This window comes from Mesoplodon densirostris, chromosome 16 (genome assembly GCF_025265405.1).
Source record: "Mesoplodon densirostris isolate mMesDen1 chromosome 16, mMesDen1 primary haplotype, whole genome shotgun sequence".
NCBI lineage: Eukaryota > Metazoa > Chordata > Mammalia > Artiodactyla > Ziphiidae > Mesoplodon > Mesoplodon densirostris.
In genome coordinates this window covers 28,460,873-28,529,462 of record NC_082676.1, presented here as the reverse complement: position 1 = coordinate 28,529,462, position 68,590 = coordinate 28,460,873, and the positions used below count along the sequence as shown (strand labels likewise).

General features: G+C 41.0%; 2 protein-coding genes and 1 pseudogene across 3 annotated transcripts; 1 reads left to right on the top strand and 2 right to left on the bottom strand.

Annotated features, from left to right (window-relative positions):
- Positions 1–9,307: 9,307 nt before the first annotated feature.
- Positions 9,308–37,624, bottom strand: RAD21L1 (RAD21 cohesin complex component like 1). Of its 2 annotated transcripts, none has more exons than XM_060078338.1 (13): positions 37,481–37,624; positions 36,145–36,274; positions 34,478–34,571; positions 32,697–32,803; positions 28,318–28,488; positions 27,277–27,372; positions 26,197–26,307; positions 24,429–24,655; positions 24,098–24,197; positions 22,499–22,623; positions 19,729–19,824; positions 17,095–17,172; positions 9,308–9,496 (listed from the first exon to the last, which is right to left on the bottom strand). In XM_060078338.1, exons 1-13 carry the CDS (start codon positions 37,622–37,624, stop codon positions 9,308–9,310), a joined length of 1,668 nt encoding a protein of 555 aa, XP_059934321.1. The 2 variants fall into 2 exon arrangements, with proteins under 2 accessions (XP_059934321.1, XP_059934322.1); XM_060078339.1 differs by having other exon boundaries at positions 19,729–19,821.
- Positions 10,515–11,611, top strand: LOC132476016 (small ribosomal subunit protein eS27-like; annotated as a pseudogene).
- A 21,455-nt stretch (positions 37,625–59,079) lies between the features above and the next one.
- On the bottom strand, positions 59,080–61,303 carry C16H20orf202 (chromosome 16 C20orf202 homolog). Its single transcript, XM_060079551.1, has 2 exons — positions 61,223–61,303; positions 59,080–59,313 (listed from the first exon to the last, which is right to left on the bottom strand). Exons 1-2 carry the CDS (start codon positions 61,286–61,288, stop codon positions 59,080–59,082), a joined length of 300 nt encoding a protein of 99 aa, XP_059935534.1. The 5' UTR covers positions 61,289–61,303.
- Between the last annotated feature and the right edge of the window lie 7,287 nt (positions 61,304–68,590).

Below are 68,590 nucleotides of genomic sequence, written 5' to 3'. Positions count from 1 at the left end.
CCCTGCGCCCTCCCAGATTTACCACACCCCTTTCCCTTCTTCCCCTATAAAATCTTGCCCAACCCTCGCCCGGGTGCAACTTCTCTGGCCCCTTTCTCTTGGACCAGTGAACCTCGCCCGGGAGCGCCCCCTAATAAAGCTCACTTGAAGCTTTCCTCTGTTTCACCATTCCGTTTGTTAAGATCCGACCTTACACTAATCAATTCAGAAAAAGCATTTAACAAGTTTCAACATACACTCATTAAAAAATATATAAAACCGGACTCCCTCTTGCAAGAGCACTGGAATCACAACTAACTGCTGAACAATCATTGACAGGAAGACACTGGAACTCACCAACAAAGATGCCCCATATCCAAAGACAAAGGTGGAGCCACAATGAGATGGTAGGAGGGGTGCAATCACAATAAAATCAATTCCCATAACTACTGGGTGGTTGACTCGCAAACTGGAGAACACATATACCACAGAAGTCCACCCACTGGAGTGAAGGTTCTGAGCCCCACATCAGGCTTCCCAACCTGGGGGTCCAGCAAAGGGAGGAGGAATTCCTAGAGGATCAGACTTTGAAGCCTAGCGGTATTTGCTTGCAGGACTTCGACAGGACTGGGGGAAACAGAGACTCCACTCTTGGAGGACACACACAAAGTAGTGTGCACATTGGGACCCAGGGGAAGGAGCAGTAACCCCATAGGAGGCCGAACCAAACCTACCTACTAGTGTTGGAGGGTCTCCTGCAGAGGCAGGGGGTGGCTGTGGCTCACCGTGGGGACAAGGAAACTGGCAGCAGAACTTCTGGGAAGTATTCCTTGGTGTGAGCCCTCCCAGAGTTCGCCATTAGCCCCAACAAAGAGCCCAGGTAGGCTTCAGTGTTGGGTCGCCTCAGGCCAAACAACCAACAGGGAGGGAACCCAGCCCCACCCACCAGCAGACAAGCGGATTAAAGTTTTACTGAGCACTGCCCAACAGGGCAACACCCAGCTCTACCCACAACCAGTCCATCCCATCAGAAAATCTGCACAAGCCTCTTAGATAGCCTCATCCACCAGAGGGCAGACAGTAGAAGCAAGAAGAACTATAATCTTGCAGCCTGTGGAACAAAAACCACATTCACAGAAAGATAGACAAGATGAAAAGGCAGAGGGTTATGTACCAGATGAAGGAACAAGATAAACCCCCACAAAAACAACTAAATGAAGTGGACATAGGCAGTCTTCCAGAAAAAGAATTCAGAATAATGATAGTGAAGATGATCCAGGACCTCGGAAAAAGAATGGAGGCAAACATCAAGAAGATGCAAGAAATGTTTAACAAAGACCTAGAAGAATAAAGAACAAACACATAGTAGAATTAAAGAACAAACAGACAGAGATGAACAATAGAATAACTGAAATGAAAAACAGACTAGAAGGAAGCAACAGCAGAATAACTGAGGCAGAAGAATGGATAAGTGACCTGGAAGACAGAATGGTGGAATTCACTGTCGTGGAACACAATAAAGAAAAAAGAATGAAAAGAAATGAAGACTGCCTTAGGGACCTCTGGGACAATGTTAAACGCAACAACATTCGCCTTATAGGGGTCCCAGAAGGAGAAGAGAGAGAGAAAGGACCTGAGAAAATATTTGAAGAGATTGTAGTTCAAAACTTCCCTAACATGGGAAAGGAAATAGCCACCCAAGTCCAGGAAGCTCAGAGAATCCCAGGCAGGATAAACCCAAGGGGAAACACACCAAGACATATAGTAATCAAATTAGCAAAAATTAAAGACAAAGAAAACTTACTGAAACCAGCAAGGGAAAAATGACAAATAACATACAAGAGAACTTGCATAAGGTTAACAGTTGATTTCTCAGCAGAAACTCTACAAGGCAGAAGGGATTGGCATGATAATATTTAAAGTGATGAAAGGGAAGAACCTACAACCAAAATTACTCTACCCAGCAAGGATCTCATTCAGATTCAACAGAGAAATCAAAAGCTTTACAGACAAGCAAAAGCTAAGATAATTCAGCACCACCAAACTAGCTCTACAAAAAATGCTAAAGGAACTTCACTAAGCGGGAAACACAAGAGAAGAAAAGGACCTACAAAAACAAACCCCTAACAATTAAGAAAATTGTAATAGGAACATACATATCGATAATTACCTTAAATGTGAATAGATTAAATGCTCCAAGCAAAAGACACAGGCTCCCTGAATGGATACAAAAACAAGAACCATATATATGCTGTCTACAAGAGACCCACTTCAGACCTACATACACAAACACACTGAAAGTGAGGAGATGGAAAAAAATATTCCATGCAAATGGAAATCAAAAGAAAGCTGGAGTAGCAATACTCATATCAGATAAAATAGACTTTAAAATAAAGAATGTTACAAGAGACAAGGAAGGACACTACATATTGATCAAGGGATCAATCCAAGAAGAAGATATAACAATTATAAATATATATGCACCCAACATAGGAGCACCTCAATACATAAGGCAACTGCTAACAGCTATAAAAGAGGAAATCAATGGTAACACAATAATAGTGGGGGACTTTAACACCTCACTTACATCAATGGACAGATCATCCAAACAGAAAATAAATAAGGAAACACAAGCTTTAAATGACACAATAGACCAGATAGATTTAATTGATATTTATAGGACATTCCATCCAAAACCAGCAGATTACACTTTCTTCTCAAGTGCACACGGAACATTCTCCAGGATAGATCACGTCGTAGGTCACAAATCAAGCCTCAGTAAATTTTAAAAAATTGAAATCATATCAAGCATCATTTCTGACCATAGGACTATGAGATTAGAAATCAATTACAGGGAAAAAAATGCAAAAACCGCACAAACACATGGAGGCTAAACACTACGTTACTAAATAACCAAGAGATCACTGAAAAAATCAAACAGGAAATAAAAAAATACCTACAGACAAATGACAACAAAAACACAATGATCCAAAACCTATGGGATGCAGTAAAAGCAGTTCTAAGAGGGAAGTTTATAGCAATACAAGCCTACCTGAAGAAACAAGAAACATCTCAAATAAACAATCTAACTTTACACCTAAAGGAACTAGAGAAAGAAGAACAAACAAAACCCAAAGTTAGTAGGAGGAAGAAATCATAAATATCAGAGCAGAAGTAAATGAAATAGAAACAAAGAAAACAGTAGCAAAGATCAATAAAACTAAAAGCTGGCTCTTTGAGAAGATAAACAAAATTGATCAAACATTAGCCAGACTCATCAAGACAAAGAGGGAGAGGACTCAAATCAATAAAATTAGAAATGAAAAGGGAGAAGTTACAACAGACACCACAGAAATACAAAACATCCTAAGAGACTACTACAAGAAACTCTATGCCAATAAAATGGACAACTTGAAAGAAATGGACAAGTTCTTAGAAAGGTATAACCTTCCAAGACGGAACCAGGAAGAAATAGAAAATGTGAACAGACCAACCAATCATAAGTAATGAAATTGAAACTGTGATTAAAAATCTTCCAACAAACAAAAGTCCAGCACCAAATGGCTTCACAGGTGAAATCTATCAAACATTTAGAGAAGGGCTAACACCCATCCTTCTCAAATTCTTCCAAAAACTTGCAGAGGAAGGAACACTCCCAAACTCGTTCTATGAGGCCACCATCACCTGATAGCAAAACCAGACAAAGATACTACAAAAAAACAAAATTACAGACCAATATTACTGATGAATATAGATGCAAAAATCCTTAACGAAATACTAGCACACAGAATCCAACAACACATTAAAAGGATCATACACCATGATCAAGTGGGATTTATCCCAAAGATGCAAGGATTCTTCAATATACGCAAATCAATCAATGTGATACACCATATTAACAAATAGAAGAATAAAAACCATATGATCATCTCAATAGATGCAGAAAAAGCTTTTGACAAAATTCAACACCAATTTATGATAAAAACTCTCCAGAAGGTGAGCATAGAGGGAACCTACCTCAACATAATAAAGGCCGTATATGACAAACCCACAGCAAACATCATTCTCAATGGTGAAAAACTGAAAGCATTTCCTCTAAGATCAGGAACAAGACAAGGATGTCCTCTCTCGCCACTATTATTCAACATAGTTTTGGAAGTCCTAGCCACAGCAATCAGAGAAGAAAAAGTAATAAAAGGAATACAAATTGGAAAAGAAGAAGTAAAACTGTCACTGTTTGAAGATGACATGACACTACATAATGAATCCTAAAAATGCCACCAGAAAACTACTAGAGGTAATGAATGAATTTGGTAAAGGTGTAGTATACATAATTAATACACAGAAATCTCTTGCATTCCTATACACTAATAATGAAAAATCTGAAAGAGAAATTAAGGAAACACTCCCATTTACCACTGCAACAAAAAGAATAAACTACCTAGGAATAAAATTACCTAAGGAAACAAAAGACCTGTATGCAGAAAACTATAAGACACTGATGAAAGAAATTAAAGATGATACCAATAGATGGAGAGATATACCATGTTCTTGGATTGGAAGAATCAATATTGTGAAAATGACTATAGTACCCAAAGCAATCTACAGATTCAATGCAATCCCTACCAAATTACCAATGGCATTTTTTTACTGAACTAGAACAAAAAATCTTAAAATTTGTATGGAGATACTAAAGACCCCAAGTAGCCAAAGCAGTCTTGAGAGAAAAAAATGGAGCTGGAGGAATCAGACTCCCTGACTTCAGACTATACTACAAAGCTACAGTAATCAAGACAATATGGTACTGGCACAAAAACAGAAATATAGATCAATGGAACAGGATAGAAAGCCCAGAGATAAACCCACGCACCTATGGTCAACTAATCTATGACAAAGGAAGCAAGGATATACAATGGAGAAAATACAGTCTCTTCAGTAAGTGCTGCTGGGAAAACTGGACAGCTAATTGTAAAAGAATGAAATTAGAACACTCCCTAACACCATACACAAATATAAACTTTAAATAGATTAAAGACCTAAATGTAAGACCAGACACTATAAAATTCTTAGAGGAAAACATAGGAAGAACACTCTTTGACATAAATCACAGCAAGATCTTTTTTGATCCACCTGCTAGAGTAATGGAAATAAAAAAAATAAACAAATGGGACCTAATGAAACTTAAAAGCTTTTTCAAAGCAAAGGAAACTACAAAGAAGATGAAAAGACAACCCTCAGAATGGGAGAAAATATTTGCAAACGAATCAATGGACAAAGGATTAATCTCCAAAATATGTAAACAGCTCATGCAGCTCAATATTAAAAAAAAAAACAGCCCAATCCAAAAATGGGCAGAAGACCTAAATGGACATTTCTCCAAAGAAGACATACAGATGGTCAAGAAGAATATGAAAAGCTGCTCAACATCACTAATTATTAGAGAACTGAAAATCAAAACTACAATGAGGTATCACCTCATACCAGTTAGAATGGGCATCATTAGAAAATCTACAAACAACAAATGCTGGAGAGGGTGTGGAGAAAAGGGAACCTTCATACACTGTTGGTGGGAATGTAAATTGATAGAGCCACTATGGAGAACAGTATGGAGGTTCCTTAAAAACCTAAAAATAGAATTACCATATGACCCAGAAATCCCAATACTGGGCATATATCCAGAGAAAACCATAATTCGAAAAGACACATGCATCCCAATGTTCATTGCAGCACTATTTACAAAACCAGGTCATGGAAGCAACCTAAATGCCCATCAACAGACGAATGTATAAAAAGATGTGATACATATATACAATGGAATATTACTCAGCCATAAAAATGAATGAAATTGGGTCATTTGTAGAGACGTGGATGGATCTAGAGACTGTCATACAGAGTGAAGTAAGGCAGAAAGAGAAAAACAAATATCATATATTAATGCATATATGTGGAACCTAGAAAACTGGTACAGATGAACCGGTTTGCAGGGCAGAAATAGAGACACAGATATAGAGAACAAATTTATGGACACCAAGGGGGGGAAAGTGGTGGGGCGGGGTGGTGGTGGTGGTGTGATGAATTGTGAGGTTGGGATTGACATATATACAGTAATATGTGTAAAATGGGTAAGTAATAAGAACTTGCTGTATAAAAAAGTAATAAAATTCTAAAATTAAAAAGAAAAAACTACAATGAGGTATCACCTCACACCAGTCAGAATGGCCACCATCAAAAAATCTACAAACAATAAATGCTGGAGAGGGTGTGGAGAAAAGGGAACCCTCTTGCACTCTTGCTGGGAATGAAAATTGATATGGCCACTGTGCAGAACAGTATGGAGGTTCCTTAAAAAACTAAAAATAGAACTACCATATGACCCAGCAATCCCACTACTGGGCATATACCCTGAGAAAACCATAATTCAAAAAGAGTCATGTACCACAATGTTCACTGCAGCTCTATTTACAATAGCCAAGACATGGAAGCAACCTAAGTGTCCATCAACAGATGAATGGATAAAGAAGATGTGGCACATATATACAATGGAATATTACTCAGCCATAAAAAGAAACGAAATTGAGTTGTTTGTAGTGAGGTGGATGGACCTAGAGTCTGTCATACAGAGTGAAGTAAGTCAGAAAGAGAAAAACAAATACCATATGCTAACACATATATATGGAATCTAAGGGGAAAAAATTGGTTATGAAGATCCTAGGGGCAGGACAGGAATAAAGATGCAGACATAGAGAATGGACTTTAGGACACAGAGAGGGGGAAGTGTAAGCTGGGACGAAGTGAGAGAGGGGCATGGACACATATGCACTACCAAATGTAAAATAGATAGCTAGTGGGAAGCAGCAGTATAGCACAGGGAAATCAGCTGGGTGCTTTGTGACCACCTAGAGGGGTGGGATAGGGAGGGTGGGAGGGAGACACAAGAGGGAGGGGATATGGTGATATATGTGTATGTATAGCTGATTCACTTTGTTATAAAGCAGAAACTAACACACCATTGTAAAGCAATTATATTCCAATAAAGATGGTAAAAAAATAAACCAACAAACCAACAAAAAAATCTACAAACAATAAATGCTGGAGAGGGTGTGAAGAAAAGGGAACCCTCATGCATTGTTGGTGGAAATGTAAATTGATAGAGCCACTATGGAGAACAGTATGGAGGTTCCTTAAAAAAGTAAAAATAGGGCTTCCCTGGTGGCGCAGTGGTTGACAGTCTGCCTGCTGATGCAGGGGACACAGGTTCGTGCCCCGGTCTGGGAGGATCCCACGTACCGTGGAGCGGATGGGCCCGTGAGCCATGGCCGCTGGGCCTGCGCATCCGGAGCCTGTGCTCTGCGGCAGAAGAGGCCACAGCAGTGAGAGGCCCGCGTACCAAAAAAAAAAAAAAAAAAAGTAAAAATAGAAATACCATATGACCTAGCAATCCCTCTACTGGGCATATACCCAGAGAAAACCATAATTCAAAGACACATGTGCCCCAATGTTCATTGCAGCACTATTTACAATAGGCAGGACATGGAAAACAACCTAAATGTCCATCAACAGAGGAATGGATAAAGAAGATGGAATATTACTCAGCCATAAAAAGGAACGAAATTGGGTCATTTGTAGAGACATGGATGGATCTAGAGACTGTCATACAGAGTGAAGTAAGTCAGAAAGAGAAAAACAAGTATCGTATATTAACACAAATACGTGGAATCTGAAAAAATTGGTATAGACGACCTTATTTACAAAGCAGAAATACAGACACAGATGTAGAGAACAAACGTATGGATACCAAGGGGGAAGGGGGGGTGGGATGAACTGGGAGATGGGGATTGACATATATACACTATTGATACTATGTATAAAATAGATGGCTAATGAGAACCTACTGTATAGCACAGAGAACTCTAGTCAGTGCTCTGTGGTGACCTAAATGAGAAGGAAATCCAAAAAAGAGGGGATATATGTATACGTATAGCTAATTCACTTTGCTGTACAGTAAAAACTAACACAGTATTGTAAAGCAATTATACTCCAATTATAAAAACAAAAACCATGCACTTATCATATGACCCAGGCCTAGATATTTACCTTAGAGAAGAAACTTATATTCACACAAAAACTATACACAGGTATATGTAGCATATTTATTTATAATTGTCAAAAGCTGGAAACTTTAATGTCCTTCAGGGGGTAAATGGATAAATAAACTGTGGTATATCCAGACAACAGAACACTACTCAGCAATACATAGGATTGAACCACTGATGCTTGCTACAATTTGTACTAAGCTCAAAGACACACCCAGTGAAAGAAGCCAGTCTCAAAAAGGTTACATACTATGTAATTCCATTTGTATGACATTCTTAAAAAGCTAAAACTATAGTCATGTAGAAGAGTACTTGCCAGGAGTTAGAATGGAGGAAGGGTGTGACTACTAAGGGATAGTACAACATAGTTTTTTTGTATTCTAGTTCTGGTGGTGGTTACAGGAATCTATACATGTAAAATTCATAGAACTGTGCACCAAAATTAAAAAGTCAATTTTTTCTGTGTGCTGATTAAAAATTTAAGGAAATTTTAAATGTAATTTTTAATTTAATTTTTAATGTCAAAAATGCTCAGTAAACACCACATAAAGAACATTTATTTTAGTGATCTTTACTTGAATTGTAGCTGCAGACAACATGCTGAATGAGTATCCATTAATTTTTTTAATGTTAAGAAGCAGTTTTACTGATACATAAATAATGGTCATAATAATCATTAAATAGTATATAAATAGGTTGAATGATACATTATTAGACTAAAGCCACTCAGATAATTAAAAACTAAGGTGAATTTTATAACTCTTCAATTAAGATATTAGATTAAAAGCCGGGGCACATCAAATCAAGAATGATATGCATTAGAATCAAATAAATTATTGTCTGTGGGGAAATAAGAAAGTGTTAATTATTAATTAATTCCATAAAATTTAAGTAAATAATCCAATTTTTAAAAAATCCTTGAATGTTTCTTGAAGGCATATAGTATTTTAAAAATGTATTCTAAATGCAACATTCAAGTCAGGGAAATGGTAAATGATATGCATTCAAGTCAGCTAAGTTAAAATATTACTTAGCTATAATTAAGTATTTCTGCAAGCATATAGGTTTCCAATTCTAGCTATGGTTATTCTGAGCTTACAAAGAGGAAATAGGAGATCGACCTATCTATGAAATGGGTCAGACCTTCAGCTGCTTCCAGACAGCTTTGGCATTAAACTGAACAATCTATAAAGAAATTCCAATGGTGACATAAGTCTGCATGTTCTGGATTTCCTTCACATTTTATGGAACATTGGTCCCACTGTAGCTATAATATCTGCATAGGGAGCACTCTGGCTCAGCTCAATAGCCCGCTGTTTTTTTAGGACAAGAAAACTATAAAATTTGGCTGCAGCTTGTTTTCGGTCATTATTTCTGCAGAGCTTCATCAGACTAAAGTACTGCATTCCCATCTTGTTGGATTCCTGGGGAAACAATTATAAAAGAAGAAAGGAAAGGGAAACAAGATGATTAGAAATAAAGCAGGCTGTGGATGCATAATGAACAACAAAATATTGATATTTTTGATAAGTGACTGTGAAATTCTTAAATGGAGAAATGCAAATGACTCATTAGGAAACATAAAAAACATCATAGGTCATTGAGCACAGCTTGGTTCATTGAGAAAATACATGCAAAAGAACTCTAAAGTGTTCACAAATTTCTAATGTGTTATACAAATGTTAGGTCTTTTAAAAAATTGATGTTAACATAAATGGCTCCTGGAGAAAGTGCAAATTAATTTAGACTTGCAGGCAGAAAAAAGTCCACAGGACCTTGGGAATCTTCAAAATCAATGAAAATTATCAGCCTATCAGGCTTGTTTTCTTTAAAGGTACTGCAGGATGGGGGTGACTAAACAACTCTAGTGGTAAATGTAATGGCAGGGGAATATGACTAAATACATCTTTCAGTTTCTTTGCACAGATTAAAAAGATGTTGGATTCACTCTAGGACACCTGTGAATCTACTAGAAAAAACTGAGGTACAATAACGTATTTAATTAGATTATGTACTTGGAATCAGATTTCTAGAACAGGAGTATTGTTTTTTAGTTAGAAATACTGTGGTGAATACTGGTCAGTATCCCTGTGAGTACTGTATTCATTTGATAGCTGTGAAGCATTTTTTTAAAAAATAACATATACAAGGGTTTTTTTGTCTTGTTTTGTTTTGTTTTTTTGCCAGTCCATAACATTTAACAAATTAATAAGTTAAATAATTTATCATACTTTATCTCAACCAAAGGAGCAGCCCAGTGTCAGCAACCTTTCAGAGATGGCATGCCAAGCCTTCATGTATCCCCCCCTCTTGAGGAGACAAAATGTGGACCGGGTGGCTTTTTCCCCAGGGAGAGAGCAGGGACAGCCTTCTCAATTCCAAGAATCCTTTTGAAAAACATCCTGAGAGGATTATTCTGTTTCCTCCAGAAACTCCTCTAAAATGAAGGTAAAGGAATAAAGGAAGGAGAGAAATACAAAGTGGAAGACTATCAGACTTAGAGAAAGCCGAACCCTACATGCCAGCAGAGAGGAAAGCCAGCAAAAAGCAAGCCAACTTGAGATGCAGAAATTTGACCCTGTTTGAGGAAAGTCTTTTAGGAACTTATTTGGAGAAAAAGGATTTTTGAGGAATGCACTAACCATTCTGCCTCTAGACTGAGTTTCTTGCTGGCTGTTCTAATCTATAGATCCCAGACTTGAACTGCAACATCCAATTGGATTTTCAGCCTCCAGCTAGCCCTGCTCACTTCTGACTGGCCAGACCCTACAATCTGAATTGGCTTCAGCCAATTCCTTAATCTATCTTGTTGCTACTGCTTCTCATGACTAATAGGGGTTTTGTACAATTCAGTGTTTTTTGTATACTGACCCAAAAAACTACTTAGCTTGTCTAAAGTCTGAAGTCAAGGGGAGATTCTGTCAGCAAGCAAGGACCTCTCAGTTCAGTCCTGAATGGGCTTTTCCTCTAACTGCAACCCAAAGCTTTACATCTGTCTTCCTGTCCCTATAGAGTTTACTTGTGCCACTAATTGTGTAAATGTATATAGACAGAATGTTACTACCCCCAGATTCTCTAATTATTTAATATATTCTACAATGTCTAATATATCACATCCTTAAGGCCATCCGTCCGTTTATCTTTACATTTCAAAAATCTGGACATAAGGCCAGCATGTACTTCTGCTCAGTATTTAATGGTGAAATTTAAGTACAATAAAACATGAAAACTGTAAAAAAAAAAAAAAAAAAAAAAGCATTTCCAGCAGTGACAGCCTCCCCATGAGTACGTGCCTCTTGCAAAGGATCTCCTTCATCCCTCTCCAAAAGAGAAGAGGAAACATGAGAAGAAGCACCTGGTCCAGAGCCCCAATTCCTACTCCATGGTTATGAAATACCCAGGATGCCATAAAATCACTACCATCTCTAACCATGCACAAACAGTAGTTTTGTGTGTTGGTTGCTGCTTGTTCTTGCCAGCCTACAGGAATAAGAGCAAGGCTTACAGAAGGATGCTCCTTCAGACAGAAGCAGCACTAAAAGCATCCTGAATCAAGATGAGAGGGATACCATCCCTATAAACACACTTGAATAAAACAAAAAACAAAACCCCAAAGTGAAGCAAAACCTAGGAAAAGCTCAGGAATTGTAGGTAGCAGTATGTCATAAGCTGGAAATGAGTGGTGAAGCTAAAAACATGAGAGTCCCTTAAAAGGCTACTTGGGAACAGTTAGATCCTCAGGTCTACTCCAGCACCTCACAGAACCTGAAGACCAGACCACTACTCCCATACCTAGCAGGAAGCAGGAAGTTGTCTTTCTGGAGATATCAACCAGTGAGGCTCTAGACTTGGAATAACAGGCACTGTGAATGGTGGAGGGGAAGTGTTACGGACTGGGGGAATAGGGGAAATTCTAATGTCTAAACAGTGAGACTGCAGCCTCTCCCTTACTCCCTTTGGTTCCTGAACCACGGTCATCATGCTATATCTCCTAGGCAGTAGATCTGAAGATTAAGCTGGGAAAGTGAACATTCCAAGGAAAAAAATCCTATAGATAATGACATGTGTGTGTGTGTGTATTGGGGGGGCACCACCCAATTATCTCACTATAAAGACCACAAGTCTACAAGCCCCATCCATGCTTATCTAACCTCCAATCAGCTTTTTGGTGTCTCACTCTTTAAAAAAAAAAAGAGATCTAACAGACATTTGGATAAAATTTCTAACATTCTAGAGCAGAAAAGAATGCATTCAAGAGAATCACTAAGGAAGCAGACAATACACAATACAGGCAACTGAAGAAAACTATAACCCCTGAAAATTAAGAGAAGATACTGCATCCACAAAAAATGATTAGGATGATATTGAGCGAAAGCATCAGTGGTTGTTTGGGGATGGGGGAGGGGGACAAGTGGGAGAGATGGGACAAGGGATTATCAAGAGACACAAGGAAACTTCTGGAGGCTGTAGATATGTTCACTGTCTTGATTTTGGTGATAGTTTCACAGCTATATACACACATCAAAATTTATCTAACTGTATATCTTAAATAGGTACAGTTTATAGTTGTGTTAATCATACCTCAATAAAGCTGTTAAAATAAATAAATAAAAACATTAGGATGCTATAAAATAAAAGAATAATTAATAACTAAGAAAAAAGTCTTGGAAAACAAACAAACAAAAAGCAATAAAGATGAAGTTGAAGAAATCTCTTAGAGAGCAGAAAAATAAAAAGGCAAAATTAACACAGGGGGTAAAAGATTTTTTAAAAAGTAAAGGTGCGGGCTTCCCTGGTGGCGCAGTGGTTGAGAGTCTGCCTGCCGATGCAGGGGACATGGGTTCGTGCCCCGGTCTGGGAAGATCCCACATGCCGCGGAACGGCTGGGCCCGTGAGCCATAGCCGCTGAGCCTGCACGTCCGGAGCCTGTGCTCCGCAACGGGAGAAGCCACAACAGTGAGAGGCCCGCATACCGCAGAAAAAAAAAACCCCAGAAGATCCAACATCTGACCCATAGGTAGTGCAGAAAAAGAGACTAGATTAACAAGGAGGAAATCCAAGAAATACAAAACAATTTCCAATGCAAGAACATGAACTCTCAGAATAAAGAATCTATTACATGTTTAGCACAATAAATGAAAAAGACCCATACCAGAGCACATCATCATGAAATTTCAGGCCACTGGGGATAAAGAAAAGATCTAAAAGCTTCCAGAGAGAAAATAAAGGTCACCTACAAAAGACCACCAACCAAGCAGCATCTGACTTTTCAACAACAACATAGATGCCTAGAAATGTTACAAAGCCTTCAAGATCTGAGAGGTATTATTTTCAAACTATATTCAGATACATCCAATAAAGTTAAAGGTAAAATAAAGACATTTTCAGACTTGTATGTAGGGTCTCTATCTCTTATGAACTCTTTTTTTAAAAATTAATTAATTAATTAATTAAATTTTTATTTATGGCTGTGTTGGGTCTTCATTGCTGCGCGTGGGCTTTCTCTAGTTGCGGTGAGCTGGGGCTACTCTTTGTTGTGGTGCGCGGGCTTCTCACTGTGGTGGCTTCTCTTGTTGCAGAGCACGGGCACTAGGCGCGCAGGCTTCAGTAGTTGTGGCACGCAGGCTTAGTAGTTGCGGCGCATGGACTTCCTTGCTCCATGGCATGTGGGATCTTCCTGGACCAGGGCTCGAACCTGTGTCCCCTGAATTGGCAGGCGGATTCTTAACCACTGTGCCACCAGGGAAGCCCTCTTTTTTAAAAAATTTAATTAAATTAATTTATTTTTTATACAGCAGGTTCTTGTTATCTATTTTATACATATTAGTGTACACATGTCAATCCCAATCTCCCAATTCATACCACCACCCGCCCCCCGCCCCCCCACCACTTTCCCCCCTTGGTGTCCATCTTTGTTCTCTACATCTGTGTCTCTATTTCTGCCCTGCAAACTGGTTCATCTGTACCAGTTTTCTAGGTTCCACATATATGTGTTAATATATGATATTTGTTTTTCTCTTTCTCACTTACTTCACTCTGTATGACAGTCTCTAGGTCCATCCACGTCTGTACAAATGACCAAATTTCGTTCCTTTTTATGGCTGAGTAATATTCCATGGTATATATGTACCACATCTTCTTTATCCATTAGTCTGTCAATGGGCATTTAGGTTGCTTCTATGACCTGGCTATTGTAAATAGTGCTGCAGTGAACATTGGGATGCATGTGTCTTTTCGAATTATGGTTTTCTCTGGATATATGCCCAGTATTGGGATTTCTGGGTCATATGGTAATTCTATTTTTAGTTTTTTAAGGAACCTCCATACTGTTCTCCATAGTGGCTGTATCAATTTACATTCCCACCCACAGTGCATGAGGGTTCCCTTTCCTCCACACCTTCTCCAGCATTTGTTGTTTGTAAATTTTCTGATGATGCCCATTCTAACCAGTGTGAGGTGATACCTCATTGTAGTTTTGATATGCATTTCTCTAATAATTAGTGATGTTGAGCAGCTTTTCATGTGTTTCTTGGCCATCTGTATGTCTTTGGAGAAATGTCTACTTAGGTCTTCTGCCTATTTTTGGATTGGTTTGTTTGTTTTTTTAATATTGAGCTGCAGGGGCTGTTTATATATCTTGGAAATTAATCCTTTGTCCATTGATTCATTTGCAAATATTTTCTCCCATTCGGAAGGTTGCCTTTTCGTCTTATTTATAGTTTCCTTTGCTGTGCAAAAGCTTTGAAGTTTCATTAGGTACCATTTGTTTATTTTTGTTTTTATTTCCATTACTCTAGGAGGTGGGTCAAAAAAGATCTTGCTGTGATTTATGTCAAAGAGTGTTCTTCCTATGTTTTCCCCTAAGAGTTTTATAGCGTCTGGTCTTACATTTAAGTCTTTAATCCATTTGGAGTTTATTCTTTTTTTTTTTTTTTGCGGTATGTGGGCCTCTCACTGTTGTGGCCTCTCCCGTTGCGGAGCACAGGCTCCGGATGCACAGGCCCAGTGGCCATGGCTCATGGGCCCAGCCGCTCCGCGGCATGTGGGATCTTCCCAGACGGGGGCACGAACCCATTTCCCCTGCATCGGCAGGCGGACTCTCAACCACTGCACCACCAGGGAAGCCCTGGAGTTTATTCTTGTATATGGTGTTAGGGAGTGTTCTGATCTCATTCTTCTACATGTAGCTGTCCAGTTTTCCCAGCAGCACTTATTGAAGAGACTGTCTTTTCTCCACTGTATATCCTTGCCTCCTTTGTCATAGATTAGTTGACCTCCTATGCACTCTTTGTCTCAGGAAATTATGAGAGGATGTTAACCACCAAAAAAATTCAAGATAAAGATCAAAGCACCAAAAATAGAGGAACTAACATAGGAAAGAGACAAAGGAATTCTCATGTTATGGTAAAGGAATGTCCCAAGACAAAAACTGTGGAGCAGACCTAGAGAGCAACTCGTCTAGATTAGAACAAGAGGAGGATGAGCTCTGGGAAGGATATTTTCAAGAAAAAAAAAAAGGAACTGATGAATCAATTGATGTATTTGACCATACTAAAAGGGGTTTTATTTTATTGTCAGAGAGTTTTGGAAAAGAATTAAGGATGGGTATATAGATACTAAGCAAATGGGAAAAATGAGGTAAAGATTAACGCCAAAATAAAAAACCCATAAAGTTGACAAGAAATGTAATTATGCTTATGAAGCCTCAATTTAAACTAATTTTTACATAGTGGTGGCAACTGATGGTCGCCCCTTAATATCCATTCTCTTCTTCCTCCATAGTAATAGAATTATTAGCTGGTCCCATGGTTGCCAGGTAAGGACTATATTTCCCAGTTAGATGTGGCAAGGTGATTAAGTGCTGGTCAGTTAAATGTGAAAAGTGATACATACAATTTCTGGGATGTACCCTTAAAGGAAACTTTGCTGCTGATTGGAATGCAGACATGGTGAATAGTTAGCCATTTTGGATCCCAAGAATAAAGAAAATGAGATAAAGGGAACCTGGGCCTCTGACAACTTTGTGAACATAGCTGCCATATCAGATAGTACTCTACCTGACAGAGAAATAAACTTCTATCTTTTAAAGCCACTGACATTTTGGCTCTGTGTCACAATCAAACCTGCATCATGACTATTCTAATTATAACATTGTAAGCATTGAATACTGTGCTGAAAATAGACTGGGGTTGGGGAGATATAACTAAGCTAAATTTTCATTTTCTTCTAAAAGAAGTCAACAGATAAAATATAAAGCTGAAATATTAGGAAAGAGCAGTAAGAACATGTAATTAGAAACATAGATATAAATACTAAAAGAAACACTTTATATAGTTTCCTCTGGTAAGCAGAAGTTAGAAATAAGGAGGGGTGGGACAAAAGACTTGTGTGTTTCCCTTTCGGCCTTAAGCATAGTACTACTGAACTTTCAAAATTATATACATGTATTATTTTGATAAAAATATAAGTTAAATTTTAAAATTATCTGTTTTATTCTTTTTTTTTGTTGCAGTACGTGGGCCTCTCACTGTTGTGGCCTCTCCCGTTGTGGAGCACAGGCTCCGGACACGTAGGCTCAGTGGCCATGGCTCACGGGCCCAGCCGCTCTGTGGCATGTGGGACCTTCCCGGACCAGGGCTCAAACCCATGTCCCCTGCATCGGCAGGCGGACTCTCAACCACTGCGCCACCAGGGAAGCCCTGTTTCATTCTTAAACTGTTATAAATTTAGTTTCACATTGAGAATTAGTTGACAGATTACTAAACACAAGAATGGGACATAGAATAGATGTCTAGGGACGTGAAAATAGGTAAGAATTGATTAGAACATGTAGGCACTAAAAACAAACTCACATTTAGCCTCGGGTATATAGCTTAAAAATCATTTCACTCTAGTGTAATTTGGCCTCAACAAAAACACAATGAAAATTGTTTTATTTTTATTAATATTTAGAAGGTTGAATTCAACATTTTACTTATTTTTAAAAATAAAAATAGGGTTGACAAACCCTACTAAGTCTTACCCGCAAGCTATGTAACATCTGAAGTATTCTTCGATTCCATCTCTCCACCTCAATATTTTTTTCACTCCCCAACAACTCCTGTTTGAATAATTGATATAATATTTCATTTAACCAGATTTTACTGAATGTTTACTATTTGCCAACCATAGTGTTAGCTGCCGCAAGAAACACAACTGTAACACTGGGTCCTGCCAAATAAGGAGCTTATAGTCTGATAATTGAGAGAATAAGACTAACATACAAATATAGCTCAGTCTTTACAGGATTATATCTATACTCCCAGGCTATCTTCTGACAAGGGGTTCCAGAGTTGGAGATTCTGCCATCTCTATTGGTGATGCATCCCAGGCATTGTGCACTTACTTTTAAAAGTAAAGATGACCACTTTTGGCTAGGACTGTCCCAGCTCTGGTCAATCTGAACTCAGATGACGGGAGTAAACAAAAAGCTATAGAAGAACTACCTTGTAAAGGCCTTTATATGAATTTATCTAGTGATATAAAAGCTGTAGCAATACCTGATGTTTAGTATGTACAATTGGGTTAGGAATCTTACGAATTTCAAGGATGCCTTGTCCGAAAAAGATCAACCCACGGCCTTTCATGTTATTTGAATAGATTCAATCTTTTCAGTTTTTAGCCACTTTCAGAAACACCTTAATATTTTAAAATTGTAGAGTTGAAATCCCTTCATAGGAACTCATTCTAAGCCCTTACCAACTAACACCTTATAAGTTGAGAACAGAACTGGGCATAGGAAAGGTGCTGATGAGTCTGATAAAAAAGCAAGCCTACAAGGCTTCCCTGGTGGCGCAGTGGTTGAGAGTCTGCCTGCCGATGCAGGGGACACGGGTTCGTGCCCTGGTCTGGGAAGATCCCACTTGCCGCAGAGCAGCTGGGCCCGTGAGCCATGGCCACTGAGCCTGCGTGTCCAGAGCCTGTGCTCCACAACGCAAGAGTCCACAACAGGGAGAGGCCTGCGTTAACGCAAAAAAAAAAAAAAAAAAAAAAAAAAAAAAGCAAGCCTATGGAGGGTTGGGGGAGGCAAGTGGCACAGATCTGACCTACTTTATAATTTTCCCAGTGCTATCTCTGACCATGAAACCTAACAGCTTCTGTGTCACCCTTATCACAGCTCCACTGTTTGTCAAGCTTTCGTGTATACCTCTGGAGCCCAGACACTTCTTACAATTGCATTCAATTTCATGAACTCCGAGATGATTTCAGAGAGCTTCAGAATATCCTGTATGATATTTTAAATCTTTTGAGGCTAAGGGGACTGCCAAGTCCCCATTCTTGCCAGCTGTACTGGCTTCCTGGTTTTGCCTATACAGCATCCTTTCTTACATTCCAAAGATAGTGATCTGAAAACATGGTCAATTTTATTCTGAAGAGTTTTCTAAATTCCTCCAGGTAAAATTTATGTTTATTCCTTTCTGGTTTATTCTGGGATAAACTAGTTCACCCAATTACTAATGTTTATTTTATTGTTAAATACACAAATATATTTTTCAAATGTAAAAAGCAATGGCCCAACTCTTTGTTAAAGATCCATGAGACTGCAGCTTCACCTATATTGCACAACTAAACCAATCAGGAAAAGGCTCAGAAAAAAATAGCCTGTGCATTTTGCTGAAGCCTTGATCTATCCACTTGATCTATCTGGACACCCTACAGCTGAGTCCATTGTGTGGAAAGCCCCGTGGATTATTAAAACAGCTGAATTGTGCTGTGTTGTGGTTTTCTTGACCATGTATGAAAATAACCTGTGTCTAGAAGCAAAGAGAAAGGTGAAAGTGACTCAGCTCTCTTCTGGCTCAGCTGTTTGGATGTTTCAGGTAAAATTTTCATGTATTTTTTCTGTCCTAGATTATCCAGAGAAGTCAGTCATATGAAAAAACAATTTAATAGTCTTGGAACTCATTGTAAAGATAATTTATTTAAAAACAAACTAACATTAGACATTAGTAGGTGTTTTGATATTATTTAACTAAGAAACTTTTGTTAAAATTCATTACAATCTTAAAAAGTGCCTTCAGCACTATGGGACAAGGACTCGAGAAATAAGACAGTAATCTATATGGAATCAGGTGAGTCACATGTTAGCTCTGGCTTTGCTATTGACTTGTGGTCCTCTGTGCAGACCATTCCCTTTTTCTGATCTCTAAAAGTCTTGAGTCAGACCTTGGTCTATATCAGCCAAGGTCTTGGTACAGACCGTGAGTCATTGTTTTGGGAAATAATGCCCATACATTTTTCTTTAAATAAAATAAAATTTCAAATGCCCTAGGACATAGCCATAATATAGCTCTGCTTCTTTACAGATGTTATAAGAATAACTTAAAACAATGATTCTCAACATTTTAAACCCATGACTACCTTTGATAAGCATAAAAATCCCATACATTTCTTTAAAATTACTTAAAGTTTCAAAATAAGTTAAAGAATAAAAGATCAAAGGAATTCTGAATATGTTTTATCAAGCTACTCATACACATCTTTGTTAAGAACACAAATTTAAATTGTAATTTTAGAGAGTAACATGACAGCTAAAAACAATTTTTAGGTAAATAAGGTGTTAACTATTTAGGAACAAAGTTTTAAATAACGTTCTTAAGACTATACATCTATTTACCAATTCAATTGGACAATTTTCAATTTCTTGTGCTAAGATGGCATTCATTAAAGATGATTCCTCAGCAGCTGAAGATACCATTTCAGCAATACCCTGCTAAAGCAAATTAGGGAAATATAGGTAAGTTATCACAGTAGTAGTAGTCATCACAGGAACAATCTCATTTTGTTAAATGCTTCAATCACATGGATGTTCATTTCTAAAACTAATTTAAAATACTACCTGCAGGGCCTCCCTGGTGGCGCAAGTGGTTGAGAGTCCGCCTGCCGATGCAGGGGATACGGGTTCGTGCCCCGGTCTGGGAGGATCCCATATGCCGCGGAGCGGCTGGGCCCGTGAGCCATGGCCGCTGAGCCTGCGCGTCCGGAGCCTGTGCGTCCGGAGCCTGTGCTCCGCAACGGGGGAGGCCACAACAGTGAGAGGCCCGCATACCGCAAAAAAAAAAAAAAAAAAAATACTACCTGCCTTCTCAAGATATTATTTCTGAAATATCCCAAATAGGCAATCCCTGACTTAAATATTCCTGTTTTCTTTTTTTTTTTTTTTTTTTTTTTTGCTGTACGCAGGCCTCTCACTGCTGTGGCCTCTCCCGTTGCGGAGCACAGGCTCCGGACACACAGGCTCCGCGGCCATGGCTCGCGGGCCCAGCCGCTCCGCGGCATGTGGGATCTTCCGGGATCGGGGCACGAACCCTAGTCCCCTGCATCGGCAGGCGGACTCTCAACCACTGCGCCACCAGGGAAGCCCTATTCCTGTTTTCTTTATGCTTCTCGCAATGAAGAACTTGCATGTTCTGCCCTCCTTGCTACCTATCTTTTCCCTTCCTATTTCCCTCAACACTACAGATGTCATATCAAAAGTCTCTGCTGCTGCACAGCTGAGACCACTTTCTTTGAAGCAGTTTGTCTTTGCCCCAGTCCCCTACCTCTATTCTCATGCCAGAACCAGGTGGCAGAGGAAGAGGAACTGTAAGCAGAGGGAATGAGAATGGTGGAAGGGATATTAATATCCCTACCTAGAGCCATGACAGGATTCTTGCCACTGCTGCTGGAGCTGCCACTAGCAAGAGGGAAGAAAAACTGTGTCCTCTGGAAGGGCAGCGAAGACATAAAGGAAGATGGAAAAAGAGAAGTTCTCCATTCACCAACGCCCTCCTTTCTCATTGCTATGGAAGCTTTTGGCCCCTTTTTCATCTTCAGCCTGTCTCCAAGCTTCATTCCCCAGCTGTTATCTGTGGTTGTGATTAAGTGAGAAACTTCCCACAACATAGCTTACTTGATTTTTCATTTTAGCTTTTAAAAATTTTCATGAGTATGAGGTTGCATTTTATTCTTTAATATACATGTTTGTGGAGCCCTATCATGTTTTTTCCGTTTTAATTTCTATGAATAGTCTACATTTTAGATACTCTCAGTTGTGCAGTTATTTTACAAAAAATGGTTTGAATTTTGGAAAGATTTGAAAATGATTATCAGAATCAATATTTTTCTGTCCATTTAAATTGACTGTGCTTCCATTACTGACTATATTTCATATCTGTTCAACATTTTTGGAAGCAGAATAAGAATGGAATTGAAGGTTAAAGCATAAGTATAGGGCAAAGGAGTAAAAGGTTCAAAAGAAGTAGTGCAACAGTCTTTCCTTCACTGCAAGCACCAAAATTTTGTCACTAAGTCAAAAAATAATAAACTAAACAAATTTGCCTAATCATAATTTCAGTAGGTGCATTCTAAGAAATGTCTGAATCCAAATAAGGAAGAGAGTAGTACTGGCAACCCAGTATCTCAATATCCAGTATATGATCAAATTAAAACACATTCTGTTTTAATGTATTATGAAATTGTCTTTCCTTCCAAGGGCATTCAGTTTCAATGTGGATTGACTCTCAATTCCCTGAGTGGCTATCAAAATTCAGTGATGATGGAACAAACCAGAAAAGCACTGGTTTATTTTTATCTGGTGTGGTATATTTACACTTGTGCAAGTCAATAAAGTGACATTGGGAAAATATTTTACAGCACACTGTTTCCAACTACATTTTTTTTTTTTTGCGGTACGCGGGCCTCTCACTGCTGTGGCCTCTCCCGTTGCGGAGCACAGGCTCCGGACGCACAGGCTCAGCAGCCATGGCTCACGGGCCCAGCCGCTCCGCGGCATGCGGGATCTTCCCGGACTGGGGCACAAACCCATGTCCCCTGCATCGGCAGGCGGACTCTCAACCACTGCGCCACCAGGGAAGCCCCTACATTTTTTTAATAACTGTTTTTCAAATAAAAATTATGTCTTCAAGTAAAAATTTTTTAAAAAATTTTGGGTCATGGATTTTTAGTCTTTCAGATTCAAGGCTAAGATAATTGGTGGGTCTAACACATATTATTTTTAGAGTTAAGAAGGGTGAACTTATGATCAGAAGCAAAACATAGGTGTATTTTCTAGAGTCCTAAAGGATTCCATGACATATTGAATGTGAGACCTCAGCATATAACCAGATTCAGGTATAATAATTTATTCAGTGTACCATGCAAAATACTATTTCAGTATGAAACTACTTATCTTGTGATTTACTATCCTAAACTTCTAGAAAATACTGTTCTGCAGATGAAAATTATGTTTTACCCTGTAGTACTGCTACATACTAAAGAAGTTATAGAATACCATAAGATGAAATATAAACTATAAATATAAGACAATATACCAGAGTATCAATGTTCCTTCACTGTATGTGACAGGAAGATAATAATATTTTTATTACTCTCTTTGGTTAACTTACATCAGAGTTAATATTTTTATTGGTATCCTCACAAGAGCTACACTTAGATCCATCAGTCGCTTCCTTCCAAGTTTTGGATTGACTTAACTCTTGCAGGGAATTTGGCTCTCCCATCATGGAGGTCTCTGAATTATTAAGGAAGCAAAAAAGATTTCACTAAAATATCTTTCAAACTTAAAATTGGGATATGGTTATTACAAAAGAAAACTTCTGACAGACAACTTAGGATCCAAGAATTTAAGGGTGCACAAACTTTCTTATAGCACCCCAAGTCTCACATATTTATCTTCCCTTTTCCTTCATCTGCCTCTTTATCACCTCTATTCCCCATGTTCCACCACCTATCTCCTCCACACTCGTTCCCACACATTTAACTCACAAGACAACATGCATATACCAAGCCCATCTTAGTATATTGCTCAGCAGATTTTAATGCCTTCAGTAAGCAGAGGTTCACTCACCACATAAGGTGGCTTTATTATTCCTTTATAATAGTCACAATAATAATTCATTATTAATATTATTAAAATTTCATGTATCCTCTAGGTGGATAGATATATTTATATCTCAGGTTAACTGTATTGTTTAAATGCTATTCTTATCACTAAATGATTTTTCATGTTAGTTGTCTTAAAGTGAAACATTATCCTACGAGATATAAAATTCTCTTTGTTGAAGGCTTGCAAGTACTGCCTTTGCGGGTGGAGGAGGTGGGAAAGAGTGAGATTAAGAATAGTCCACAGGGCCTCCCTGGTGGCGCAAGTGGTTGAGAGTCCGCCTGCTGAGGCAGGGGATACGGGTTCGTGCCCCGGTCTGGGAGGATCCCATATGCCGCGGAGCGGCTGGGCCCGTGAGCCATGGCCACTGAGCCTGCGCGTCCGGAGCCTGTGCGTCCGGAGCCTGTGCTCCGCAACGGGGGAGGCCACAACAGTGAGAGGCCCGCATACCGAAAAAAAAAAAAAAAAAAAAAGAATAGTCCACATAGTATATATACTTCATCTTTTTTAAAAAAATTTTATTCAATACATATTATTTGAGAGACAGCATAGTATCTTTTTTTTTAAGACACCATTGTACTTGAACATTTGTTACTTTTTAAAAAAAATTTATTTATTTACTTTTGACTGTGTTGGGTCTTTGTTTCTGTGCGAGGGCTTTCTCTAGTTGTGGCAAGCGGGGGCCACTCTTCATCGCGGTGTGTGGGCCTCTCACTATCACAGCCTCTCTTGCTGCGGAGCACAGGCTCCAGATGCGCAGGCTCAGTAGTTGTGGCTCACGGGTCTAGGTGCTCCGCGGCATGTGGGATCTTCCCAGACCAGGGCTCGAACCCATGACCCCTGCATTAGCAGGCAGATTCTCAACCACTGAACCACCAGGGAAGCCCTACTTCATCTTTTTAAGGTAGTTTGTTGGACAAAAATTAATCCACATAGAAGAATGCAAGGCTGATCTAACAATTTCTTTTAAGTTCAAGTACTCTTCTAAGAGCATTTATACTTGGAAATATGTAATTGGATCCCATCTTAATTTTGAAATGTAAAATCAAATTTTTGTTTCTACAACATTCCCCTCAACACCAACAGAATTAGGATGTCTCACCTACTATGTTTTCGCTTCTCATTTCTTCCCTTACTGACTCCTTCTGCATCAATTTTCTTCCATGTTTAAAGCCAGAGGACACAAAGCATTTTGTAAACAACTGTAAAAATATACATTTTTGTTTCTCGCTTTTGTACAAGTAAAGCAATTCAACAAAATACAAGCATATATGCTAAAAAGTTAAAACTATTATTCATGCACACACATCCAGCAAATTAATTCAAAAGGGGGTATTTTTTCACAAGTTTAAATTCCGTTGTATATATGAATATAAATATGTATTTATTTATCACCAAACATTGCACCCATGTAAAAGAATAGAAACTATTACCATTTTCAGTTCAGCATGAGTCAGATCCTGGGCAGCAGTTGACAGAAGTGTGTCTGCTCCTCCCCTCTGCTTCCACATCATCAACCTTTGGGTAGGAGGTGCAAGTTCCAAAACCATGAGTGTGTCCGTAAAGGTAGTAAGCTGTCTATGCATAATTTTGCTACTGATCTCCTTGACTGGATCTATGAGCAGTTTCCTCTTCTTGCCTTTTCTTTTTTCAGCAATGTCTAAATATAATAAATACATACAAATGTGATAGATTGTACAACTTTGTATAATGATATTCTAGGCACTGCATATCTAAGAAGTGTCTACCACAATACAACCTACAGAGTTGACTTGGGAAGAAAATCCCCTTCTCTCTACTGAAAATTATATTTTATATGGTTTTTGCACAGCTAGTGTGTCTCAGCAGCCAAGGGTTAACACATTTTGTAAAGTGCTTAGGAGGCAGGCACCCTGTTGATCTACTAAGTGGACAACTGAGAAGTGTGGAGCAGAGAGTATATTGAGAGGGAAGTCACTCAGTTCTGAAGTTCCTTAAAATATCTACCTAACAGGATAACTTTTTAAAACATTAATTTGTATTTGTCCAGTGTATTTTTCTCTCCCCCATTGAAATTCACATACAAATTCCAAGTAGGTAGTTAGGGCCATGGGATTTTGCTCCTTTAACTAATTTGGCCAGGTAGAAAGTAGAAGTCAAGATTTTCCTTAGTAAAGATGCAAAAGGGGAGTGGGGGGCAGTTAGATTTTCTGGAGTGGGTGGAGATCTGAGATCAGATGGAGCCAAAGGAACTTGCTTGCTGATGTGCCTCAGTAAAATCTTGGGAATATGACAAGATTCCAAAGGGGCTGGCTATGTGATGACTCCAGAGGTTATGTAGGCTGGGACACTGGGTATCACACGGTGGTGTGGCTGATGACCAGAGGTTCCCTTCCACCTGCTGTACCCCTCCCCCAAACTTTGATACTATACATGGCTCAGGGCAGATAGGGGAGGTTTGCAGATTGCATTTCTTGCCAACAAAGTGGGATAGAGGCTCAGAGTTGAATTTCGCAAAGAAAAAGTTGAATGCTTTATTCTTTGCATGCCTGAGTTTATAAACTGAAATATCAATTATACTACTTAAAACTAGGACATTCTTTTTTTTTTTTTTTTTTTTTCTTTTTGCGGTATGCGGGCCTCTCACTGTTGTGGCCTCTCCCGTTGCGGAGCACAGGCTCCGGATGCACAGGCCCAGCGGCCATGGCTCACGGGCCCAGCCGCTCCGCGGCATATGGGATCCTCCCAGATCGGGGCACGAACCTGTATCCCCTGCATCGGCAGGCGGACTCTCAACCACTGCGCCACCAGGGAGGCCCAAAACTAGGACATTCTTAAAAGATCTAGTTATATATTAGATTCATATTCAGTGCCTCTATTCCGATCCTTTTACTCTGTCTTATTTTATATTGCATGCTTATTTATCTCCTGATCAGACTGTAAGCTTCTTAAAAGCAGGAACTATGTCTTCATTTCTGTGCCCAGAATAATGGCTTGATAACTATTGGAACTGAACTCTGTTTTACATTTTCCAACTTCCCAAGCTGGATAGATGGTTTGACCAGGACTGAATACAATGAAAGGACCTTTCCCTTATTGTATTATAAATGTTATTACTAGATTGACTACCTCCTATAATATTTTAAGAATTATTAAAATATCTCAGGGTAAACAAGATAGTAGTGCATCAAAACTAAAAATAAAAACATGAATGACTCTGACCTGAAGTAACAATTGGGTCAAGGGTAAATCCTTCCTCTTCATTTGATAATGTGGTTTCATCCATTTTTTCATTTTCAGGTGGACATACACACTCTGGATTATCTGGTTCTACTAAAAGGATGTGCCATAAAAGGATTTATTTAAAAAAATAATGGTTATGTTGCGAACTAGAGGACTGTATGAGAATTAAAGTGAAAGATAAACTAACTGTAGATTTATATTGCTAACTGGAGCCACATCTGAATTCTTAGAATCATGTATTTAATAGAGCTGAAGAGACTCAGAGATTATACAGTCTGGGGCCCGCAGTGTTCAGGTGAGTCAAGTAGTATCACCCTCTTTTGCACCTGTCACATCTAAGGCTGGGCTACAGTCACATCAGAAGTGAAAACAGAGATAGGAACCACAATAAATGATTGACATAAATTTGGCAATATGTCTGCTAAAGAATTTGTGTTCTGTTAATGATTAGTTGACCCATAAAGAACCACACATAACTAAATTTTTATTGCCTCTTTTTACATTTAAAATTTCTACTACTGTGTTAGAAAGCAAATGTAACATCAAAAAGAGTGAAAAATCAAAATGGGGCTAATCATTCTTTTAATTCTTAAGAAAAATCAGACTACAAGACTTCAAATCATCTGAGGTACTTTCACATCAATTTCAAGTAGAAAATATCCCCAAATTTATAATTTCTATCAAATTATATAGAGATTGTCAAGCTATATTAATATTAATGTGATATTAATAATTAATAACCATGTTAGTGTCAAACATTAATGATGCTTTTACTATGTAACATATATTATTTTAATGATTCAAAAGCAGGGTATTTTGGCAGAGTATTTAAATGTGCTCTCATAACAAATAAACCCAATCCCGATTAAATACCCATCATTGTACTTTTCCCAGAACTTAGTTTTCTATTCTATATTATCTAAAGTCAGACTAAGAGTTTGAGGGACAACACTCTTTATTATCTTTCACTATACTATACTGCTACTTAAACCCATATGTTTTGAGGCTTAATTTGAATATTAGTATCTGTTCACATTCTACACAAAAGAAACAACATACCCACTATAGTATCAGGAGGCTCAGGAAGCACGGAAATTTCTCTATTTAAATGCATGTCTTCTAACAGGATATTCTGATCATCTTGCAATAGATTGTCTTGAAAACACGATAAACACTTTGGTTATACAGAGCTGAATCTGTCATTTGTTCACTAAACACTTGACAGTATTGCATGCAAGGAGTTGTGATGGGATACAAAAATGAGTGAACCCTACTTAATTAGATTTGACTGGTTATATAGACTACCACATTTCATGCAGTATGACATAGAATTTTATATATTTAATTTCCTTTCCTTTATTAAAAGTCTATTTATAAACAGTTATTTCAGGAAATATTTACTAAACTACCAAGATAGTAGCCTTGTTACAAAGCCAGGTTTAGACTTCAAATTAAGAAGTAAAAGTTTTCAAACTCCTTTGGTAGAGATCTAAGGTAGAGCCACTATTTTTTGTAGTTTTCAAATTTCAAAAAGTTTGCCATAACCAGCCTTTTACTATAAACTAGAGAATTAAAAAAAAGATTTGATATATAATGGTCAGTATCTTTAAAATTAAGTGCATTTCGATTTCCAAGTTTTCTCTATCCTATTTCTATGATGACTTTATAATAATATCATAATATAAATATAAAATAATAATATAAAATGCTGGACAGATCCTTTAGAATAGCTGTCCCACAATTTCTGCTAAAGAAAACAATGTTTTCTAGTATACAATCTAGTATATTTTGTGAGGAATATATTTACCTCACTTCTTCCCCTCTAAAGACTAGAAATTTGTAAAAATAAAAACAAGAACCTGTATGATAAATGTGTTTCACAACCTATATGATAAATGTGTTTAAACAGAAAGCTATTTACTTGGAACTAGCCTAAATTTTTAAATATACCATAGGCTTTGAAACATGTGTAAAAAAATGTGTTGACCTATATGACACAGAAGCATATCTGAAATTTTAGTTTGATGGAATATAACTTCCAGTATGTTATGTAATTTGACTGAAACAAATATCCAATTTCTATATGACCAGATAGCATACCAATCATATCTCCTGCAGTCCCTTCATCTCCAAATCCATCTCCATCGTCATAGAACAGAAATATTTCTGCAGTGACGTTTCCAGAACTATGTTCAACTAAAGGACCACTGGAATTTAGCAATATGTTGTCATCAAAGAAGCTATGTCTTCTGAGAATTTCAGGTTCCTCCTCTAAATAAATACATATAATTAATATTGAGTTAGTCATAGAAACACAGAATTTTAGGGTTAGAAGCTAGAATTTAGATATCATTTTGAATAGCTCCTTTCATTTTACAGATGAGAAAAATGAGAGCTAAAAATTTATTTGAATTATTCAAAGAAGACATACAGATGGCTAGTAGGCATATGAAAAGATGCTTAACGTCACTAATTATTAGATAAATGCAAATCAAAACTACAATGATGTACCTCCTCATACTGGTCAGAATGGCCATCATTAACAAGTCTACGAATAATAAATGGTGGAGAGAGTGTAGAGAAAAGGGAATCCTCTTGCATTGTTGGTGGGAATGTAAGCTGGTGCAGCCACTATGGAAAACACTATGGAGGTTCCTCAGATAACTAAGAATAGAATTACCATATGATCCAGAAATCCCATTCTTGGCATACACCTGGACAAAACTATAATTCAAAAAGATACATGCACCCCTATGTTCATAGTAGCACTATTCACAATAGCCAAAACATGGAAACAACCTAAATGGCCATCAATAGATGAATGAATAAGATGTAGTGTATATATATATATATATATACACAATGGAATACTACTCAGCCATAAAAAAGAACAAAATAATGCCATTTGCAGCAACATGGATGGACCTAGAGATGATCATACTATGTGAAGTAAGTCAGAGAGAAAAAAACAAATACCATATGATATCACTTTTATGTGGAACCTAAATTATGGCACAAATGAACCTATCTACAAAGCAGAAACAGGCTCAAAGACATAGAGATCAGACTTGTGGTTGTCAAGGGGGAGTGGAGGAGGGAGACAGATGGACTGGAAATTTGGGGTTGGTAGATAAACAACAAGGTCCTACTGTATAGCACAGGAAACTATATCCAATCTCCTGGGATAAACCATAATGGAAAAGAATATTAAAAAAAAGAATGTATATATGTATAAAACTGAGTCACTTTGCTGTACAGTAGAGATCAGCACAACATGGTAAATTAACTATACTTAAATTAAAAAAAGAGAAAGGAAAAAAATTATTTGAATTATTCAAGTCATTCTGCTAATCAGTGGAGACTGGATTTCTAGTCTAACGCTTTTTCCAATACAATAAGCAAAAATTGCCAAAATATCAGGATAGAGTTTTTAGTGGTTGTACAGTTTAATACTTCCCAGAAGGTTATTATTGGCAGTCGAATGATTTCTTCTACCTTAGGTGGGTCATATCCCACTTGATCGAGTATTATTTCATATTATTTCATGGACAGTTGCTTGAGTTTTTTGTCCATAAGGAGGGACTGGAAAATAAGGAGTATGTCTGCCTTCTAAGTAATGGAAAGGTAGGTAAAATATTAAAGAATTGGCTTATAACATTTGTTCAATAGATATTTATTGAATGACTGGGTATTGGGCAATATGCTAGGGGTTGGCTACAGCAGTAAAAAAGATAAAACCTGGTCAGCTAACAAACTGAGTGGTTACTATGTGCATTGTATTATGTAGTAGAGGATACTATTATAATCCTCATTGTACAGACAAGGAAACATCCACAGAAAGGTTTCATAACTTGCACACAGTCACACCCTAATAAATGATAGAGCCAGGATCTGAAGGCAGCAAAGATCGTCTTAGTAACGGTGTTAGAATTCCGTCAAAATGGATACTAATGAGAGAAAACTCCTAAGACACTGACAGCAGCAGATAAAATGAACTCCCTGCTTCAAACTGACCTGCTTCCAGATTGGCTGTCAGTACATGCATATTCTTTCCCTTCCTTGGGTTTGAATCTTTGGGTCCAGAAGTCTGAAACCCCAGAGGTCAGAGTCTAGAAGTCTGAAATCCCAGAGGTCAGAGGTTGGTCCTCTCTTTCCTTCCTCTAGCAACCCATGTCACTGCTAGTCAGTAAAGAAACTCATGAAGTATCGCTCACTGGAAATTTTTCTACAGGCCTACATCTTCTAGAAAGAAAGAGCTAAAAAAGGCAACCTTCATTGTATTGGACTAAAGATTTGCTCAATAGAAAAGATTAACTTTTTCAAAAGAACTAAAAATATTGTTCACATCTTCCAGGTGCACCTTGATAGCTCCCAAAAGAAAAATCAGTCTTGGTCAATAAGATAATAACATTTATGAACAGACAGTATATTCTGAGCACTGAACATCATGAGAACCTGAGAGTACACCAAAAAATTAAAGAAATAATCTTTGCTTTCACTCTTATTCTATAATCCAGAATAGGCTGGATTAACATTAAATATTTCTTAGAGGACATTAGGTTTGAACTAGTTTTTGAAGGAGAGAAAATCCCTTATTGGCAGAGAGTACTAAAGGAGAGAATACGGGAAATAACTGTGATGTTGCTAGTAATATCCCGATTTTACATATAGGGCAGTAAGCTAGGTGATCTGCCCAGTATCACACAGCAAATCAACAGAGGAAGCCCAGATTCAAACCCAGGTCTGTCAGTCTACTCAGGACATGTTCTCCCCACCTTCTTGAATTGTAGTAGACAGAACTGAGAACAACTAAATTGTATTGGTTGACTGGTAAGACATTTGCTTGACTAGAGCAAAAAGTCTATATTAAGGTAAAACAAAGTTAATAAAGATGGTGATAAATTGGTAGAGGGCCTTGAGGAGAGGCAGGAGTATCTATCAGTAAGTTATAGGGACCCAAGGCACTTAAGAAGAGAAATGTGATGTGGAAAAAAAAAGGAATTTAAGGACAATTCCTCTTGCAGAGCTGTATAAAATGTGGGGCCTGGAAGAAATGGTGTAGGAGGGTATACAGCACTTCAGCACTTTAGTACTGGTGAACTAAATATATATATATATTTAGTACTGGTGGCTAGGGAAACAGAAAGAATACCTAAGAGACATTTCCAATTTTTTTTTAATTAGCACTGGTATGAAGCTTATAGAAAGCATAGTTAAAAGTGATCCTAAAGTTTCAGGGCTGAAGAAGAGCAGTAGCATTTACAGGGAAATGTGTAAAGAGTATCTTGAGCAATAGGAAATATGATTAACTTTTTACCAATGTGTTACATTTCAAGGTTTGGGGTAACAGCCAGTAAGAGATGTGTGCTACTCAAAGTAGGGTCTGTGGATGGTGTTGGTCCACAACAGAGTAAATACACATAGAGGTCAATGTTTACAAAGTTTTAATATAACGTCGCAGAGTAATTTTATACATGTTGGATCTAATAACAAAAACTTGAGGCTTACATGTTGATTTTTAAGTAAGTTTTTAAATTTTTCTAGTAATTAATTTTTATTATATTTTACAAAAGTATCATTCCACGACAGATAGGAAATTGACAAAAATTATAAAACTGGTCCTTCACCACAGATCATTTGAGAAACACAGCTATAGATCATAAGAGTTATGGAAGGAGAGTCAGGATGAGAAGTGGAGGTTACAAGGTAGCTCAAGCATTACTGATGCTTGATCACCCTCCTCTACCTAAGACAAATTTAGGCCAGACTTCTCCTATGCTCACTGCTTTGGGCACTGTAAGAAAGTCAAAGATGAATGTGACACAGATCTTACCCTCATGGAGTTTTCAGAACAATACAGACCAATACAATAAATATCATGATACAAATCAGAGAGTGGTAAACACCATAAAAAAACCCAAATACTATATAGTTAAATTACACCATATAGCTTTAATTCTAAAATACATTAAACAGTTTCTGTTTCCCGATCAATGTGTATTTAGTGTGTATTTCCTCCTCACTCCCAAGCTATTTTAAAATCTGTTATTGATATCATATTTAGAGGAAATATATTTTGAAGGCTCTGTATGCAGCACATGTGTAAAACCTTATGTATATGTTAACTACAGCAACTGTTTATTTATATGTCTCTCTCCCAGCCTGAAGCTCCTTGAGAGCAGGAAATACTTCTTTAAACTTTGTATTGCCCATGCCTGTGATAGCACCTGACATATAGTAGATATTTAATAAACAGTTGTACACTGAGAAGGGAAGCGTAGGCTAAGCCTGAGTCTCGGCATTGACACCTATAGTAGAAAAAGGCAAGAATAAACTTATTGGGGGGTTACATTTATACATAAAAAATTCATTCTAAAGATATTTCTACTGGCATAGAAATAGCTTTGGCATTGTTTTAATACAAAAATGCAAATATAATTGATTATGACTTGTAATTTGAATTTCTCAAATATTCTCACCAAAGCTCCCAGTGTGGAAAAGTAGATCATTGTCATAATCTTCTCTAAGTGTGATTTCTTGTGGTTTGCTCTGGTTCTGAGTAAAGTGTTCTGAAACATCAATAGCACTATGGAGAAATATAAGATTGAGGAAAACATGTGAACAGAACACAATGATTTTGCAGTATACTGCAAAACAAACAAACACCCTTAAACAAAAAACATGCTTTATTATAAAAAGAAAGGAGAATTTTATTTTCTCAATAGTATTCCTTACAAACACTAGTTCATTATACATAAGATATAATGAACTATGATCTCCAGGCTGTCAAATCCAATGGGCAATTCTCAGTCCTTATCTTACTTACCATACCCAACAGCATTTGAAATTGATGTTCACTCCCTTCCTCATGGAACACATTCTCTTCTTGGCCTCTGCAATACTACTGTCTCTTGATTTTCTTCCTACCTCACTAGCTGTTCCTTTTTCATCTCCTTTATTAGTTCTTCCTTATCTCCCAGATTATTAACTATTAGGAATGACCCAACATGCAGTCCTCAGACCTCTCTCTCTCTCAAATCTACACTCATTCCCTCAGGGATTTCTTATGACTCATGGTTGAAGTTCTGTCTACATACTCACAAATCTCAAATTTATATAGCCCATCAAACATCTTTCCTGGATTTCAGACCCAGATAGTCAACTACCTACCTACTCCCCTTGGATGCGTAACAGTCATCTCAAAACCTATATCCAAAACCTAATTTACTTCCTTTACCTTGCCCTCTTTAAACTTGCCATGCTCTAGTTATCCTAATCTCATTAAACTGGTAACTCCATTCTCATGCCAAAACTCATATAGTCAACCTTCACTTCTCTCTTTCTCTGTCAGCTCTGCCTTCAAAATATATCCATAATTTGACTGCTACCACCTTGATAAAATGAAGACTGAGAACTGATCACAGAGACTATCATCTCTTGTCTGGACGTCTTACTGCAATAATCTTCTCACAGGCTCTCTGCTTCCTTCCTTTCCCCCTTATAGTATGTAGCCAGAGGAAGCATGTTGAAGTCAAGTCAGATCCAGTCACTTTCCTATTCAAAACCCTCCTGTGCTCCCTATCTGAGTAAAAGAAAAGTCCTCATTATAGCCTATGACACCCTCCATCATCTGCACCCCAGCTACTTCTCTGACCTCATCTCCTACCACTGGGCCCTTCATTTACTCCAATCCAGTCTCACTTGCCTCCTTGCTGTTCTTTGAATAGGTCCAACATGCTCTGACTTAGAGCCTTTCCATTTGCTTTACATGGAACATTCTTCCCCACATTACTGAATGATTTGTTCCTTCATTTCCTTTAGATTTCTGTTTGGACCTTATTAGAAAAGCCTTTTCTGATCTCTCTATTATTTTATTTTCTATTTCTCTTCATAATGCTCATCATCTCCTAGCATACTATATATTTACTTGTTTGTTTATTACCTGTCTTCCCCAACTAAAATATAAGATTCATGCGGCCAGGAGCTATCTCCTTAGTGCCTAGAACAGTGCTTGGCATATGGCAGGCACCCAACAAATATTGAATGAGTGAATATACTGTCAATATTGCAAACTACTTTCAGCAAATATAATGATACATTTTTGGTTTTGTACTTCAAAATTTCACACTAAATTTAAGTCTTTGTCAACTGCATGTGTATTTCAGTTGTTAACTATGTTCCATCTGCATTCATGAAATCTGAAAATGTAAAACAACAAAATATCAGGAAAATCAAATTGAAAGAAAATAAAATAATTTACTTCACATTTTGGGGGTCAAAATCATGAAATTCTTCTGGCAATGTGATTGCATTGTAAGCTGCTTCGAGATTCTCTTTTGGAAGGTCAACCAGTCCTGAAAAGGATAAAATACCACATTCAATAAGCCATGATATATAAAATCAACTTCCCACTAAATCTCTACTTTCTCTCACTGGACTAACTGTTTAGTCTCCTAACTGGTTTCCCTCTATTCACTCCTGCTCCTCTTCAGTCTATTCTCTACAAAACAGCCAGAGTGATATTTTAAATATGCAATTAGATCAGATCACCCCCATACATAAAATGACTCAGGGACTTCCCTAGTGCACGTAAATAAAATCCAAATTTCTAATCAGGGCCGTGTATCCCTACAAAACCTATAGGCATCATCTAACAACACCTTCCCGTACTCACTCTACTCCAACCGTACTGGTCTTTTTGCTCTCTGAATGAGTCAAGCAGTTTACCACCTCAAGACCTTTGCTCTTGCAGTTCCCTCTGCCCAGAATGCTATTCCCTCATGGACTTCTTACATGGCTGGATACTTCTCATTCTTCAAGTCTGAGCTTAAATTCTATCCTCTCAGAAAGGCTTTTCCCAATTAGCCTAATTAAAATACACTCCTCTCTTATTTTCTGTAGTAGTACTCTTTTTATATTCCTTCATAGCACAATCTATAATTATTATAATAATTTTTTTAGAAAACCTTTTTCATTATCTGATTTTCTCACCAGGCTCAAAGGGACCTTATTTGTCTTGCTTGTCCTTGTATCCCAGAGCCTAACATAGTGTTTCACACAAAGTATGAGATCAATAAATATTTATGGAATATATAAGTGAAATAATGAACAAATTTATTTCACTGAACCATATTTGATATAATTATAAATCTACTAAGAGATTCTACAGATATTTTAAATAAAGAAAAAAAACCCTTGTCAATCCTTATTCACCCATATTAATTGAGGGAACAGTATGTGCAAGGCACTGAGACAAGCACTATAAGAGATTCAGAAAATAAGTATGACAAAGATGTTGCCGTCAGGGAGCTTGCAGAGTAGTGTGAAAGGCAAGGTCTGTACCTAGATAAACATAATACAAGGTAGAAAAGGACTAAAGTCTTAAAACTAAAATTAAAATTAAATAAAAATTTGAAAGCGTTCTATTTATGACACATGTAAACCTCTAGCACTTTGGAATGCCTAGAGATTTTCTATAATATTTCATAAATAGCATACTATTGTACTTAGAGTCTTGAGAATTGTGAAAACAATGACAATTACTGATATCTAGGTTTTGTCAATCACACTATTTCTAATTTATCTCATAAAGGCAAAAACAGATATGGCAAACCAAGTGACCCATTAAAACTGAATATCAGAGTTTCTTACACAAGTGTGGTAGCATTAAGTATATTTCTTGTGTAAATATGCAGGAACATTCCAAGTTTTTGAAAGCATAACCTCTTCCTGCAAACACAGGAAAAGAGCAAAGAAAATTATATAATTTGTTCTTAACCATGGAAACTTAGATTCAGTCAGAAGGAAGTTTACATTCACCATACTCACACTGGAACTACAGAGTGCTGCCAATTAAAAGAGCCCACCCAAAATAAAAATGAAAAAGGGAACAAAGACGAGTGAGACAAATCAATATTGCATGTATACCTGGGCGAAATGTTATCTTCATTTTCAGCAATGCTTCATTGCAATCTGCCAAAAGATATTTTGCCTTCCTATCATAGATTCGAACAACTCCCAAAAGAAGGTGTCCTGAAGTTCGAAGTGCAATTTTCACCTTTCAAAAATTTTTTAAAGTATTAGAATATTAAAAATTAGATTCATAAACTCTGTTCTTTGAAAATTATAAAATAATAAGAATGTCTTCTCTTTAAAAAGCAGACATTTTGTATTCTTATTTAAGGTGAATCACTTAACTTTTACCTCACCTTGTAAAATGATTAACTTTTTTATTCAGTGAAGATAATCTAATGTGACATTTAAGTGAAGTACGCTATTATTGGTTTTATGGGAAGTATATAACCTTTGCAGTCGGGCAGACTTGGGGTCAAGCCTTGGCTCAGTTGCTGAGGCTGAGTCATTTAACCTTCCTGAACTTCAATTTATTAATAATGGCTACAATTTATTATATACTTATTTTGTGCCAGGCATTGTCCTAAGAGCTTTTTATACACTAATTTATTTAATTTTGACAACAACCTCTATTTACAGAAGAAAAAACTGAGACTCAGACATGATAAGCAGCATGCCCAAAGTAACAAAAATATTAAGTGATAGAGGAGGAATTAAATTTAAATTTGACCAACTCAGAAGTTCATGCTCTTAATTACCACACTTCACTGAGGCTAAAAGAAGCCTATCTCATAGGGTTATTGTGAAGATTAAGTAAACTAATGAACATACATAAAGTCTAGCCCAGTGCCTGACACATGGTAAATTTTCAATTATAATTCATCCTTCTCTCAAGAAGAAAACTACTTAACCTATAAAAATATTAAAATGATATTTTAATGCAAATTCTAATGGCTTGTTATAGTGTTTTATAATGAACATAGTACCTTGCTTATGAAGTGACTTCATATATATTTTGATTTATACTCAATCCTCCTTTCTTTCTACTCTCCCTATTCATTCACCCATTATTTTTCTAAGAAATACTCATTTGTATTTGTATTTCTAAGAAATACTACTATGTATACAGTATTTTGTTAGGGAATAAGAAACAATCACAAAATATGTATAAAACATGGCCTCTATCCTTCAGGATCCAATCAATTTATGATAAACATATAAGAGTTAATTACCAACAGAAATCAATATATGTTTATGTCCAGAAAATAAATGCTATAGGAAATAAAAAAGAGAAGACCATTTAAGAAGTAAAGCTTCCTTGGAAATATATTTCATGATATAATGTATTTTAATTCCTTTCCTCTCCATAAGTCATAGCAAATACATACTATAATTTTAATGAATAACATACCTTAGGTGAAAGAATTTTTTCAATGGTTATTTCTAGATTACATTCAAATACATGGGCCTTTGTGAGTTTCTTCTCCCAGTGAGCTGCAAGCCAGATTTTGGCCAATGGCCCTCGCTTACTCATAAGCACTTGTGTGTAGAACATGGTGCCTGTATTCCTTAGTAGTATTTAATGAACTACAGAGAACATTAAAAGACACTTAGATTTTGATACAAAAATCTTTCAGTGCTATTTTACAGCAAGCAAAACCATTTTTCATTAATTCTATAAAATAGATTATCTTCTAATTCAATACATTATTCAAGTCAAATTATTTTCTTATAAAAAGAAACTTTTATTTGAAATACAAAACTATATTGGGCTTCCCTGGTGGCGCAGTGGTTAAGAATCCGCCTGCCAATGCAGGGGACACGGGTTCAAGCCCTGGTCCGGGAAGACCCCACATGCCGCGGAGCAACTAAGTCCATGCGCCACAACTACTGAGCCTGCGCTCTAGAGCCTGTGAGCCACAACAGCTGAGCCCGTGTGCCACAGCTACTGAAGTCCGCGCGCCGAGAGCCCGTGCTCCGCAACGAGAAGCCATCGCAATGAGAAGCCCACACACTGCAACGAAACGAAGAGTAACCCCCGCTCGCCGCAACTAGAGAAAGCCCGCGCGCAGCAACGAAGACCCAAGACAGCCAAAAAATAAATTAATTAATTAATTTGAAAAAAAGAAACTATAGGAAAAGAATCAGAGGAAGGGAAGGAAAAAAAGAATCAAATTTAATGTTTTGAAATAATAATGGTAAAAGAAAACCTTCACTTAAAGACAAAATAATTATGCACATTTCCACAAATTGTACTATTCTCAATAACATCATAAGGCTCCAGTATTAGGCAAAGGGATGTCATAACGCTTTGGCTGACTTCTAGAGAAGAATCAAGTCATTGTTTACATATAGGTAATCTTAAACTGCCACTAGAGAACCATTTTTTAACTTCTTTCCTACTTAAAGTTCTGATAAAAGAGAAAACTGAACCAAAGCGAAAACAAAAACAAAATCAGCCACGGAATTAAAAACTTAGATGACCTTTGATCAATGCCCATTTCCACCCCAAGAATCAAATCATTGGGCCCAAAATAAAGGTTATGCAATCTACCGAACCACATTCCTCAATGGGACAGCTAGAGATTTTAATGTGTATGGCCTATGCCTGCCTTGGCTCCATTTTCTTCCTTTCTCCTCTGTGTGTCTGGTATTTTAGAATAAAGTCCAATTTGTCTTTTTCAGTTGCTCCCAGGTGTATGATTACTAGTAAACTTTAAGAAAAAACAACCCTGTGATTTAGTATTCCTGAGCACTTTGATTTTCCTGAGACGTTGATTTTCCTACCTCACCTCACAAAAAAATCCCCCACAGAAGCCCCATTGTCCTGTGAGTTATTTCTAGGTTGAATTGACTTCATGCAAAGTAAAGCGAAGGATAGTACATGGACCTAGGAGCCAGGGAGGAGGCTTAATTCGTGGAAAAGGGTCCCAGTGAGGAGAGTGAGGGCGGTGGGCGAAGGGGAGCAGAGGGCGGGAGGAAGGGCCAGAAAGCGGACCCTGGTGGGGGGGCGTCGGGGGGTGGAGAGAGCCACAGAGGGCGTTCCTTCCAGGGCGAGGAATGGAAGGTGCTGGGGTCGGGGAGCGGGGCAGGGCTGTGAGGAGACGACGGCGAGAGCCAAGAGCTCGGACGCCTAGGGCTCCCTCCACCCGACTCCTCAGAGTTGAAGGCCGGGTTCTCAGAGAGGGACACCGAGGCTGAGGAGTGACCGCAAACGCCCGCTGCCTCCCCTCAGGCGGGGTCCCTCAGGGCTCGTGCCGGTGAAGAGCCCGGCGGGGCACGTGTGGGGATGAGGGTGGCCGCGGCCCCCGTGATCCAGCCCGCCTCCAGTTCCAGGGTCCCGCCCGTCGCCCTACTTCCAGCGCCGGGTCTGAAGCGAGGCGTATCCGAACAGGGGCTGGAGGAGGAATCGCCAGATGCGCGCGTTGGATCTCTGGCGCTCCGCTCCCTAGGCTGCTGGGCGTCTGGGAGTGCGCGGCCGGGCGACAGGGCGGGGCGGGGCGGGGCGATGGGAGGGGCAGATGGGGATGGCCCGGGGCTATAGGCGGGGCAGTGGGCCGGTAACAGGGCGGGGCGGCAGGGTGGGCGGGGCTAAGGGCCGGCGGCATGGGTGGGTGGGGCAAAGGGCGGGGCAGGGGACAGGGACCCGGACAGGGGCGGGGATGAGGGGCACTGAGAGCAGTTCCCCGCGTGGTGCTTGCTCGAGGAGTTTATCTGTTCAGCGACCCGGTCACTAGTCACTGCAAAACAATTGTGAAGTGTGGTAATGTCTGACCCCTCTGCTTGGCCTCTGAACATCACCAGGATGATGTCTCATCTTTTGCACTTAGAGTGAGGAGGTCCCTGGAGAGTTATTAAATCTCTTTAACCTTAGTTTTTCTCATCTGTAAAGTGGAAATGATGATAATAAAAGTACCTGTGCCATAGGGTATTGTAAGAGATGAGTGAGATGAAGCATGTCAAGAGTCTAGCAATAATAAATGCTCAATAAATATTAGCTATCATTATTGTTGTTGCTAAAAAGATCATTCACGTTGACCAGCACTTTAGGGACAGCAAACATTTTCCTGCCTGGAATATCACAGCTTTCAATAGCTAAAGCCAACTGCTACAACATAAGAAAAATCATACAAAAGCATATGGATCAAAGGCTGGTTTCCTCCCTTGAACTTCATAGTAAATACTGATAAATCTTGGGATAACAATGGCATCCAATATATAGGTTACTGATAAGGTCCCAGGCTCCTTGCTGATGGGTTGTCTTATTTACTCTTCAAACAACCTCACAAGGTAGTTAGTAATTTCCCTCCTTTTGAGATGAGGAAATGGCCTGGAGGGAGAAGCCACCTGTCCAGGGTCACATAGTTGGGGATATTAGAGACAGAATTCAGCTCGGGTTTAGCTCCCCTTTTCCCACCTCAGGGAATGGTGTCATAGTGACCACTCAGGCAGACATCTGGGAGATGCCCTTGATGCCAACCTCACCTCTGCCTTAATGTCACTCCATAAACAAGCCCATCACTCCACCTTCAAATAGGACTTTATCCACTTCTCACTGCCTCTACCCTCTCCACCCTGGTCTAAGCTACTTCCCTCCTGCAAAAGCTCCAACAGCTTTCTCAGCAATCTCCCTCATGTCACTTGCCTTCCTTGAGCCCATTGTCCACACTGAAGCCAGAAGTGTCTCCCCCCTTTAAAGCCCTCTAAGTCCTCCTGTTTCTCTTAGAATAAAAACAAACTCCCTCCTAACAATTACAGGGTCCTGCATAGTCTCCCCCTTACTTATTATTCTAGCTTCGTGTCCTATTGGTGGATTTATCCTGACCACAATGAATCTTCAGTTTCAGGGCCCTTGCTTGCATGGGCCCCTCCAAGGCCCTGGGAGAAACATAGCAGTGTGTTCACCTGGGTGTGTGTTTTTGTAAACATTGCAGAAGTAAGACATTTAACGGTAATCCTTTAAGATCGATGTCTTTCAACTCTCCCTTTATCATACTGTATTGTGACAATGGAGTACCTGAAGGATGCAGCTAAGGCAGAGTTGAGTTAGGTGTACATTAATTTAGGTTCAGAGGTGTTATGGATTGAATGTTTGTGTCCCCCCAGATTCATATGTTGAAATCCTAATCCCCAATGTGATGGTATTGGGAGATGGGACCTTTGGGAGGTAATTAGGTCATGAAGGCTCCACCCTGATGGGTTAATAATATGGGATTAGTGCCCTTATAAAGGAGACCTTTCAACCTTTCTGCCTTGTGAAGACACAGCAAGAAGATAGCTGTCTGTGAACTAGAAAGCAGGTTCTCACCGGACACCAAATCTGCTGGCAACTTGATCTTGGACTTCCCAGCCTCCAGAACTGTGAGAAGCAAATGTTTGTTGTTTAGCCACCCCGTCTATGGTAGTTTGTTCTAGCAGCCTGAACAGATTAGAACAAGAAGGATCAATTTATACGGTTCACAGCCCCGTTCATCTTTAGTTGTGTCATTGCTGTCCGTCTCAGTGTAGGGATGGCTTCCAGGAATACCTCTATTGTCCACTGTGCTGACTCACCCCGCACTTTGACAGGAAGGTGCAGGGCCACATGTTGTATCAGTGCCCAGCATCAGTGCAAAATGGGTGGAAAACAAGATTTGGAACATACAGTGCCAGAGCTAGTCTACAGAAAATTCTTCTGATCATCAGACGTATTAAACTATATGCAGAGGATTTGGTTCCCCGCAAAGCCTGGTTACAAGCAGAAGTATAGTTGGCAGTGCGGCCTATACAATTATAAATGCACTGCACGTTTTTTCTTCCTTTCTAATAGTAATTGCACAAACTAGAAGATATCAAAGTCCTATGTTTGTAGAGATATGGCGAACTGTAAACAGTGAGTATGTCCATGAGGGAATTTGAGTGTTGTATGATCTCATTGTGTTGGGTCATGCCTTACTTAGCATTTCTGCCCTAGCAATGTCTTACAGAAGAAATGACCTGTAGATGGTAACAAAAGTAGTATAGTAGGCCCTCCATATCCACAGGTTCCGCATCCGTGGTTTCAACCAACCTCAGCAAAAATATTTGAAAAAAATTTCCAAAAAGCGAAACTTAAATTTGCCACACAGTGGCAACTATTTACATAGCATTTACACTGTATTAGGTATTATAAGTAATCTAGAGATGATTTAAAGTATGGGGAGGGTGTGAGTAAGTTATATGCAAATACTATGTCATTTTACATAAGGGACTTGAGCATCCATGGATTTTGGTATTTGTGGGAGAATAATTGCCCCGCAGATACCAAAGGACAACGGTAATTCATTAAGAGGAATAGATACATTTCAAATCAGAGTAATGAATACACTTGTAGATTGTTGTGATAATCTAATTAATTAAAAGGAGTGAATTACATAAATACATTTGGGGAAAGATTCAAATATCTCACTTATTTGACATGAAATACTGATATGGATGAAGATAATGTAGAATTCATATTATGCCACCACATGGGGATGCTGACAATAAAACTAGTTAATGTGCTGTCAACCCAAAAAGTATTTAAGCTTAGTCACTATATAAATAGACTTACAGCTCATGTATGAAAGAAATTTAGAGGTTTTCTCAAATTTGACAATAATCCTAAGAATTTACATGGCATTAAGCTCTACAACTTAAAGAAAATTGTTTAAACTATCCACCAAAAAAGTTAATCAATCTTGTAAACACTAAATTATCATCTTCATATTTTTATAAAAAGACAACAAAATCATTGTCTTATGAGTATATGGTCAAAGAATATACAGCAAAAAATGTAGAGAAAAAATTATTTTAGAACCATATCATGGTGGCTAATTAATAAAATATTATGCTATGTTTCCAGATTTTATGATTTTATGATTGTCAGCTTTTAACGTTTTATAATTTGTTGTTATTTCTTTTGTCATTCTAGAAACAATTTCCCTTTCTAACCTAGTTCTGTATTTATGACTTTATTCTTTTTCTTTAAGAAAAGAATACTCGGGCTACCCTGGTGGCACAGTGGTTGAGAGTCCGCCTGCCTTGCAGGGGACACGGGTTCGAGCCGTGGTCTGGGAGGATCCCACATGCCACGGAGCAACTAAGCCCGTGGGCTACAGCTACTGAGCCTGCGCGTCTGGAGCCTGTGCTCCGCAACAAGAGAGGCCGTGATAGTGAGAGTCCCGCGCACCGCGAAGAAGAGTGGCCCCTCCTTGTCACAACTAGAGAAAGCCCTCGCACAGAAACGAAGACCCAACACAGCAAAAATAAATAAATTAATTAATAAACTCCTACCCTCAACATCTTCTTAAAAAAAAAAAAAAGAATACTCTACATTTTATAAGCTTCAGGCCCCATAAAACCTGGCGCTGTCCCTGCCCAACCCTGTGCTCTTGCTCCCTGTGCTCTAGCCATATTGGATCCCCTCTATGCCCACTGCTTAGGAAATTGCCTGGCCCACAGTGGTACCAGAAAACTATTTGTAGGTAAATGAATGAATGAATGAATGAATGACTCAGAAGCCAGAATGTTAGAATGTTAACTCCACGGAAACATGAATTTTGTCTGTTTTATTTGTTCTTACATTCCCACATCCAGAACAGTGCCTTGAATACAGCAGGTGCACAATAAGTATTTTTCTAAATGAATCCAGACCTGTTTTATTGCAGATAATGCTTCTTTTCATTGCCTCCAGTTATTCCATTTACAAAGTACTTTCCCAAGATCTCTCCATAACTCTCAGAGATGTCATTTTCATTTTAGAGTTAAAGTTCAGAAGAGGAGAAGTGACTTGCCCCAGGTCATTCAGTCAGTGGCAGAGCTGGACTTCAAACCTAGATCTCCAGGGCCAGAAAGCCTCAATGTCTACAGCACTACCAATAACCTGTCCCACAGTAGGAAAGCAGTGAAGAAGCCAGTCCCACAACGCAGAGCAGGACGGTTCCCAGAAGAGTTACTCTGCATGGACACCAGGTGGCGCGATCCACCGAGTAGTTACCCTAGTCTTTGATAGCAACTTGATAAGGTCAAAAAAGTTTATCAGAAACCAAAGTTTGAACTGCCAGTTTCATTTGCTTTCTAGTGCCCTGCTTTTCCTTCATTGACCACTTGCTCTTTGGGTCTCAGTTTCCTTTCTGTCAAATGGGAATATTAACAGGTACTTCCTAACCAGGCGATACGTTATGGTGCCCATGCACGGCCCATATTCAACAAACATACATCCTACTTCTTCCGATAGGGCCGACGGTAATCTCCAGCTGTACAAAATTCTTCTTAGCCCTGCACATTGCCAGAGAATGATTTCCAGCAAGAATGAGAAGGAAATTCCTCTTTGTTGATCACCTACTGTGGTAGGTGGAAAAATGACCCCTACATCCTAATCCCTGGAGCTTGTGAATGTTACTTTATGTGGCAAAGGGAGGGTGGGGGGGGTCCTCCTTTGCAGATGTGATTAAATTAAGGATCTTGAGATGGGGAGATTATCCTGGATTATCAGGTGGACCCTAAATACAATCGCATGTATCCTCAGTAAGAGGAAGACAAAGGGAGATTTTACACAGACAGAGCAGAAGGCATAGGTGTGGCTTCAAATCAAAGAATACCAGCAGCCACCAGAAGCTAAACAAGGTCAAGAACAGATTATCCCCTAGAGCTTCCAAAGGGAGTGCAGCCTGGCCCACACCTTGATTTTGGTCTAGTGAAACAGGAGCAGAACTGCGACCATGGGGCAGATGCAGGGCAGAAATCCCACCTATGAACTGGGTTCAAGGTATGCTGGCGGCAGGGAAGGGGGCACACTACTGGGGACACCCAGACTCTAGGTCTCCTCACCAACCATGGTGATTCCAGAGGGTGTTGTCTAGAGATGTCTTTGAGTTCCTTTCATACATACAGAGACTGTCTTGCCCCAGACTCTGCCAGAAGAGGTGGAGGGGTTGGTAGGGGGACATGTGAACCCAGCATCTCTGCATCCTCTTTCCCACGGCACCCCTCCCTCCACTGCTGCTGATGGGAAGAGCACCATGATGCTGTGGGTCGGAGGTCTGCTTAGGCAGAAGATAGATCTGAGATTTACTCAGTGTGTTATTTTGGGCCACTTAGCTCCACTAAAACTCAGTTCCTTCATCCGTTAAATGGAGATGTAATATCACCCTTGCAGAGCTGTTGAGTGGGTTCACAGCAACAGTATCTTTACAGTGTTTCATATGGTGCTGGTAGTTAGGGTAGATAATTGATAATAAAAATGAATAGTTTACATGGCACACACACAGCCCTTATTAGATGGCAGGCACTGTTGTAAACATTTTGTATGTATTTTTTTTAATGGGACTAGAAAAGAGTTTTATTTGAGTCAAACTGAGGACTATAGCCAAGGAGACAGTCTCTCAGATAGCTCTGAGGCACTGTTCCAAAGAAGCATGGTTTTTAGCACAGCTTTGTATCTTGTCAGAACAAAGAACATCAAACATTACAGTATACATTCCTACAAAATTCCAAAGAAGACAGATGAGCACGTGCACAGCAAATCAGCCTGGCCTTGGCGCCTGCAATGAGAGTCTTATCATCAAAGGAGTATTAGCATTGATGCTCCAGGAAGGGAGGTATTTATCTCTATCTTCAAAAAAGACATTCTTTACTTCTGGACAATACACACTTTTCTTTAATAGTTAGAGCAGATGTACAGTGTATGCTTTTTTTTTTTTTTGGTGTAAGCAATATATATATATATATTTTTTTACTCACATCACTCTGTTATTGGTCAAATCAGTCATACAATCAACTGGGTCATTCCATCGTTGGATGACTTGAATAATATATATACATATATATATTTTTTATACAGCAGGTTCTTATTAGTCATCAATTTTATACACATCAGTGTATACATGTCAGTCTCAATCTCCCAATTCATCACACCACCACCACCAACCCCCCGTGGCTTTCCCTGCTTGGTGTCCATACGTTTGTTCTCTACATCTGTGTCTCAATTTCTGCTCCACAAACCAGTTCATCTGTACCATTTTTCTAGGTTCCACATATATGTGTTAATATACGATATTTGTTTTCCTCTTTCTCACTTACTTCACTCTGTATGACAGTCTCTAGCTCCATCCAACAAATGAGCCAATTTCGTTCCTTTTTATGGCTGAGTAATATTCCATTGTATATATGTACCACATCTTCTTTTTTTTTTTTTTTTTTTTTTTCGGTATGCGGGCCTCTCACTGTTGTGGCCTCTCCCGTTGCGGAGCACAGGCTCCGGACGCGCAGGCTCCGGACGCGCAGGCTCAGCGGCCATGGCTCACGGGCCCAGCCGCTCCGCGGCATATGGGATCCTCCCAGACCGGGGCACGAACCCGTATCCCCTGCATCGGCAGGCGGACTCTCAACCACTTGCGCCACCAGGGAGGCCCTACCACATCTTCTTTATCCATTCGTCTGTCGATGGGCATTTAGGTTGCTTCCATGACCTGGCTATTGTAAATAGTGCTGCAGTGAACATTGGGGTGCATGTGTCTTTTTGAATTATGGTTTTCTCTGGGCATATGCCCAGTACTGGGATTGCTAGGTCATATGGTAGTTCTTTTTTTAGCTTTTTGAGGAACCTCCATACTGTTCTCCATAGTGGCTGTATCAATTTACATTCCCACCAACAGTGCAAGAGGGCTCCCTTTTCTCCACACCCTCTCCAGCATTTGTTGTTGTAGATCTTCTGATGATGCCCATTCTAACTGGTGTGAGGTGATACCTCATTGTAGTTTTGATTTTCATTTCTCTAATAATTAGTGATGTTGAGCAGCTTTTCATGTGCTTCTTGGCCATCTGTATGTCTTCTTTGGAGAAATGTCTATTTAGGTCTTCTGCCCATTTTTGGATTAGGTTATCTGTTTTTTTAATATTGAGCTGCATGAGCTGTTTCTATATTTTGGAGATTAATCCTTTGTCCATTGATTCGTTTGCAAATATTTTCTCCCATTCTGAGGATTGGCTTTTCGTCTTGTTTATGGTTTCCTTTGCTGTGTAAAAGCTTTGAAGTTTCATTAGGTCCCATTTGTTTATTTTTGTTTTTATTTCCGTTACTCTAGGAGGTGGATCAAAAAAGATCTTGCTGTGATTTATGTCAAAGAGTGTTCTTCTTATGTTTTCCTCTAAGAGTTTTATAGTGTCTGGTCTTACATTTAGGTCTCGAATCCATTTTGAGTTTATTTTTCTGTATGGTGTTAGGGAGTGTTCTAATTTCATTCTTTTACATGTAGCTGTCCAGTTTTCCCAGCAGCACCTATTGAAGAGACTGTCTTTTCTCCATTGTATATCCTTGCCTCTTTTGTCATAGATTAGTTGACCATAGGTGCGTGGGTTTATCACTGCGCTTGCTATCTTTTTCCATTGATCTATGTTTCTGTTTTGGTGCCAGTACCACATTGTCTTGATTACTGTAGCTTTGTAGTATAGTCTGAAGTCAGGGAGTCTGATTCCTCCAGCTCCGTTTTTTTTCCCTCAAGACTGCTTTGGATATTTGGGGTCTTTTGTGTCTCCATACAAATTTTAAGATTTTTTTGTTCTAGTTCAGTAAAAAATGCCATTGGTAATTTGGTAGGGATTGCATTGAACCTGTAGATTGCTTTGGGTACTATAGTCATTTTCACAATATTGATTCTTCCAATCCAAGAACATGGTATATCTCTCCATCTGTTGGTATCATCTTTAATTTCTTTCATCAGTGTCTTGTAGTTTTCTACATACAGGTCTTTCATCTCCTTAGGTAGGTTTATTCCTAGGAATTTTACTTTTTTGTTGCAATGGTATGGGAGTGTTTCCCTAATTTATCTTTCAGATTTTTCATCATTAGTTTATAGGAATGCAAGAGTTTTCAGTGCATTAATTTTGTATACTGCAGCTTCACCAAATTCATTGATTAGCTCTAGTAGTTTCCTGGTGGCATCTTTAGGATTCTCTACGTATAGTATCATGGCATCCGCAAACAGTGACAGTTTTACTTCTTCTTTTCCAATTTATGTTCTTTTTATTTCTTTTTCTTCTATGATTGCTGTGGCTAGGACTTCCAAAATTATATTGAATAATAGTGGCGAGAGTGGACATCCTTGTCTTGTTCCTGAACTTAGAGGAAATGCTTTCAGTTTTTCACCATTAAGAATGATGTTTGCTGTGGGTTTGTCATATACGGCCTTTATTATGTTGAGGTAGGTTCCCCCTATGCCCACTTTCTGGAGAGTTTTTATCATAAATGGGTGTTGAATTTTGTCAAAAGCTTTTTCTGCATCTATTGAGATGATCATATGGTTTTTCTTCTTCAATTTGTTAATATGGTTATCACATTGATTGATTTGCATATACTGAAGAATCCTTGCATCCTTGGGGTAAATCCCACTTGGTCATGGTGTATGATCCTTTTAATATGTTGTTGGATCCTGTGTGCTAGTATTTTGTTGAGGATTTTTGCATCTCTATTCATCAGTGATATTGCTCTGTACTTTTCTTTTTTTGTAGTATCTTTGTCTGGTTTTGGTATCAGGATGATGGTGGCCTCATAGAATGAGTTTGGAAGTGTTCCTTCCTCTACAATTTTTTGGAAGAGTTTGAGAAGGATGGGTGTTAGCTCTTCTCTAAATGTTTGATAGAATTTACCTGTGAAGCCATCTGGTCCTGGACTTTTGTTTGTTGGAAGATTTTTAATCACAGTTTCAATTTCATTACTTGTGATTGGTCTGTTCATATTATCTATTTCTTCCTGGTTCAGTCTTGGGAGGTTATACCTTTCTAAGAATTTATCCATTTCTTCCAGGTTGTCCACTTTACTGGCATACAGTTGCTTGTAGTAATCTCTTAGGATGCTTTGTATTTCTGCAGTGTCTGTTGTGACTTCTCCTTTTTCATTTCTAATTTTAGTGATTTGAGTACTCTCCCTCTTTTTCTTGAGGAGTCTGGCTAATGCTTTGTCAATTTTGTTTATCTTCTCAAAGAACCAGCTTTTAGTTTTATTGATCTTTGCTATTGTTTTCTTAGTTTCTATTTCATTTATTTCTGCTCTGATATTTATGATTTCTTTCCTTCTGCTAACTTTGGGTTTTGTTTGTTCTTCTTTGTCTAGTTCCTTTAGCTGTAAGGTTAGATTGTTTATTTGAGATTTTTCTTGTTTCTTGAGGTAGGCTTGTACAGCTATAAACTTCCCTCTTAGAACTGCTTTTGCTGCATCCCATAGGTTTTGGATTGTCGTATTTTCATTGTCATTTGTCTCTAGGTATTTTTTGATTTCCTCTTTGATTTCTTCAGTGATCTCTTGGTTATTTAGTAATGTAGTGTTTAGTCTCCATGTGTTTGTGTTTTTTACGTTTTTTTCCCTGTAATTCATTTCTAATCTCATAACGTTGTGGTCAGAAAAGATACTTGATATGATTTCAATTTTTTAAAATTTACTGAGGCTTGATTTGTGACCCAAGATGTGATCTACCCTGAAGAATGTTTGGGCGCACTTGAGAGTGTAATCTGCTGTTTTTGGATGGAATGTCCTATAAATATCAATTAAATCTATCTGGTCTATTGTGTCATTTAAAGCTGCTGTTTCCTTATTTATTTTCTGTTTGGATGATCTGTACATCAGTGTAAGTGAGGTATTAAAGCCCCCCACTATTTTTTTGTTACTGTCAGTTTCCTCTTTTATAGTTGTTAGCAGTTGCCTTATGTATTGAGGTGCTCTTATGTTGGGTGCATATATATTTATAATTGTTATATCTTCTTCTTGGATTGATCCCCTGTTCATTATGTAGTGTCCTTCCTTGTCTCTTGTAACATTCTTTATTTTAAAGTCTATTTTATCTGATATGAGTATTGCTACTCCAGCTTTCTTTTGATTTCCATTTGCATGGAATATCTTTTTCCATGCCCTCACTTTCAGTCTGAATGTGTCCCTAGGTCTGAAGTGGGTCTCTTGTAGACAGCATATATATGGGTCTTGTTTTTGTATCCATTCAGCAAGGCTGTGTCTTTTGGTTGGAGCAATTAATCCATTCACTTTTAGAGTAATTATCAATATGTGTGTTCCTATGACCATTTTCTTAATTGTTTTCGGCTTGTTTTTGTAGGTCCTTTTCTTCTCTTGTGTTTCCCACTTAGAGAAGTTCCTTTAGCATTTGTTGTAGAGCTGGTTTGGTGATGCTGAATTCTCTTAGCTTTTGCTTGTCTGTAAAGCTTTTGATTTTTCCATAGAATCTGAATGAGATTCTTGCCGGGTAGAGTAATTTTGGTTGTAGGTTCTTCCCTTTCATCACTTTAAGTATATCATGCCACTCCCTTCTGGCTTGTAGAGTTTCTGCTGAGAAATCAGCTGTTAACCTTATGGGAGTTCCCTTGTATGTTATTTGTCGTTTTTCCCTTGCTGCTTTTAATAATTTTTCTTTGTCTTCAATTTTTGCTAATTTGATTACTATGTGTCTCAGTGTGTTTCTCCTTGGGTTTATCCTGTATGGGACTCTCTGCGCTTCCTGGACTTGGGTGGCTATTTCCTTTCCCATGTTAGGGAAGTTTTTGACTATAATCTCCTCAAACATTTTCTCTGGTCCTTTCTCTCTCTCTTCTCCTTCTGGGACCTCTATAATGAGAATGTTGTTGCATTTAATGTTCTCCCAGAGGTCTCTTAGGCTGTCCTCATTTCTTTACATTCCTTTTTCTTTATTTTGTTCTGCAGCAGTGAATTCCACCATTCTGTCTTCCAGGTCACTTATCCATTCTTCTGCCTCAGTTATTCTGATTCCTTCCAGTGTAGTTTTCATTTCAGTTATTGTATTGTTCATCTCTGTTTGTTTGTTCTTTAATTCTTCTAGATATTTGTTAAACATTTCTTGCGTCTTCTCAATCTTTGTCTCCATTCTTTTTCCGAGGTCCTGGATCATCTTCACTGTCATTATTCTGAATTCTTTTTCTGGAAGGTTGCCTATATCCACTTCATTTAGTTGTTTTTCTGGGGGTTTATCTTGTTCTTTCATCTGGTATCTTGTTCCTTCATCTGTTCCTCCCTCTGCCTTTTTATCTTGTCTATCTTTCTGTGAATGTGGTTTTTTTCCCACAGGCTGCAGGATTGTAGTTCTTGTTTCTGCTGTCTGCCCTCTGGTGGATGAGGCTGTCTAAGAGGCTTATGCAAGTTTCCTGATGGGAGGGACTGGTGGTGGGTAGAGCTGACTGTTGCTCTGGTGGGCGGAGTTCAGTAAAACTTTAATCCGCTTGACTGCTGATGGCTGGGGCTGGGTTCCCCACCCTGGTTGTTTGGTTGGTTGTTTGGCCTGAGGCAACCCGACACTGGAGCCTACCTGGGCTCTTTGGTGGAGCTAATGGTGGACTCCTGGAGGGCTCATGCCAAGGAGTACTTCCCAGAAGTTCTGCTGCCAGTTTCCTTGTCCCCATGGTGGACCACAGCCAACCCCCGCCTCTGCCGGAGACCCTCCAACACTAGCAGGTAGGTGTGGTTCATTCTCTCCCCTGGGGTCACTGTTCCTTCCCGTGGGTCCCAATGTGCACACTACTTTGTGTGTGTCCTTCAAGAGTGGAGTCTCTGTTTCCCCCAGTCCTGTCAAAGTCCTGCAAGCAAATACCGCTAGCCTTCAAAGTCTGATCCTCTAGGAATTCCTCCTCCCGTTGCCAGACCCCCAGGTTGGGAAGCCTGAAGTTGGGCTCTGAAACTTCACTCCAGTGGGTGAACATCTGTGGTATAAGTGTTCTCCAGTTTGTGAGTCACCCACCCAGCAGTTATGGGACTTGATTTTACTGTGATTGTGCCCCTCCTACCATCTCACTGTGGCTTCTCCTTTGTCCTTGGATGTGGGGTATCTTTTTTGGTGAGTTCCAGTGTCTTCCTGTTGATGATTGTCCAGCAGCTAGTTGTGATCCTGGTGCTCTTGCAAGAGGGAGCGAGAGCATGTCCTTCTACTCCGCCATCTTGGTTCCAATCACGTTTTGCATGTATTAACTCATTGTTCTTCACATTGTCCTCAGGAGGTAGGTATATTATTATTCCCATTCTATAGATGGTGAAACTGAGGCACAGAGAATTTAATGACTTGCCCAAACCCACACAATGAGTAAATGGTAGAGCTGGAATTTGAACACTGGCAGTGAGGCTCCAAGCTGTACTTACAGCCACTACACTATCCTGAGCTTTAAAATGGTATCTGTTATTATTAATTATAATAGCTAAGATTGATGTGCCAGGACCATGTTGACTCACTGCATTTGCTCAATAGCTGTATGAGGTAATTTCTGTTGTATCCCTGCTTTATGGAGGAGCAAACAGAGGCAAGAAAAGTTATGTTATTTGCTTAACGTCACAGAGCTAATAAGTAGCAGACCTGGGATTCAAACCCACGCAGCCTGGTGTCAAGGCCCTCACTCTTAATCACTGCATTGTATTACCTGTGTATTGATGATGATGATGAAGGAGAAGAGGTAGAAGAAGAGGAGGGGGAGGAGAAAACAAACTTACCTTATACCAACCACCTCTGACGTGTTCAGATGTCAAAGGCTGAGCTGATCCATCAGATTCCTTCTCTCTAGCCTTATATTTTTTTGAATTTTGTTTTACTTATTTTTTTATACAGCAGGTTCTTATTAGTCATCAATTTTATACACATCAGTGTTTACATGTCAATCCCAATCGCCCAATTCATCACACCACCACCACCAACACCCTGCCGCTTTCCCCCCTTGGTGTCCATACGTTTGTTCCCTGCATCTGTGTCTCTATTTCTGCCCTGCAAACTGGTTCATCTGTACCATTTTTCTAGGTTCCACATATATGCGTTAATATACGGTATTTGTTTTTCTCTTTCTCACTTACTTCACTCTGTATGAGTCTGTAGATTTATCCACGTCTCTACAAATGACCCACTTTCATTCCTTTTTATGGCTGAGTGATATTCCATTGTATTTATGTACCACATCTTCCTTATCCATTCGTCTGTCAATGGGCATTTAGGTTGCTTCCATGACCTGGCTATTGTAAATAGTGCTGCAGTGAACATTGGGGTGCATGTGTCTTTTTGAATTATGGTTTTCTCTGGGCATATGTCCAGTACTGGGATTGCTAGGTCATATGGTAGTTCTTTTTTTAGTTTTTTGAGGAACCTCCATACTGTTCTCCATAGTGGCTGTATCAATTTACATTCCCACTAACAGTGCAAGAGGGCTCCCTTTTCTCCACACCCTCTCCAGCATTTGTTCTTTGTAGACCTCTCTCTAGACTTTGACAGAGAGAAATAGCAGGAGAGTGCTGTCTTTAGCAGTGGGAGTGGACAGCGAAAATATGCAGAAAGAAGACAAAGTAAAGCCCAGACATAGTTAAAAGAAACTGAAGCCAAGAGCTAGGACAGACGCAGAACAGCCCCTGGCCCCGGTTCTCAGCCTTCACTTGGGGGAGTGGGAGCTGTGGAAACTCAATCCTCCGACCCCAACTCAGAGGCTCTGGTTCAGCAGGCCTGGGTGGGCCTGGGGGTCCGCAATCCTAGTGCACACAGTGGTGGAGACTGATGAGGACCCACTCTGACACACTGAGGACGCCGGTCTGTTGAGAGAGAATGGAGGATGTGTCTGACATGGGGGTGCTCGCCAGACTCTCCATCCACTCCTCACATTTCCCGGCCCCCACGCTGGGACAGACCACGTGACTAACTCTAGCCAATGGGCTGTGGGCAGAAGGGACACATTTCACTGCCTGGCTAAAGTGTGGAAGAGACAGTGTGTGTCTCTCCTTATGTATCTTCCCTGCTGTAGCATCTGGTGACAGCGCAGATGGTGGCTGGGTCCCCGAGCAGGAGCCCCCTCCCCGCACCCCCCCCCATAATAGGGCCATAGGACATGTAGTGTGAGCCAGGAATGAACCTTGGTCGTGTTGAGGCCTTGAGATCTCAAAGTTCATTTGTCACAGCAGCAGAGCTGAGCCCACCTCTCAGTAACACACTGAAACACAGTAATGCTGGAGTGATGGAGTGAACTCTTGTAGATCCAGACCTATCCTTCACCTCCTGGAGTTCCTGCTCATGGATTTTGATGAGATTCTGTCTTATCACCCTGCCTGAGGTTACAAAGTGTCAGGTGCCTATTCCTTGCAGCTGATGTGCCACACTGGAAATCCATCCAGTCTTACATGGTGTGGTGGCTTTAAAACATGTCTGCAAGCTCTCTGATGCTCCTCCCATCAAGAGGTGGTCTAATTCTCTTCCCCTTGAATGTGAGCTGGCCTTGGTGCCTGGCTTCTACTGTATAAGATGCAATGGATGTGACACTGTGTGACCTCCAAGACTGAGTCATAAAGGCTATACAGCTTCCTCTTGGCTCTCTTCAGATGCTTGTTCTTGGCACCAGCCACTATGCTATGAGGTAGCCCGGGCCACAGGGAGGAGTCATGGGTAGGTGTTTCAGCTGACAGCATCAGCTAAGGTCCCAGGTAACAGCCAGCGTCCACTGCCAGACATGTGAATAAGCCTTTGAGATGAATCAAGCTGGACACCATCTGACTGTAGCCACTCGAGAGACCAAAGCAAGAACCACTCAGCTGAACCCAGTCAATCCCCAGGACCATGGGAAGTGTGATTTACTGCAATGATGAATCGTTGTTGCAATAATAAAGTGACTGCTGTTGTTTTAAGTTTGGGAGCATTTTGTTACACACCAGCCAGAACACTTGGGCTCTGTAAGACATCAAGTCTGGCCCAGGGCTGGACGCTGGCCTCAGGTAAACGTGAGCCTCTGATCCTTTCTGGTTAGTCACAGGGTGAGTCCTGAACTGCCGGCCCTAACAATAGGTATCACATCTTGAACTGTTCTTCTTCTGCTCCTAATTTTTTAGCTTCTGACCCCCATCAGTCCTTTCCCCACCTGTGTCCCCTTCTCTCCTCACCCTTGGATGGGAGGCTTGGGTGTACAGTCCTGTTTTTGCTGCCTCAGCAGAGAAAACCCCAGATCTTCCTTTGTGACCATGATCCACAGGCTCCCCCTGGTGCTCACTTGCTCTCATGGATGAACATGGTTTATAACCCAGCCCTCTAGGAACCCATACTGAGGATGTCATTGCCACTCCAACTCCCTTGTCCCCCAGCATCTGGACTCAGACTGAGTTTTTTCTGACCTGGGATCAGGAACTGAACATTGGTTCCAGAGGTGGGGTCTGGAGAACAACATATACCGGAGCGGAGGGTCAGGTTTATCTTTGCAGATTGATAGAGGGGGGATTGGCAGATGTTTTTGGTCTGGCGGCCCAGCTGTGGGAAGCTGGGCAAGGCAGAGGGTGCTGGTTGTTGGCTTTGGGCATGGAAAACCAATGTCATTGTTACTTTGCATGACCAGGAAGATATCTCTCTTAATGATGGTGGCTAACAAGCTTGTCTACTTGTAATAGTCATAGTTTCACAAATCAATATATTTGTGATTACACAGCAATAATAACAAGGTGTCATATATTAGCCTTTACAATGCTCAGTGCCGTGTAAAGTGAGTTATATGCATTCTCCTATACAATATAAATAGTAATCCTATGAGGTAGATATTATTATCCCTTCTTTTACAGATGAGGCTCAGAGAGGTTGAGTAATTCATCTAAGATCAAAAAGTAAGTAAGTGGTGGAGGTGGAATTAAAACTCAGGTTAACCACCACATTTGTAGGAATATGCAAGTTAAGATCACAGTGTAATACCATTTTGCACTCATTATATTGGCAAAAATTAAGAAGACTGATAATACCAAGTGTTGGCGAGAATGTTGAGCAACAGGAACTCTTGGACATGGCTTGTGGGACTTTAAGTGAATACCCCACTTTGGAAAACACGCTTCTTGTAAACTTGAGTATTCACACACATACTTCCAGTTCAAGACTCTTTGCTCTACAGGTATCCGTTGTTTTTCGAAAGTTCACTTTATGCCACTTTGCTTTCATGAAAGAGCTACATTAGTATCTGTTTTCGTGAACTGAAAGAAAGCCAAAGATGATTTTCACTTTTACAAAAACAGGTGGAAATGGTGTTCAGTGTTTGATCTGGGGTGAGCCATTACAGAGGCAGCAAGCACCCTGGCGGGGAGTGGCACTGCCAAGCTACTTCCCCAGGAACGGCACTCAGCATTTCTGCACCAAGCCACCATAGTTTTGACCTGGCTTTGACCTGTGTCTATGAGCATCTGTGCTTTATCTCAATTTATTTTGGGCCTCTGTTAGCAAAATGTGTCCTAAGGTAATTGTTTCTTCACTATACACAATGTTGGCTTGTGAAAGGTTCCATAGGAATGCTCTACTTTCAGATAGCGGGGGAAAACCTGTATATCCTAGGGGCACTGGGCTTGTGCACCAGGGCACATGAACAAAAGTGATCACAACAGCATTGTTAATCATAGCCAAAAACTGAATTATTTTAACAGAGAGAATTTAATATAAAGAGTTGCTAACTAGATATAAAGTTGTAAACTGGATAACCGAAAGGTTAATAAAAAGAACTCTTAGAATGAAGGTAGCACTTGCAGGAAGCATCTACCACTCCCAGGGCTGAGGGAGCAAAGAGAGGAGACTGAAATTATTAAAGCTTTCAGCCTTGCAGAGCTCCACTTCAGGTATCTGAGAAGGGAGCTCTGCTCAGCTGGGCTCGAGTCTCAGAGAGTAGAGAGGGGACAGGGACTGAGACTTCGGGGGAGGAGATGCTGGCCGTCTGGAGCTGGTGTCTCTGAGGTAGGGGGAAGGGTCCCCCATGGCTGTCACCTACAGCCTTGAGAAGGGGGTCCTGGCTGGTGCCACAGGGAGGAATTGCTGCTTTGAGGTGAAGGAGCATTGCTGGGTGATGCTCATGAGAGTAGGAAGGCCACAGGAAGCTACAAAGAACAAAGATGAAGAAGCAAGTCTTTTCTCTCTCCTCCAGCCCTGTGGTGTCCCTCGAGCCCCACCCTGCTTATTGGCAAAGTCTAACCCGGAGCAGCTAGTAATGTAGAAATGGGGTTTGTGGGGTTCCAACCCCAGCATCACAGAGCAGGTAATTTTAAAATTTAAAGTATTTATTTTTAATTGTGGTAAAATATAACATGTGATAAATATTACCATTTTAACCATTTTAAAGTGTATCAAGTACATCACGTTGCTATACTACCATCACCACCATCCATCCACAGAACTTTTGCCATCTTGCAACACTGAAACTCTGCACCCCTTAAATGATCCCCCAACCCCCTACTCCCTGCCCCCAAACTCCTGACAACCAGAACTACTTTCTGTCTCCATGAATTTGACTCCTCTAACTATCTCGTATGAGTGGAATCATATCATATTTGTCCTTTTGTGACTGGCTTATTTCTCTTAGCACAATGTCTTCAAAGTCCATCCATCTTGTGGCATGTGTGAGGATTATCTTCCTTTTTAAGGCTGAATGATATTCCATTTTATTTATATATCACATTTTGTTTATCCATTCAGCCATTGATGGAGAACTATTTTTTATATTTTCAAATATTATATAGAAACCCCAGATTAGTCTGACCATAACCATCGTACATATAATGCAACCCCCCACCCTTTGCCTCTGTATGCAATGGATTTACTTTTTCAAGGCCGTTAAAAGCAATATCCTAGCAACATGCAAGAAGATTTTCAAAAATAAAAAGGCCTGACGATAATCGGACCATGTTAACACCAGGACTTTATTTTCACCTGTTCCATTTATATCTTTCTTATAGGCAGATATAATTTTTCAAAGTTATGACTCCTGCACCCCATACAATTGAGGGTTCTGCCACAACATACACCTTGTTGCCTGCCTGCCAAACTCGGTTGTCAGAAATGCCATTTTTTTCATGATTTCTCTTCTTTGCTTCTTTGACCGTCCGGACCGTTTTGGTTGCAAATAAGGGAAACCTTATTCAAATCAGCTTAAGCAAAAACAAACTGGTGTGTGCCTTTGTGGGGGGTAGTGGTAGAATTTACTGGCTTCTGCTCTGGAAAGACAGCAGGAGTAACTCACAGAATTAGGGTCTGAAACCAGGGACTAAAAAGAGTCAGCACCCTTCCTCTCGGCCCATCTCTTGTGTGGTCCTCTCTCTGCTTCTCTTTGAAGATTAGCCTCTTTCTTTCCTACTGCCAGCAGGCCTCCCTCACCTGACAGGAATCATGGCCACTGGCAGCCCCAGGTTTGCGACCGCAGTAGAACAAGAATCAAGAGGGCAATACCAGACACGGGCTGTGATTGGCTCTGTTGAGCCACATGCCCACTCATTGGGCCAATCATGTTGTTAGGATGACCATGAATTGTAATTGGCCAGGCCTGGTTACATGCCCATCCCTATGGCCAGGCTGGTTGTAGGGCCTGTTGCTTTCAGATAAAGGGGAATAAGAAGTCCTGCCGGGAAGACAGAAAACAACCATCAAGTCACTGCACGGGGTTCTGTATTTTTGCCATGGCAACACTAGATAAACATCCTGGCACATTGAGCTCTTTCTTTGTTTTTGTTTTTGTTTTTTGCTGTACGCAGGCCTCTCACTGTTGTGGCCTCTCCCGTTGCAGAGCACAGGCTCCGGACGCACAGGCTTAGCAGCCATGGCTCACGGGCCTAGCTGCTCCGCGGCATGTGGGATCTTCCCGGACCCGGGGCACGAACACATGTCCCCTGCATCGGCAGGCGGACTCTCAACCACTGCGCCACCCGGGAAGCCCTCTTTCTTTGTTTTAACAATCACTTTGTGGGAAATTCCTAAGAATAGGATTACCACCATGGTGCTTGCCAGAAGCCATGTAACATGTTTGCGTTTTCCAAATGTGTTCACATCTGATACTTTATTTGTGCAAAAACCCTGAGAAGTGACAGGAGAGGAAAGAGTGACAAGGAGAAGCTGAGTGACAGGTCCGGGGACACACAGTGAACGAGGGCAGGGGTGAATCCAGAGACCGGCCTTCCTGACTCCCATTCCAGTGCTTTCTCTCATCACAATCAAAGTTTAGACTAGTGGGGGGAGGTTTAAAGTCAGGGTCATCTCTGGCCTGTTAAGGGAGGGAGCTTCGTCTGCTGTCTACCCCTTGGAGGAGCTGGGCCAGGCCCCTGGAGGAAAAGGGCTGGTGGCCCCTGCCTTCAGAGCCTGCTCGAGGTCTGACGGGGGAGGTCCCGCCACTGGATCTGGCCTCCTCCCAGTGGGCACTCTCTGCACGCAGCTCCTCCAGGACACCGTGAAGATGCTTCAGCGTGAGCAGAAGTCTCTGGTCTTGGACCTGCATCTCAGCCTAGGAGAAAGAAGGAGTCTGTGAGGGGGCGGCCAGAGTGCTGGATGTTCCCTCAGAAAGCCTGCTCCTATCATTGTCTCATTGGAGACAAGCCCACAGCCTCATAGAAGCCATGTCCACCGAAGCCTCAGTTTCTTCATTTGCAAACTAGAAAGCAACTTACTTGCCTTTCAAGGCTCTCTCCCCTGTTTTAGATTCCACCAGGACTTTGGGGGCTTATATAATCCCAGGAAAGGAGGGAGAGCACCAGACTTTCCTCAGTGCTCATCAGTGGTAGTTGCTGGTGTTACTGACTTGTTCCTTCTTCTGCATAAAGTGACTGACATACTTCACTGATGGTCAAGTGGGGCTTCTTGGCTGGGCTCCAGAGGGGAGCCCTTGTGATGTCATGTAAATTCCCTGTGATGGAGGTCAAAAACACACTTGACTGAGAAATTTGCAAGTCAGGGACCAGCAAGTGGAGACTCAAGGCTCATCTCTTGGCATATGTGAAGGCAGAGGACGTTTGGCCCTGGGAGGCCATGCCCCGGGTAGGCTTCCCCCCACCCCTACCTGTTCTCCCTCCTCATGGGTAGGAGAGAAGAGAGGTACTTTATCAAGTGGAAACTGGCACTTTGGGTTCAGGCACTAAGCAGTCTCAGCGTAGTGTCTAGTGTTTAGGGGGAGCACAGGGTGGGACTGCCATCAGCCTCTAGATCCCTGAGGACTGTAAGAGGCTGCAGTTCCTGCTGCTGGAGTCCCCTGGGCCCATGAGAAGCCCTACTGGGTCAGCCCCTCCTACGGAGGTGAGGACAGAGTTGGTTCCCAGCTAGTCTGTTGCCTGGCAACCCAGACAGGTCATTTTTGGACAATCCTCTCTGTCCCTCCCCAGAAGAAGAAGCTGGCGTATTGGAATACAAACTTTGGGTGCCTTCTGTGGTCCCCCAAACCACCTCCTTCTCTCTCTGGGCTGGTGTCCCCACATACTTTGGGGCTCCCCTCTGTTTTTGGACTTGGAGAAAACATCACAAGGAGAGGCATAAGGCCTGGCTTCCTGAGCAGCCACTGAGGGGCCAAGTGACACAGCTCATAAGTTCAGGTGAGTTAGTGCCCCATGGGGTGGAGCCTTACAGACAGGAAATGGGAGACAGGAGTGAGCTGGGCAGATAAACTTCCTCTTCTTCTCTCCCCCAGGGTGCAGATCCTCCTTCAACCTCTGCAGAGAATCCCGCAGCCAGGTAAACCGGCTGCTGAGAGGGCCTCTGGGCCTCCTTAGGGCTCCTTTCTAAGTGGCAGCCAGCTTGGTAACACAAGGCATCTCCTCAAATAGCATTGGCCTTTGCCTCCACTCCCTGTTTCCCTCACTCTCACCACTCTGGGCTTGTACCTCCAAATAAAGGGTTAATACCCCAATCCTTGCAAGCCTCTGCTTTCTAGAAGACCCAGGCTAAGACAGCTGATGTACTCCATACCCCGCTGGGTCAGGATTGTAACAGCCAACGTAGATGTGCCACGCAGGCACTAAGTGAATTACACCATCTCCTCACCAAATTCTTACAATAACCCTTGTGGTGCTGGTACTATGGTTACCGCCACTTTACAATAAGGAGACTGAAGTTCAAAGAGGTAAAGCCACTTGCTAGAGGCCACACAGCTGCAGAGCTGGGCACATACCAGGACTCAGTGTAATTCTAAAACCAGTCAGGCAAGTACCGCACCCAGAGCCTCCTATGTAGGCCACGACCTACTTATCCCAGCACCTGAGGTGGTGCTTGTACACTGTGTGGCTGGTCCCAGAGGGGTGCCTGCAGGGCCTACACCCCAACCTGAAGCTCTGCCCCAGCCTAGGGGGCACCTGGGGGTGGGGAACGAGGGAACCTTGGAATATATGTTGTGAAAGCACCAGGTAAAAAGAGATGTAAAGACTTACCAGCTCCTTTCTTAGCCACTCCAGGGTCTGCCCGAGACTTGAGGTTGGCTCTTCTGCTGTTTTCATCTCAGCGTCCTTGGGAGAGACCTTGATGCTGACCTGGTGATGGGCCTGAGGGACCTTTGACTTGGACAGTCTGCTCTCTGCTTCAGGCCAGGAGCAGAGTCTGGCTAAGTCACTGAGGATGCAGTTAATGAGAGCAGGAAGTGGCTGACACTGGAAAATGTAGTGTGTGTTTTTTTTTTAAAGGGCTTCAGTGCTCTGAATAGAACAAGGGGCGGGGGGAGGGAGATCACTGGGGTATGGGTGCCTCAGTGCCTGTGGGCTCCAGAATCCAAATCTGATGCCAACAGGATCACAGAGACTATAAAGCTTTAAATGATAAAATTAATAATTATTATGAAAATAGGTGTCCCCTTTCTGAGGGCTTGTTTTGCTCTAAATGCTTTGTTTTATATATATATATATATATATATATATATATATATATATATATATATATATATATACAGATATATAAAACCTCCTTTGGGGCAGATGGCACATCTGTGTCCCCAGTCCTCTTCCTCCCTCCCTCACCTATCTATAGAGTCTATAGATAAGGGAAATGCTCACTTTCCAAGTCCCCTTTCTTCTGCATGCCCATGCGCCCCATTTCTAGCAAATGAGATCAAAGCAGAAATTTGCTGTTAGACTTCTAGGAAAATGTTACCTACATGATAAGGAAAAAAGTCAGTGATGCTCCCCCTTTACTCTTACTTTCTTCTACTTCCTTCTGCCTTGAATGTGGATGTGATGCCTGGAGCTACAGTAACCATCTTGCAACCCTAAGACAAAGGCCAAGAACACTGCAGAGTCATTGAAATCACTCAGTCACAGAATCCCCAACATCATCTGCCTGTTATATGAGACAAGAAACCCAAGTTTTAATTGGGCAAGCACAGTTCTAACTGACGCCCCATTTATTCTTTTTTTTTTTTTTTTTTTTGCGGTACACGGGCCTCTCACTGTTGTGGCCTCTCCCGTTGTGGAGCACAGGCTCCGGACGCGCAGGCTCAGCGGCCATGGTTCATGGGCCCAGCCACTCCGCGGCACGTGGGATCTTCCTGGACCGGGGCACGAACCCGTGTCCCCTGCATCAGCAGGCGGACTCCCAACCACTGCGCCACCAGGGAAGCCCCCCCATTTATTCTTCACAACACACTGTGAAATGGGCATCCTTTAATTCTCTCTTTTAACAAATACTTTCTGAGCACCTACTGTGTTTAAAATTCTGCTGCAGGCAGATAGAGGAGTGGAGCCCAAAATCAGAGAGACAAAGGCTGGAACTGACAACCTAGTGTGTGGAAACAAACTCTAAGCAAGTTAATATTATGACGCCAATAAATGGGATCTATTCTCACGCAGGCTTTAAAAAAATGTATTCTATCCACTTGAACTAGGAACCCCAAACTCAGAATTAACATAGTGAGCCCAGGTAAGGAGCTGAGGTGACCAGCAAAGCAAACTTAACCTGTGTTGGAGGGACTTGCCCTCAACTGGGCTACACAAGCTGTCCACAGATACAGCTCCACTGGAGATGAACTCTTAGCCCCAAATTACAAACCACACAAGGAAACCATCCACCATAAGTGAGAGTCAGCAGACACCAGCAACAGCAGGATTAGACCCCACTTCCCCTAAGAACTTCAGGTGAGATTAAAAAAAAAAAAGTCTTTTGAAAAGAATTAAAGTCATACAAAAGAATTCAAAAACATAAGAAAAAAGACACTATTTTAAAAGTCGGGGCTTCCCTGGTGGCACAGTGGTTGAGAGTCCGCCTGCCAATGCAGGGGACACGGGTTCTTGTCCCGGTCCGGGAAGATCCCACATGCCGCGGAGCGGCTGGGCCCGTGAGCCATGGCCGCTGAGCCTGCTCATCCGGAGCCTGTGCTCCGCAACGGGAGAGGCCACAACAGTAGGAGGCCCGCGTACCGCAAAAAAAAAAAAAAAAAAAAAAAAAAAGTAAAAAGGCAGATATGAAAAATAACTAAATAGAATTTATAGAAGTAAAAATTATAGTAAATGTTTATAAATTAAAGAAAAAAGAGTGTACATTTAAGCATAGTGCCAGAGGACAGAGTTAGGGCAGGTGATACAGGACACAGGGAGGCAGATTAGGACTCAGTAGGAGGAAAGTGTTGCTTAGAATTCTTCCAAGCAGTGGGCACTCAGCCAGTGGAGTGGGGAAGCACAGCCCAGATGATCAGGGAGGCTGGAGAAGGGGCTCCACTGGCTCAGAGATGGGACCTGCAGCATCCTTCCAAGTGTGAGACTGACTGCGCAGGGAAGGGGGCCAGGACACGGTATAGGAAGCCAGGACACCTGGGTTCTAACCCGTTGTACCAAATTTTCTATGTGAGCTTGAGCCTCATCCTTTCCATCTTAAGCATAATGTGGCTCAAAATAGTTACAAAAATGAGTTGTAAGAAACATCACATTTCTTATACCCTGGAGTTTACAGCTTAAGTTGCATTCTGACTGCCACATGCAGAGAAAAGTTTATGTGCAACTTCTCCTAGTTTAGCTATCACTCTTTAGAACCAAAGACAATCCAAGAATCTCCTGCTCGCCACACTCACACCCCTTCTGAACACAGGGGCCAGAAATGATTGCTTCCAGGCAGGTCATCAGGCTTTGTGTCACTTGACCATGTAATTATGGGACAACTGCTTGGATCAGAAATGGGTGTCCCAGCCCAAGGCAGCCACCTGCAGACTGGACAGGAGGGAGACCCTTGGCTCGTGGGTGATGGTGTGAAGGCAGCTATGTTCTGGGTGGTGAGCAAATGATCCAATCAGACCTTCTCTCAGAGAATTTGAATTTGCCACAGTTAGAGGGGTTGGATTGTCCCAAGACTACTGTGTAATGAAACTCTCCAAAACTCCATTCCTTCAAACAACAACTGTTTATTTTTGCTCTTGAATTTGTGGTTTGGCTAAGGTGGTCTGCATCAGTCTTCAGGTCTGCAGATCTGAGTCTTTGCCATGGGTCTCTTGTCCTCCTCCTAGAATCATTGGGCTACTGGGGCAAGTTCTTCTCTTGGCAATGGCAGAGGATAGAGAGCAAGTGGAACCATGTGAGGCCTCTTGAGACTTAGGCTCAGAATAATCAAGCTGTCGCTTTTGCCATGTAAGCAAAGTGAGTCACACAGCCAAGCCCCAAATTAAGAGGCCAGAATGTATACTCCACCTATGAAGAGATTGTGCCACGTGTTGAGTTAGGGAGGAATGAAGAAGGGGGGCTGGCGATTCTATGCGAGAAGGAAGTTAGTTCAGAAGCAGGGCCACAAGCCCCGAGGGGTCCAGAGGGAAGGCGGCAAGCAGAAACCATGAGATGGCAGGAGCTGGAGTCAGGAAGAGTTGCTGGGTGGCAGTGGCAGGAGACACAGAAAAGACTAGAGAGACTGGAAGATGATTTAGGACAATTAACATTTACTGCTCTCTGACTCCCGACCAGGCATTGTGATAAGTCCTTGACAACACAACCTCATTTCATCCTCAAAACCTTGTGACTGCAGTTCCCAAACTGAGTGCCAAGGCACCCAGAGGCACTTCAGAAAACTCAAAGGGGCACTGCAAAATATTTTTAAAATTTGAGGGAAATACAATAATATCTGTTGGATACCGTACAAACTACTATTAAGTTGTTTGAACCTAATTTAACAAACAACTGTTAGACATTTCTTCGGGCCTGGTGCACTGTGAAAAAATTACAGAGATGATAAGGATGCCATGAACTGAGAACATTTGGGAATCTCTGCCTACGAGGTAGGTACCATTGTTATCTGCATTTGATAGTTGATTAAGAGACTATTATTAACCCTTTTTTACAGGTGAGGAAACTGAGGCTCAAAGAGGCATAGATTTTCCTAGGATCACCCCAGCAGGTAAGCAACAGGGTTGGAATTAGAACCTGTTCTCCCTGACCTGTGTGGGAGGGTCTTGCCTGTTGTCTTGCAGGGGTGGAGGGTTAAGCGGGGACTCAGGCTAGGCCATCTGCTGCCATCCTGGGCAGCCCTGCAGGTTCTCTGCCCGACACAGGAGTGGTGTTGATAGGAGTGCTTGGCTATTAGAGTCTGATGCTCTGTCCTTGGCCTCCAGCGCCAACACTGAATTATCGTGGGAAGACATTGCTTGTGGTTAACTTGTTCTGACACACTTTCATTTATTTTTAATCCCACTCTCACGATTCTGGCTTAGAGAACATTTTATTTCATAGGCTTGGAAAGCCTTGGCACATGGGGAGAAGGGGAGGTGGAGCCAGGAGGCCTAGGAAAGGAAAGAACTTAAACTCCTCAGTGAGGAAAAATGTCCTCACCAATTATCAAAGCCAGAATGGACATCCATGCATCATCCATGGGCAGCTGGTAATATGGCTTCCATGTGCCAGACGAGACTCTGCCCTGGATGCCAGAGGTATGGCGGTGAGTAAAAAGACCTCACACCTGACCTCACAGGGCTTATGGTCCAGCTAGTAGGAGAATTCATTAGCAATCAAGTGGTTCAAAAATCGTACTTTATATCACAAGCCTGGAATATATATATGAATGAATGAATATATGAATGAATGGATGAATGAATAAATTTGCAAATGAAGAAATCATGGCTCAGATGGTGATGTGAGTTGCCCAAACAAGTCAGCAGCTGTGGCAAAAATTGCAGGTTGTTCCTCAATATCCCTTCTCCCATTCACACATGGCAAAAGACTATCCCTAGGGCTTCCCTGGTGGCGCAGTGGTTGAGAGTCCGCCTGCCGATGCAGGGGAGACGGGTTCGTGCCCCGGTCTGGGAGGATCCCACATGCCGCGGAGCGGCTGGGCTCGTGAGTCACGGGCGCTGAGCCTGCGCGTCCGGAGCCTGTGCTCCGCAACGGGAGAGGCCACAACAGTGAGAGGCCCGCATACCACTACAAAAAAAAAAAAAAAAAAAGACTATCCCTAGACTCCCTGGCAGGGAAGTGTGGTCAGATGATTAAATCCTGGTCAGTGGGATATGAATGGACGTGATGTGTGCAATTTCTGGGCTGTGCCTTTAAAAGGAGGGAGGAGGGTTCCTGCCCCTCCCCCTGCTTCTCCTTCTGCTGACTGGAATATACTCATAAGGGCTGGAGGTGGAGCAACCATCTTGGACCACCAGGTGGAGGACGGCAGAGCAACACGATAGAAAGAACTGAGGTCTCCTATGACTTGTGAAGCCACCGTATCAGCCTTAACTGCTGTGTATGCTTTTACATGAAAGAGAAATGAATTCTGTTTTATTAAATGCACTATCATTTTGGGCCTCTTTATTACAGGAGTCAAACCAATATCCTAAAAGTATAGCAGCAGAGCTAGAGGGAGAAGCCAGGTTCCTTGATTTCCCCCACTCAGGCCCTTCCATAATCCCCCCACCTATATATTTTATTCTCTTCCAAGTGGCTTCTTGTTTGTGACCTGATCTGCTCCTCACAGCAGCTCTGTGAAGTCCATAGCAGGGAGAGGACTTCCGTGATGCTCACTGGACAGACAGGGAACCCAAGATGCAAGAGTAGTAGGTGACCTGCCCTGAGACACATGGGCAGAGTTATTTCCGTCTCTCGGATGGGGCAAGTGGGCTCAGGAATGTCACTGAGCTCTGCCTCCGTGTCTAACTCCTAATCTAGGGCCCTACCCACCCTTGAGGGCGGTCCCTCTTTTATCCTGGGCGCCTTCACCCTCATCCCCACTTTGTAAAATACAAATAAGGTGGAAGTTTAGCAGAGAGAAGCTTCCACATTGTGAGAGCCCTTAAGCCCACCTTTCTTTCCACACAAGCACATGCCATCACAGCAGCCAGCTGGAGCACACGGATGGAGGACCAGTTGACTTGGGGGTCCCAACGCTGCCTCTTCTTCTGTGCTATTTCCCCCCTCCCAGCAGGCCCTCCCTTCACCCCAGACAGCAAGGCTGGTAATCTGATCATTTATCTTCTGCCTGTGCCCTTTATCTGTGTACTCATGGGTCCTGAACATGCCCTGCACCTCTGTGTCCTGTAGCAAATGCTTCCAGAGCTCCACCCACATCCCCTTGACATTCCCCTTCTCCATATGTGCCCCGGGCTTCCTACTGCAAAGCACATCTGACTCTCTGCTTAAGGAACGTGCTTGACCTGTGCAGAGGACAGGCTGGAAGTGCTGGCAGTAAGAAGTTGGTAGATAAATACCTCCCTTCCCTCAGCTCTCAGGTGGGACAATACTCAGTCCAGCAGGACTGAGTCCCAGTTGCCTGCAGCAGCCATGTGCTTGCTCACTGGTACATCGGAAGCCTTCCCTTCCGTTCCGTGTCTAACTTCCCCACTCCTCTGCAGTGCTTCCTGGAACCACCTCCCAGATAAACCACTTGCCCTCAAATTCTTGTCTCAGGTTTGCTTCTGGGGGAACTCAACCTATGACACATCCTATCCGTGTGTGCCCTTGTACACATGAGTCCCATGCACCTCTTCTGTGCATGAGTGTCCTGTATACAGGTAATCTAGCCCTTCTGCTCTGTACACAGGCACCCTGTGTACGTGTATCCTATACACACCTGTCCCATGCCCAGGTACCCAGTACACAACCCTATGTCCTTATGTCAGGGAAGCACAGCCTCTCACCCTGAAGAGGTGGTGGAGACTCTGGAAGCAGAGTGGAACTGTGGGAAAAGTGTTTCTTGGCCACAACTAGCCTTGGGTGTGACTCTGAGGCAAGCTGCCCAGTTGATTTGAGTCCCAGTTCCCTCCCCAGGTGAATGAGTGGGAGATAAAACTGAATGGGGTAGGGAGAGTAGGCATGCGGCCAATCAGCCCTGGGACTTTAGGTCTATCTGAGGTTCCCAAATCCATCTGGAAGTCAAGGCCCTTGGTTCTGGTTGTACTCCTACTACCCCTCAGTGTGGCTACAGAGCAATCTCCTCTCTTTGGCATTCAATTTTCCTAAATGTAAAAAAGGGGATTAGGAATTCCCTGGCGGTCCAGTGGTTAAGACTCGGCGCTTTCACTGCGGTGGCCTGGGTTCAGTCCCTGGTTGGGGAACTAAGATCCTGCAAGCCTTGTGGCTCGGCCAAAAAAAAAAGGGGGGTGGGTGGGGAGAATAACAGTAATAGCTCAGGAATTTTGCACATGCTTTGAAAATTATGATGGAAGTCAGCATAGTGACTATCAGCACTTAGTTGGGGTCTGGATTTGAATCCTAGAACTGTCGTAAACTGGCTGTGTGACCTTGGGCCAGTTATTAACCACTCGCCTCCACTTCCTCATCTTAAAATGGAGATAATCATAGCACCTGCATGATAAGGTGGTTACGATAATTAAGTGAGTTAATGTTTGTAAAGCA

Excerpts from the sequence above, each read along its gene's own strand:
- RAD21L1 (XM_060078338.1), bottom strand. The coding sequence starts at position 37,624 with ATGTTCTACACACAAGTGCTTATGAGTAAGCGAGGGCCATTGGCCAAA. Across the intron at positions 28,489-32,696 it reads TTTCCACACTGGGAGCTTTG|AGGAGGAACCTGAAATTCTC; the intron begins GTGAGAATATTT and ends GTATTTATTTAG. Across the intron at positions 9,497-17,094 it reads AGATGTTACATAGCTTGCGG|GAATCCAACAAGATGGGAAT; the intron begins GTAAGACTTAGT and ends TTGTTTCCCCAG.
- C16H20orf202 (XM_060079551.1), bottom strand. The coding sequence starts at position 61,288 with ATGAAAACAGCAGAAGAGCCAACCTCAAGTCTCGGGCAGACCCTGGAG. Across the intron at positions 59,314-61,222 it reads AGTGGCTAAGAAAGGAGCTG|GCTGAGATGCAGGTCCAAGA; the intron begins GTAAGTCTTTAC and ends TCTTTCTCCTAG.